Source organism: Dermochelys coriacea, chromosome 8, assembly GCF_009764565.3.
Source record: "Dermochelys coriacea isolate rDerCor1 chromosome 8, rDerCor1.pri.v4, whole genome shotgun sequence".
NCBI classification, from domain to species: domain Eukaryota; kingdom Metazoa; phylum Chordata; order Testudines; family Dermochelyidae; genus Dermochelys; species Dermochelys coriacea.
This window is the reverse complement of record NC_050075.1, coordinates 25,926,318-25,998,406: the sequence shown is the minus strand read 5'-3', so window position 1 is coordinate 25,998,406 and position 72,089 is coordinate 25,926,318. Positions and strand designations below refer to the sequence as shown.

The following is a 72,089-nucleotide window of genomic DNA, read 5'->3' as shown; positions in this document are numbered from 1 at the left end:
TTGATTTTTTATATCAACCCAGCCCAAACTTGAGCCTTTTGAAGTTTGCTCATTACTTATTTCATACTTATTTTTTATTTCAACGAATTGGGTAAGTAAAAAGTGAGTAAAAGGACTCTCAGTTCTTCATAGAGATAATATAGTTGGGTGTTCCATGAGCAATTTCCCCCATACCACAAGAGTATTATGTCTTGTAACTGTGCCTTCTTGGGCCACAACTGAGAATGCCAAATTCAGGACAAACCACTGAGAAATAAGGCAGATAAACCCCAAGATTGGTGGCTAATCCCCCATAGGATATACCAAACCAGCAACAAAAGTAAACTTCTGTTTCACCATCCTGGCTAACAAGAAGTCATAAAATCTGTTTTCTTAGGCTTTCCAGTCCTTTTATTACCACTGAAAACACTAGACTTAGAGATGCGTGATTCTTTAAAACCAATCTCTTCAAATAAAAGGTTCTTCTGATCCCAAAGGACCACCCAGGTCAATATATAACTTAGATCTTACCCAAAAATCGCGCTGATGCCAATTCTTTAGTATTTAACATCTAGAGGTTTATTCATAGAAAAAAAGCTGAGAGTTAAAATTGGTTAAAGGACTCAAATACACACAGTACTTGCAAAGTTCTTGGTTCAGACTTGTAGCAGTGATGGAATAAACTGATGGCTTGATAAATCTCTGGTTGTTTCCAAATCTTTGGAAGGACCTCAGTCCCTTAGTTAGAATGCTCCCATTAGTATAGTCCAGAGGTTTGGGCAGGACAGAGGCAAAATAGAGGCATTTCCAGGGCCTTTTATATCTTCTGCCATGTGGAGGGAAACCTATTGTTTCAAACAAAACCCTCAGCACAGCTAGCAGAAAATTACAGATGACAAGGTGGGAGTTTGGAGTCACATGGGCAAGTCACCTCTGCATGCCCAATTTTACTTAGTCATTGTAGGAAGCCATTACCTATATTCCAGACAGTATGTTTGCAGGACAGTCCATTCAGTGTAGATGGGCGTCTCCCAGGGTCCCTTGTCAATTAAATGTTTCTTTATGAGCCACTTAATTTGAATAGTCCCTCCAAGGTGTGCAGGTTAAATACCTTGTGGGCGTTACCCCAGAAGCAAACATTTGAAATCCAGGTATAGAGCCAATACTCATAACTTCAAATACAAAAAATGATACATGCATACAAATAGCATAATCATAACCAGCAAATCATAACTTTTTCATAGACATCTTACATGCCACATTTTGTACAAGATTTGTTGTAAATATACAACAGTGGTTGCAGCAATGATCTATATGGTCATATTTTAATTAGATACCGTCACAGTAAATTAACAAACTTCATTGACTTGTCCTTTATGTAACACCACCCTGACTGAGTTATTTGCAAGGCCTAATTCTGGGACCGCTGGATATAGATGCATGAGCCTCTACTGCATGAGCTAAGAGACCATGAATGTTAGCTTGAAGGCAGGAGCAGATTCAGCAGACTCTTTATATGGTCCAGATACTAGAGGGAAACAAAGCCCCGACTAAGGTAATGTAGGTTACATCTATTAGGCACATAGACTTGGAGGCCTAAGGATTTTTCATGCCCAGTTCTCAGATTGCAAATCTCAATTTTAATAGTAATGCAATAATATAGGCTCAATACAAACTTCTCACTCAGGCAAAACTTCCACCAAGCAGAATATGAACAATTATTTTTAAATATTCTGCTATCAGCAGTACCTCTGAAAACAAAATTCCATTGATGCAGTTGTTACTTCATTCCAATCATTCCACCTTCTTTCCCATCAACTCAAACCTGGCTCACCCCCAACATCCACTTCCTCTATTGATGTTCCCACGCTTTTGCAAAATTCCCTCCTCTCCCTCAAAATGGTCTAGTCTTTCACTGAACCAGCACAGTACTGATATGTCCACATTAAACAATCATTTCTATAATGTTATCAATCACTCTTAGTGAGCCTCAGAACATTCTGAGTGCACTTTTAAATGGTTTTTATTTTAAGTGCTGGAGAAACTTGACAGATTGACAGCAATAGCTACTCTGAAACCTAAAGTCCTATAGTAATCCAAAAGGAGACATACAATATAGGCAATGACTGTGTAAACCTCCAAATACTCCTCTGGCAGCACACCTCAATGCAACTACTCCAGGGGTCGAGCAATTAGTGAAGTTCCCATGGAGCCTTTGGACTCTCTGTTGAGACTGCTAGCAACAATATTTGGTGCTCCTCCAGTATTGGGATTCAATTGAAAGCACTTTGCTATGTGGGTGAAGAGGGGAAGGAGAGGCCATTTTATTTGATTCCCACACTGTACAAGTTGTGTTTGTGGTTTTAATGACATTTAACCTGATCTCTGGGAAAGTGACTGAGAGCAAGACCTCCATCACCCTCCCAGTTGAAGGCCACATGTTCCCTTCTGCACACACACAACAGTTCTGCCTCTGGATGATGCTGCCCTCTTCACCCCTCCTCCTCATTCTGCACAGTAGATGGGAAAAAGAGTGATGATTCTCCCTAGGAGAGTGGGGAACCCTTGGTTTGGGGGTTAGGAAAAAAAGGGACTCACCGCATAACTCAATGATGAGAAAATGTTTGTTTCCATCAGACAGGACAGTCCATACCAGAGTAACATCAAATATAATTAGCATAGTCACTGGTTCTCAATTACATCAGATACTCTGTCTCCCATACCTCCCCTCTTTTAGCAGAGTCATTTTTTTACATTACATAATGTTGCCAGCGACAGTCACCCGGATGTTTAATGGCCCCCACAGAGTCAGAAGCTTGAGGCCTGAAGGGTCAATATAGTTTCCTCACTCTCTGCCTCCCTTTTGAGTCATAGAATATCAGGGTTGGAAGAGACCTCAGGAGCTCATCTAGTCCAACTCCCTGCTCAAAGTAGGACCAATCCCCAATTTTTGCCCCAGATCCCTAAATGGCCACCTCAAGGATTGAACTCACAACCCTGGGTTTAACACTTGGTAAGGGACTTGCATAACACACAAATAAAGGGTGTTCATTAATCTAGAACAGAAGCTCTCTGTAGAGCTCTGACAAAGGCAATATTTTATCTCCTTTCTAGGTTACAGACAACATTTGTAGGAGAAGCAGTATCCATCACTAGTTATTGAAGTGTGGCTAGAGAGTGGAGTCTCATGGGTATGGCCCCCACATTCCAACAAATAAAAGTGGCTAAGCTACAGGCTTGCGAGTCAGATGTGAGTTTTCTGCCTGCCTCTGCCACAGATTTCCTGTATGAGAGCAAGTCACAACCTCTCTCTCTCTCTCTCTCTCTGTTACCTCATCGGTAACATCAGGCAAGTACTAACCTCACAGGGGCTTTAGGGTGGCTCAGTGGAAAAATATTTTTTCAAGCAAAGTAATACCTTCAGATGGACACACAGAGTTGGCTGTGTCTTTTTACAGAACTGTCTGAAGAAGGAAAGGGCTAGATGTGCTGTGGAGGAAGAAAGGAGTTTGTTGTTAACGCATCTGCTCCAACATCTGCTCAGATATTATACTGAGCACAAAGGGTTGTGGAGCATGTGGGCCTGTGGCCCAGAGCATGAGAAACACAAGGTGCCAACAAAGAGTGCAGACAGATATTCATTTGCTGGTGCTGCTGATCCACATGGGGAGGAGAGACAGGGAGGAGTGACTGGAGCACTAAAACAAGGGGGTGCTCCTTTTGGTAATGCTATGAATGGGGCTGAAGTTGACAGGTCAAACATGGGAAACTACAATGCATGCAACCCTATAGGTATATGTGTATTGCAATAAAAGACCCAGGCATGGCCACGATCAGCCTGGGTCAGCTGACTTGGACTTGCAGGGCTTGGGCTGTGAGGCAGTGTAGGCATTTGGATGTGGGCTGGAGCCCAGGCTGTGAGACCCTGCAATGCGGGAGGGTCTCAGAGTCCAGAGCCTCAAATCTACACTGCTATTTTTAGCCCCACAGTCTGAGCCCCACAAGCCCAAGTCAATGCCACGGGTTTTTTTTATTGCAATGTAGACATGCCCTATGGGATTGCTGAGGCAGCAGAGGACTAAACCCTACACTGTTTCTCATTCACAGGGTCACTGTAAGGCTTGATGTGCACTACCAGTGAAAAGAAGGGGTTGGGGGGAGAGAATAACATTCACATTTAAAAAACAAAAAAACAAAAACTTATCCACACATACACCTGGATAGTTATGGCGGAGGTTTTCAAGTTAATTTAGACAGCCAAATCCTACTGAAATCAATGTGAGCTATGCAGATAATTCCTTTAGGCTTCTTTAAACTCTCAGCTGATGTGTTTCACATCACATGAGCAAACAAGTTAAAAATGTATTCGGTTGTTGAAGAATAGCAAGAATTTTGTTGCAGAAAGACTAACTAGTCCTACTTCCTGATGATTGGTGCTCCATTCTCAATCTCACTCTTGTTTCCTGTCTTTGGCAGGGTTTTTTTTTGTTTGTTTGTCTGTTTTTGTTTTAATCTGGTTCCTTGTTGTTTGGTGTTTCAAAAGGAGAGATTATTTTTTAAGCAATATTTAAAAAACTTCTTGTGGTTATCAGCTAAAACATTCCCAAGCTTCCCAGCTTTGCTCTGCAGCCGGCCTTACATAATACATCTCTGAAACAGCTGCAGCCATAGTTCTGAGATTGATTTTTGAGCAGGGGAATAGCACATTCAGACACTTGGATTTTGTTATACTTCAGTCAGTACAATTTTAATTTCTTTCCATGGCTGGAGAGCAACCATTTAAAAATAAAACACAACAAAGGGGAGTTTTGCCTTTTTAAAAATATACAAATCTTATAAAAGGATTTTCCACTGTGGTATTAGTACTTCAGATATTGAAATGGCCACCTGGCACGAACAGATAAAAATGTACTGGCGACTTTTAAAAGGTCAAGTATTTTTGATGCTAGCAGATATTTTGAAACCATAGGAGTGAATCTAATTTGTTAGCAGCAAACATATAGGTGGAATAGAATCTACACATTTACACACCACCACCAATGACACGTATTATAGCACTCACACAGTACAAAATAAATTAATTAAGGCAAAAATCAAACTGAAGGGACAATTTCCAGAAGAGGAAGGGAAAAAATGGAGAGAAAATGAATTATTTCAGACTAAAAGCAATTATATTGCGAAGACGGAAGCAGACGATTTGTAGCACAACTGTCAAGATGGTACAAAAAGATTAAAGGGGTTTTTTGTCATTTAAAACTTGTTTCTGGGACTCAGAAAAAAAAAATCTGCTGTTCAGTTTGTGATTTTTAATAAGATTTCTCAATAGACACTTTTCAGTTAGAAAGAGAGAAGCTAAAAAAAAATAGAGGTGATAGTGCAAGTAAGTTCACTCACAACTTTGATCTAGTATCATTCACATTCATTGTTATTGCAGAGTCAGGCAGACTGTTTTCGCTAGAGGTTGTGCTCTCTACAATATCTATTGTAGACAGAAAATAAATGCATTTTGTGAAGCTTTTGCAGGTTGCAAGCTGCTGCTAGGATTAAAGTCTCTAAGAGCCAGAGTAATTTGTTCGAAACAAAACTGAAAAGTTTTGATCAAGAAGAAAGATGGCTCTATCCAGTCAAAACTACTGTGTGCACCACCAGAAAACCTCAAATGGAACTGCATTTTTAATGCATTTTGGGATACCATAGTATCCAACTGTTTACATTCACAATCTTGACTTTTAAGCACTTAGGTGGTTGTTGTTTTGCAAACAAACATTTTACTACCACTGGGCATAATGCTTATTGCCAGGAGGACTCAGGCTCTGATTTTCAGTTAGTGTATCCATGTACTCAGTACAATGAAAGAGAAGCAAAAAAGTGACTTAAAGAAACCTTTGTGCTACCCATATTCTGCGGCCATTCAGTTTGCTCTTAACTTACATACTACTTCCTTCAGTCCCTTATGGGAAAAAGAGAAAAAACAGAGTACAGCATGCTCCAGGCATGGCCCCCTGCTACACTAGTGGCTGATAGCAAGGCCAGCATAGGGCTGTTCCAGCACCTCTGTGCTGTCAGAGGAGCCTCCTTACTCTGGAGGCATTGCCCCCCATGGCCCTGTTTTTGATCCTTTATGTTGCCAGTGTTTAGCAAAATGGATATTCAGTTCCCCAGACCACAGTGGGACTGCTCATGGTACATTCTCCCCAATGTTTAATTTGTAATGAAAGAGGCACAAGGGGTCAAGCAATTAGGTGCCAGGGCTCAAGCAATTTTTTTACTTTCATAACTGATGTGGCAAGCCCAGAGGTGCCAAGGCTATGAACTGCCAAGACTAGAGGTGCCGGGGCTCAGCCCTGGCACAAATTAAGCACTGACCACACTGGGACTGCTCATGGTAGTAAGCACTGTACAAGGTAGAGTAAACACAACAGTAAATGGCTGGGGTAATGAATCATCTGGGGGTTGAGTTCAAACCCTCGAGTGGGCCAGTGAATTTTAGATGGAAAAGAATTCAAGAACCAGACAGAAGTGCCCAAAGAGGCAGGACCACCGAAATCAAGTGGATATGTGGAAATATCTGACTCATTATTGTAAGCAAGTAAAAAGACTGAAAAAAGATTCCTCTAATACAGGGGAAATATTTTGTTTTTTTTAAGTATAGCCTCCGATTTGACCTATTGCACAGATTTCAAATTTCTCAAAGTCCAACCTATTTCATAAAAACAATAGCAAATGAAATACTGAATATGCATGAGGCATTGTTTAAGGGTTTGTTTTCTTTTCCAGGAGACAGCTCAGCTGAAAGCACTGAAGTGAATTGCTAATTATGGCTCACACCATTTTGTCCATTCAGTTAGCTTGATTAAGTTTGAGTCCTCATGCAGGTGCCACACTTGCAGCATATTTTAATACCCAAACATGGATTAGAGCAATTTTATTTTCAAAAATGTTTTCAATTCCCAAAGCTCTAGCAGCAGCCATGTTGATTTTCTGTCTTTTATTACAGTTACTTATCTTTAGAGTCGCTTCTAAATTTGAGACCATGGGGGTGGCTGGGATGTTTTTATAGCAAAGTGTAGATTCTAATATGCTCCCATACAACTATAGACACACACACGACGATAAAGAAATATAACAAAGAACCCTGGAAAAATTAAAAGCTAGCTGGGAGAGCTGAATGGCTCAGGGCACCAGTTAGGACCTCTGCAGACACTGCTGAGTCTATGAACTATGAATTCAGATCACACCAGCAGTGACCAAATGTTGTTACTGTATGCCAGGGATCGGCAAACTTTGGCACACAGCACGGCAGGTAAGCCCTGGTGGGCCGGTCTGGTTTGTTTACCTGCCATGTCCACATGTTTGGCCGATCGCAGCTCCCATTGGCTGCGGTTTGCCGCTCCAGGCCAATGGGGGCTGCGGGAAGCGGCAGGCAGGATATCCCTCAGCCTGTGCTACTTCCCACAGCCTCCATTGGCCTTGAGCGGCAAATCCTACCTTCAGCCAGGATCTCTTCTTCAATCTCTGAAGATCTCCCATCAGAAAGACTTTCCCCTCAGCACACAGAGGAAGAGAAACACAACACTGGCTGTGAAGTGGTTCCTTCCTCCCCCATACATTGGGTTCACCATTTTGAGAGTTAACAGCCCTATTTCTCCCAGGAGAGGAAAGAGAAGCACCTCCCATTCTCAGGGAGAGAGAGAAGATGAACACACAGATGAGCAGGGAGGAGCTAAACAAATTAAGAGGAGGAAAAGGGAAAATAGCTGTGGAATATTGTGCTTAAGACAAAGGCACCAGGAGCATGGACTAACACAGGCAAAACCCTATAGCAGAAAGTGAAGGGCAGGCTCCTTAATTCTGGTCCACAGTCAATTGTCATCTCAGTACACTGGTCCAGAGGACTCTACTTATCAGTTATCAATCAGTCAACATGACTCAGAGCAGTGTTTTATCATCATAAACTTCTTGGGCCAATTTCAGGTCAATGGAGTTGCACTCTCAGTATCCAGGCTGAATTTGGCCTCCTGTATCTCTCCTCCACATATGATTTCATTCTTTAATTTACATAAATAATCAAATGTTGTCACCTTTCAGGTCTGAGTTGTACCCTGAGCTGAATCAAGCCATTATTCCAATACCCTTTCCCGGTTCTTCCTTCTTCACATGCCAATGGGCCACTCTGTCAGCATCATCAGTCGAGTAATTCCCCCCTGTAAAACATAAAACAAGGTGAATTGATTCAGCTGCTCCTGAAATTCATTTTATGTTAAGGTTTTCTGATGCTGGAGAAGAAGCTCTTGCTATGAGCTAAAGTCATCAGCGACACTTCAAAAGGCAAAGGAAGCAAAATGTGAATTATGAAGTGTCATGTTACATTTTAATGAGTTCATGATGTGTTTGTACCCATTTTCCATTATTTGATTTTAAGTGTCTTCCCTTACGTTAATCATTCCCTTTGCTTCCTTTTTGTCTGAATATTTGACTGCATCGTTACATTTAGAGACATTCATAGCAAATCACTTATCAGAGGAATTTAGGGGGAGATTTCAAAATATCTAAGTAATTTAGGAGCACAAATTCCAATAACTTTCAATGGGACTTGTGCTCCTAAGTAACTTAGCACTTTCAAAAATCCTACCTTTAGCCCCTTTATCATTTAGAAAATATTGCACACATAGACTTTGAACACCGTGGCAAGGCACCCCTTCTGCTTCACTGGACTTAGCACTTCCTCCTCTGGCAGGAAAATCAGCCTGGGGAAAATCAGCCCCCCAGTCTGGAGTGTCTGTCTTCCCTCTTTGGGGTTTGTTTCTCAGAGCCTTCCCGGTAGGCCTGGGGGCTGCCCTGAGGAGTGCTCCTCTGCCAAACAAAGGGAAACAAGTCTATAATGCAGGGATTGGCAACCTTTGGCCCACGGCCCACCAGGGTAAGCCCCCGAGCAGGCCAGGCCAGTTCGTTTACCTGCTGTGTCCGCAGGTTCGGCCGATTGGGGCCCCTACCAGCCGCGGTTTGCTACTCCAGGCCAATGGGAGCTGTGGGAAGCGGCGACCAGCACATCCCTCAGGGGCTTACCCTGGCAGGCCGTATGCCAAAGGTTGCCAATCCCTGCTATAACACACCAAAACAAAAGGGAATACCTTTCCCTGGCCCCCCTCACTGGGGCAAATGTTGTCCTGTTGCTCACCCCAGGTGTCAGTCCTTCCCCTAAACAGGCACTGTGTTTGTGGTGTCTCCCCTATAGGGAGGGGCACAGTCTCTCACACTGGAGAAGCCTATCTCCCTGCTGCCTTCAACCTTGCAGCAGTGAGAGATTTAACAGGTTTCAAGCTGCCCTTAATTGGACTCAGGTGTCCCTAATTGACTTGAAGTAACCCCTTCCCAGCTTGTAAGAAAAAGGGCCTTTAGTATTCTAGGGCTAACATACCTGTTTTCCCAGACCCTCCTGCAGCCTGACTTTGTCGCAACAGTTACTGATAAGGATGTAAGAAAATTATGGGTCTCAGTTTTATTGTGGAAACTTTTTATACACATCACAACTTTTTATAGTAGCCACACATTTGAGTAGCATTGCAACCATGCACCAGGTCATAACACCACTCACTCAAATCTGGCCCAACCACCCCTACATCATGCCAAAGGAGCTACAGGCCAAATTTGAGTGAGCAGTGTTGTGATCCTGTCAGAAAATGGTGTTGTGACCTAGTGCACAAGGTCGCAATGCCATTCCAATTTGGCCCAACTGCCACTTTGTTATGCTTGCCTTCAAGAGCTAAGTGGGTCTCTTTTTTTTACTGCTGCCCTGCTTTGAAAGGCAGGCTGCATGCCTTGCACTAAAACTGCAACTTTAACAAGCTGTGGCCGTAACTTTTGAACCTCACACACACACAAAAAAAAAAATCATAACTTTTTTACAGCCATACTAACAACAAAAAAATGCTCATACATTCAAACACTTGGTGGGAACACATTTCAGGCTTTGGATTCTTTGAGTTACTTCAACTGTGCCTTTAACTATTTGCTCTTCATTATGCATGGTATATGACTGGTCCCCAACGTCACATGAAATTGCAACCCTTTGAGTGGGTGACTGAAATGTCTAACAGTGGAGAGCATTTCTGGCAAAAACTGAGAATGCCTGTACTCAACTGGTCTGTATGAATACTCATGAAGTGACCAAATGGGAGGTTCATCCCCTTGATGTCTCGCACTTAGGACTTGCCTATACAGAGAGTTATACCAGTTTCACTAAAGGTGTGAATTTAAACCCATGCAGACACGCTTAGTTCAGTTTTAAAGCTTTTGATTAAATGTATTAACCAGTTTCATCTACACCTAAACTAGGGTGGCTAGGTGTCCAGTCGAAAAGGGAACCTGACATTGTCCAGTCAGCTCTACTGACCGAACACCTAAAGTCCAGTTACTGCAGGCGTGGGAAGCACCAAGCCAACACCTGCAACAGCCCCTACTCAGCCAGGGCCCCTAATACCTGCATTGGGCAGCTGCAGCTCCCAGCCCCAGCAAAGCAGGTGAGTCTCTCCCAACCCATGCAGGGAGGGGAGGAAAGAGGAAAAGCAGTGAGTGACAGAGGAGGGGGGAAAAGAGGAGCGAATGGGGGGCAGGGCCTCAGGGAGAAGGGGCAGGAGCAGGGCCTGGGGGGAAGGGGTAGGACAGGGGCGGAGAAGGGAGGTTCCAGCACTCCTGCTGGAGTGTCCAGCTTTTAAATATTACAAAGTTTGCAACCCTAATCTAAACACTCTTAAACCCAAGTGTGTCTACACAGGAGCTACAGAAACTCTTTTTAAACTGGTGTCAGCTTGTGTATAAATAAGGCGTTAAATTGTCAGATTTTTTAGGCAGGGACCATCTTTTTGTTCCATTTGTGTACAAAGCCTGGGTCCCTCATCCTTGACTGGGGCAATTAAGTCCTATCGCAATACAAATAATTAATATTGAGAATGTTCTGAGGAATAGAAAGGGTTACTTTTACTCAGTCTATCCTCCAAAGTGTTAGAAGCTGAAGGACTAACAAGAAGAAAGATTTCCAAATGTTTTCCGATCATCCTTAGCTCAAGGGTATTCTTGTGGGTAAAACTGCTTAAGGTTTTCTTGGACAGAACTTTTTTCTGATTAAATCTCTTCTCTGTTCACTCTGTTCCAGCAATGGCATCATTATGATTCTGATAAGCTGATGTTACACCATGTCTCACTTTACAATCCCATTTGCACTTGCAGTGACCATGGAAGAATTTTTTCTCCCCTTCACTGATACATGAGATTGAGCTGTTATGCAAAGGCATCAAAGCCCAAAGAATTAAAATCCCATAGCGAGTTGCAGAAACTACTGAGGCATGCGGAGAAATATTTGTAGAAACTTCACAGATCACGGCAGTAAAAGGATGCCATTAATAATGACTGCTAATTAAAAACAACCACCCACTCCACCCCTAGTCCTCCGCCGCCCCAAGTCTTCCAGAAGCAAGTAAGGGTATGTCTCCGCTACCTGCTGGATCAGCGGGCAGCGATCGATTCAGCGGGGATCGATTTATCGTGTCTAGTCTAGAGGCGATAAATCAACCCCCGATCACTCTCCCGTCGATTCCTGTACTCCAAGCCGCGAGAGGCGCAGGCAGAGTCGACAAGGGAGCAGGAGCAGTCAACTCACCGCAGTGAAGACACCATAGTAAGTTGATTTAAGTACGTCGACTTCAGCTACATTATTCACGTAGCTGAAGTTGCATAACTTAGATCGATTACCCCCCGCCCCGCCCCACCAGTGTAGACCAGGGCTGAGTGACCTATTTACTACTGGGATCACAAAGCCACAGAATCCAGAAAAAATATCCTAAAGCATCTCCTCTGTTTTTATCTCCTTGTCAAGTCAGGGTTGTTCCCACCACGACATTTTCAAGTGTTTGACCCAGAATAATTTTAGATGCCCTGAGCAAAGGGTTTTTCATATCCTCCCTTGGGAGACTATACCACAACCTACAACTTCCAAAGAGACAGGAATTTCCTCTTGATAATCAGTCTATTATTATTATTTGTATTTCTGCAGTGTCTGGGAGCCCCAGTCTTGGACCATGATCCCACTGCTAGGCACAGTACAAACACAGAACACACAGATGGTTCTTGCCCCCATCTAAGTAAGTTTCTGCTGTTAGTGTCATCCCATTATTCCTAATTACACCCCCATGTGGCACCTAAAAAATTCCTCTTCCATGCTGGTACTTGCATCCTTTGGGCTAAGATTGAGCCTTTAGGAGCAAGGGGCCCTATCCCAGGCAATGGAAGGCACTGTTCCTCAGAGACCCCTCTCTGAGAGGGGAGGGTGGTAGTAATTTGCTGCTGGCCTATATCAGTGGGAGCCTTCAAGCCAGTGCAGCTCTTCTGGCTGGCATACCGTGGGGGTGGAGAACCCCAAACCTCTCTGTCCATCTGCTATAGGAGGAGAGGCAGAGAACTAGTGGGCAAGCAAATTACTTAGGCTGTAATCTCTTTATGTTGGGAACTTTTTGTTATGTGTACACAGTGTGGTACTGATCCTGGATTGGGGCTTCTAGGCATTGGCATGATACAAACATACAACTACACCCAAACAATCATATCCAGACCAGACCTGACGTCCCGGTACACCACTCAAGTGTGTATGTAGGATTCTTACTCTGCTGCTAAAGCATGTATCATAATCTAGCCCTTCAGATAGCTGTAGCTAGTTCTGTTCTCTTGCCCTTACTAATGTCGAGTGGTCCCTTTTGAATGAATGGAACCATTTAAAGAGTAAGATGCTACTCAACATCAGTTAAGGTTGAAAGAAACAGGCCCTTGATCATTATTTACCCAAAGCTCATATTTCAATATCTCACGATTTCCAGGCTCCTGGTCATTGTTATTGCCCTCTTACTAAATCTTTTTCTATCTATTGTGATGCTCTACACCATTCCAGAATATGCTGCATGATCAAACTTCTTATGAGTCTCCATTTCATGAATGACCCCAGGAGCATGATCAAAAGATCGCCCTAGGATGATACAGATATTGTGGAACCTTTAAAGGTTTAGACAACAGAATATAATTGCCCAAGTTCAAATCTGGCCACTTCACCTGCATTAACTTTTTTCCTCTTATGAAACTATACAATAGAGACCTCCATATTCATAATATCAGCTTTTAACCTCACTGAAAGAACATTCAAAATCCCTAATATCATGCTGAGGTATTGGCTTAATTCAGATGGAAGAGAAAACTCATTGAGCCGTAAACACCATATGTTCCTTGGATACTGTTCACACAAGTGCTAAGAAGCAGTGGGATCTACTGGACAGGAGTCAGTAGGCCTGGATTCTATTCCTGGATCTGCCAATGACCTCCTGTGTGATTGTGAGCAAGTCACCACACCCATTTTCGCTCCAGCCTTTGTCTGTCTCATATAGTTAGCTGATGAGCACTTTGGGACAAGCACCAAGTCTTATGCATGATTTTATGGGGCCTAGCACAATGGGGTTCCAAATTTGGTCAGACTAGGTACTACCATAGATGATAATACTAATTCAGCCTGATCCTGTTTGCCTTGTAACAGCTGATGGGGTCATAGCACAAAATGGCCTGGTTGCAGGGTATAATGCTCTGCCTCCTTTTAGTTACCCATAGAACCATCACCACTCTTTGGTAGCACTACCAAAGAAGCTTGCTGCACTACATATTATTCCCACTTGTCTTGCAACACTTGTACATGAAGAGCTCTAGTACATCCAAGATATGATGTTTCTATGATGTTATTTGCTAGCACTGAAATGTCCTTTTTGGAGATGCACCCACGCTGAGGCAGCATTATCAGAAATGTCATTTAATAGATAAGAGGTGGGAAAACTTGGGACTAGATCCCAAAGGATTTAGGTGTCTAAATCCAAAATTTAGATCCTAAAACCCCCCACTCTGTTGCCGCCTAACCCTGCAGGTATCTAAATTCTCTAGGTGCTTAAATTTCCACCAATAAAGTCTCTTAGGCTCCTAAAAATCTGCCACTAGGAATGTGCACAACTGCCTCAGTCCTGCACCTACCTCATGCCTAAGCTCCAGCAAGATCCTCAAAGGAGGCATCCCCTCATCTAGCTTGCCTGCGGGGCCCAATCCTGTAGGTGTGCTCACATGCTGCCTAGAAGATTGGACCCCACACAAAATGCCAACCTTTGGGCATAATATTTCAATTACTAGAAATTACACTGAATTAGCAGAACAGAGATATATTTTTGCCACTTCTACTAAACTAGGGAGGAGGGGGTTACCACTTGGTGGTTATTTGCTCAGTGTGAAAGGCTTTGTCACCTTAATCCAGTTCCTAATGGACAGGTATCTCCATCTCAGAAGAGTAGCCAAAAATTGAATGAAAATGGAGACAAACTACTCCCTTCCACCTCTTCCAAAAGTTGTTTGATGCACTTTGGTAGATCTGTGTGGTAGTGAGTCTGGATTGCTGCTGACTGTTCTGTGGCTAATAAGCATATCCTTTTCCACTGCTGTCAGTCCAGAACCCCTACACTAGCATTAAATCCATAAAGGGGGGAGGAGAATGACTCCCCTTGGTTAAAAAACACTTTATTAGCTGTATATCTGTGGTCACAAATTACTGTTTACCTGTCAACTGGGCTCCGAACACCAATAAGGTATTATTTGAAGTTAACCTCTTGGATTTAAAGAGAATTTTAAAGAGCTGTTGAAGAACTGTTTGATCTAAAAATCTGACTCTTTTGAAGTTGAGAGTTAATGGAAGATTATTTTTATTCACAGTGATCAAGCAGTTAATGAGATAAAGTGATAGGGAGACAGGCTTAATAGCATATGTGGTTGCATCATATGTTAATCCTTACAAAACAGAAAACCCAGAAGTAATCAAGGCCACAAAAGTCAAAAGCACAATGAGAAAAATTAACTCTTCATCAGACAAAGTTCCTTGATTAATTTTTTGCCAGACCCCAAACATTTCAGCATCGTTTTCCAAACTCCCTCTCTGATGAGTGGTGAACAGATGACCTTTTATTCACACAAGCACAAAGTACTGTTAATAAGGAGCTCAGCCATGCTGTTTTTGCCATTATCTCAGCACGCTCCCTGACACTTGCCTGATGCTCCAAAAGCTAACATCCTCCTGGAAAGGTGAGCATGGATATACAAAATGAAGGCCTGGTTAAAAGGATAAGGACTCCATGCATAAAAAAGAGGGGGTAATGCATGCAGAGGGGGTAAATTCAAGTTTCAGGCTGCTTTTTTAGGAGACAGCACAAATGGGTGTTGGGCACAGGGTCCTGAAGGTTTGTACCCCACTGACAGAGAAGCATCCTGGGATACTGTGTGTGTCAGGTTGCCCAATGAAATCTTCAGCTAGTATATACCAGAAATGTAAATTAGAGCTGCCTGTAGGTTGCTCTAAGTCATGTGGTGGACAGAACCAGACAGGCACTCATCAGACAATAGAATAAGGGAGTCACAATTGGCACAAAGAAAAGGAGTACTTGTGGCACCTTAGAGACTAACAAATTTATTAGAGCATAAGCTTTCGTGAGCTGCAGCTCACTTCATCAGAGCTCATGAAAGCTTATGCTCTAATAAATTTGTTAGTATCGAAGATGCCACAAGTACTCCTTTTCTTTTTGCGAATATAGACTAACACAGCTGCTACTCTGAAATCTACAATTGGCACAGGGAACAATCATCTCCATATATAGATATATATCTAGAGAGAGAGAGAGAGAGAGAGAGAGGTAAAACCACGTGACAGAAGGATTGTCCCCATATCCAGTGACAGCATAGTTAAAAGTTGAAGTGAAAATGGGATTTGTCTGTAACCTTATAACCGGGTAAAAACCCTAGACAGCCAAAGGATATAGCTTAGTTATTATTGGGGTCAGAGTTAGGTCCAATCTGCACAATTTTTAATCAGGTTGTAACTGGATCTTCTAGCTTGGTCATTTATATAATTCATACAGGCCTGTCAGAGAGATAAAAAGCAAGGGCTACATATATAGAAAGAAGATTTTACCACAACACACACAAATTTGTTTGTATATTGCCAAGGAAGGATACCAATAACACCATGTATTTATGCTCTGAGATTTGCTTTCCTTCAGTTCCTTTTTTCTGTTCTTTTATATAAAAAAATATTGAGAACATGAACATAAAAATCAAACTTTTGGCAAAGCTCCATATTTGCTTGTATCCTTTTCTTACACCAGATAGTTGTTCCCTTGAAATCAACACCTGAAAAGGATGAATCAGTCCAAACACTGCTTGAGCAAATAAAATTTTTAAATGTACAGAAATAACCTTATAAAGGAACTTGCAATCTAGCTTAATAGCTTAGTGCACTCCACTTTAGCCTCCATAAGTCACAATAAAATGGCAGAGGATTTCAATCCTGCATCCTCTTAAGCTGCAATATGTCAGTGACAGAAATGGCAAACAGAAACCATGGCAAAATTCAGGACACTACTATTTATTTTCCTGAGCACATTTTGTTCTAGGGTAGAAATGCCAAGGACACTTGTAATGGAATTGTTATATAAACTGAGAAAACTAAATAAAACGTAAATACAAAAAAAAAACCCCACACATATCCAACACATTTGCCAAAAACTGTTTTATACATAAGGCAGATACATCATCTGTCAAAGTACAAATCAGTCTTATAGTATTTCAATTGTTTCAAATTTGCCCACTGATTATTCTACATATACTAAATACAAGTTTAGTTATTACAAAATATCTTCTTTCAATCAGATATTGCTTATAATTAAGGCTACAATTTAGTCACAGGTATTTTTAGTATAAGTCACGGACGTGCCACAGGCAATAAACAAAAATTCACGGCCTGGGACCTGTCCATGACTTATACTATAAATACCTGTGACTAAATCTTGGAGCAGCTGCTGTTGCAGGGGGCCGCAGGTGGGGGGTCATGCCCCAGGGCCCACAGCTGTAGGGGCCACTGCTGTTGGGGGGCCAGCGGCACTAGCTGCTGTGGCCTCTGGAGCAGCAGCTGCTCTGGCCGCCCCAGGGACTGCTGGTTGGGCAGTCCTTGGGGCCAGTGGCATCAGTCACTGCTTGGGCAGTCCCATATACCTGGAGCTGCCTGAGTAGCAGCCCGTGCAGCTGGCCTTGGGCCAGCTGCTTGGGCAGCTCTGGGGTCAGCCACACTGGCTGCTGCAGAAGTCACAGAGGTCACGGAAAGTCATGGAATCCATGACTTCTGCAACCTCCATGACAGACATGGAGCCCTATTTATAATATAAAAGGTATCCAGTTTTACAATATTGGAAATATTTGTATATGTTGCACAATAAGTTTGATCACACACACTATATGAGAAACATATGAATATTATAGGAATTGGCACATGAGATCAGATCAGTGGTACATCTAATCCAGTATCTGATCTCAGATGGTGGCTAGTACCACACGTTTCAGAGGAAGATGCAAAAAAACCAACAGTGGGGTAGTTATAGAATAACCTGCCCATAGGGAAAAATACTGTAGGTGTCCACAAATGAATGTGAAAATCATGGCTCCAATAAATGGCACTACTCATGTGAATAAAGTTGCTTATGTGTAAGTGTTTGCAGGACTTGGGCCTGGGTGCACACATATTGTTGAACATGCACTTTAGAAGGTCTGGGCAATATTCTGCTGTTTTAAATATTAGGTCCAGTGTGTGGAATGTTAAACAGAGTCCCTATTTCCATAATTGGCAAAGATATGTTACTTTGTATTTCAAATCAGTGAAGGCTGAATTAGTTTTATAGGTGATCCTATAAACAGCAATTTACATGCAGAGATCATGAAGCCAAATGTAAAACACCTCTTTCCGAGGATTTGAAATCAGCTGATTAATTTCAACTTGACCATGTGCCCTCAGGACAACAGAAGTTTAATTCATTTCACTCATGATACTTCTAACTAGTTTTACATAGTCACTAAATAACTAGTGAAGAGAGATTATTCTATAGATGAAATCTCTCTGAATGAATACAAATTAAGTGAAGTGGATCAAAAGTGCCTGTTTCTGATACCAGAGAAAATAAGTAAGTATCCTTCAGTGCTAGAGAAGTGGAATATATTCCTATTACAAGAACTTTAGACGGGGTGAGATAACAGCTGTGTTTAATACTCTGAATCATTTTCGTTCCTATGAACAAGATTTAATAATAGAGAAGGAACTCCAGTGCACCAAAAAATACGGAAAAGCATTAGTAGCTGATAACTAAATAGTGACAGCAGAACATGATAAAGTGACATCCTGATTGGGGCATCTCCTGGCTCATTAGTACATAGAAGGCTCAAAGTATTTAAAAAAATATTTTATATAGATACATGTGAAGATTTTATATTTTGTTATTTATGAGACCTTATGCAAGACTCCTTGGCGTCTGTGGGAATCTTTTCATTGACTTCAAGGGGCTTTGGATCTGGGACTTAAATCCAAACTGTAAACTCCCTTACATCCATCCATACAACCCTACTCTGGAGATCCAAGTTTACTCAGTGAACACAGAACTGAGAGAAAACCTATTAGGCTGTCCATGTCATCCAGCTGCCAGTGCAGGACTTCAATTTGTGTTAATAAAAACACACTGCTAAGCCCCATTCAAAACTATTCTGAGGGAGCAACTAACATAGCGTTGGCTTTGCATTTACAGCAGATCAAAAAAATTGAATTTGAATTAAAAAAAAAAAGATCTGGAAAAAAATGTCACAAAATATTTCCCCTCTTTTGACCAGCTTTACTTGTGCTGGCCCTCTACACAGGGCTGAATTTCATCTGTAACAGCAGATAGGTAGATATTATATTCCATCTTACCTGCCTCACAGAAGCTAAGTCTGAGAAATACGACTGGACTTAAGGAAATTTAAAAGTCAGTTTTATGGCATGGACATAAGACTATGCTCCTTCATAAAACAATGAGTCCGTATGATCTTATTGGAAGATCACTATTTTATTTTATTGAAGCATTCACAAAATTCATCCCCAGTGTCCCAAAGTCAGAAGAGTGTGCAGAACATCTAGCTATTAGACCATGTGAAATACCTGAGCAGTGCAGAAGGATGCACGTGCATATGTCCCAATATAAATTTGACAATGGATCTTTGTGAATGTGATGACACCCAAAACCTGCTAACTGATTACAATAGGATGAATTCAGCCTACCCTTGTTAGGAGTTCAGTTCATACATCCAAATTTCTGCAAAATTTCAACACACTTTTTGGAAGACAAGAACTACTTTTTGAAAGTGCAAAACTCTGTGATTTTGCTTTGCCAAGATTCATGCAAACTCCCTCTCTGACTCAAGTCTATGGAGGGATTGTTGCCACCTTTTCCCACTGCCCCACAGCCTCTTGATGTTTTGAGTTCAAATCAGCTACCCACAAACCCAAAGTAAAATTCTGTAAAACTTGCCAAGATTCACCTGGTTTTAAACTGAGTATGCTGCCCGACTTCAGTGCAAAACTATGCAGCCGAGATAAATTCACACCAATAATTTGTGAACCTGTTGGTGATAGAGCTGAGCAAACTATGGCAGAAAAACTATCCATGAATATTCATTTGAATTCAAAAGTGAATTTCAATTTGGCTGTGTTCAAAACTCATTTGTGTTCATTTTCTGTGGACAATCAGGTGCTGGAGTTTTATTCATGAAAATGAATCTGAAGCTCAAATAGTTACTAAAAGGGAATTTTGAGTAGCATATTCAATTGCAGTTTGTGCTTGCCTTGGCGAGCTACATAAGTCACCTAATCAGGGAAGAAACACAAAGAACAGTAACTTATGTACCTCTCAATGCAGCACAAGCTGTGGATATATACACAAGAAAGTGTTTACAAATGATCTGCAAAGCAAGCACTTATTCATTGAAGAGTATGGCCTAGCAGCTAGAGTATTGGACTGGGACTCAAGAAACCTGGGTTCTGTTCCCAACTCTGTCACTTACTTTCTGGGTAACCTTTGACACTTCACATCATCTTTCTAGGCCTTGGTTTCTCCATCTGCAACTTTGGGAAAATATTTGGTTAAATTCCTTAGCAAAGTACTTTGAGATCTAGGGAAGAAAAGTGCTATGTAAGAACTAGGTATTATTAATGAACCTGGGAATTTCATAATTGTTTGCAGACAATTCACAAGCAGCAGTAGAGAGAGGAAAGATAAATAAATTATTAGCTGTGAACAATTTACATAGCCTTAGATGACAACCTGGTTTTAGTTTCAAGGCAAGTGTCACATGGTTTTACATTCATTATGCACAGCATGTATGGTGTCTGTTTTGGACAGTTTATCTCTTCTATTCTTTCTATTCAATGAACCTCTTGCAACATGGACAAGTTTCCACAGTTATACAGTACATTAGATTCAAGGAGGGCAAATGGCTACTTTGTGTAATTGGAATTCATCAAGAGCTGCATAGTGCCATCTTCTTCAGAGTACATGAGAACCCAAGAAATGCGTTACATGAGATTTAAGTCAGAAAAAGATAGAGCCTGAATAGTGAAAAAAAAAGGAGTACTTGTGGCACCTTAGAGACTAACAAATTTATTAGAGCATAAGCTTTCGTGAGCTACAGCTCACTTCATCGGATGCATTTCATCCGATGAAGTGAGCTGTAGCTCATGAAAGCTTATGCTCTAATAAATTTGTTAGTCTCTAAGATGCCACAAGTACTCCTTTTCTTTTTGCGAATACAGACTAACACGGCTGCTACTCTGAAACCTGAATAGTGAGGCTCTCTCACATCTCGGACTTTCAAATTCTTACATTTGCCCTTTACTTAAAAAAGTCAATGATTTCACCAAGAAAGTTTGATTAGTTTCTTTTACTTTCTGTAATGAAGTGCCATCCTTTTTACACTTGAAAGAATCTTTGTAATAATGCAACATTGATCTTTTGAATACAGATGAGCTAACCTAGATAATAGGATTTGGTACCCGAAAGATGGGATTTCTGAACATATCTAAGACTCCACTGCCATCAAGTGGATTTTCAAAACAGAGCATTGATTCACTGAGCAAATTTTAGATTCACCAGTGTCCTTCTAATGATACTTTTTTTTCTTCCATTATATTTTTAATTGTTCTTTTCAGCCCAAGGAAAAATCCTATGACAACTGAAAATTTAACATCTGCATGCCAACATGGGGATGCACAGCCAATCATAGATGTTCTATACAGAGAGAGAAGCAGCTATCAGCAGATCCCAGTGACATGTATTTCAGAGCCTTTTTTCTTTTCTGTAGTTCATACTATGCCATCATGTCTAAATTTACAATCATGTAACAATAACTTCTGAAGGTGGCTAGAGAACGGGAACAGTTTGAGTATTTTGAATGCATCTGCCCAAATATCAAGAAAATTTGACTGAATTTAAAACAATCTGTTATATTTAAAATGTGTTTTCATAAAAGCAGTGATGCCACCAACAGTGCCCCATGAAAACTGTCAGATTACATATTTGTTTAACAAATGTATGATAGTCCCAGTTTTCTATCAATTGCCTATGTTCAAAACCAACAAGTGAAGCGGACTGGGCACTGTACTGGGATTCAAGAGACTGAAGTTTTCTTCCCAGCTGTACCACTGACCTGCTGTGTAACCTTGAGCTAGTCACTTCATATATCTGAGACTGTTTCCCCTCCCGCCCTTTGTCTATTTAGACTGTTCCTTACTATTTGGTTGTAGAGGACCTAGTACGACAGGGCCCTGATCTTGGTTGAGGCATCTAGATAATAATGCCCTAAATGCCAGTTATTGGGCAAATAATTATTATTTAACACCTACGTGTCAAATTAAGCACCCAACTGCAAGATTTGGTCATCTAACATGGACTTGTAAATTTGAAAACTGGACTCCGTGTATCATCATTATTGAAAAAAATCTCTGATTTGCAAGAGTCTGTTACTTCTGCTTGTAAAGGGCTTTCATATGATAGCACAGTTCTTCAAGGATTTAAGTAGGTTTTTTAGGATGTTCAAAAAATTAGGGGCTTCATTCACCCCTACTTCACTCCAGTTTTACACCTGTGTAACTTCACTAATTTCAACAGAATTACACAGGTGTAAATTACACTGAATTACAATTGAAGTAATGCATGGGTGAAGCAGGCCTTAGATATATAATTCAAGAACAACCCTAGAATGTGGGTTGATGGGGGTGAGGAGTGGAGCTAGGTCTAACTTAAAGGTGGAAAGAACTTGAATGAGTTGAATTAGAGAATTAGTTTCTTTAAGTTGAATGAGAGAATTAACCAATAGATGCTATGTTCATCTGAGTTTGTATTAGTTGCTCCTTGAGGTGTCTGCCAAACACTTACCAATGAGTTGTGCATCTGAGACCCAGCAGCAGTCTCAGAAATTGCATATAATCTTGCAAAGTATGAGAGAAGTGTCTCAGCGCTGCAGAAAATGATGCAGGAAAAGTTGTGTGTATAGATAATGTGTAGTCTCAAAACATACCTAAAAATTTATTCTTAAAAAAAAAAGGCACAGGAGATTATTTTAAGTGTACAAGACCTCTGGGTTTTGGAAAAACTTAGCTGCATCTCAGCAAGTCCACTGTTCGCTGCTCTCTAGATATTTCACATACTTTCTAATAGATACTCATTTCAATGGACCCTGGCACTTTGAAATTTAAATCCTTACACCTCAGCTACATCAAGAACAGGGCTATGGTGCTGTGTTAAAAAGCAGTCCAAGCATGGCTCCCATTTATCCATGATCTGTAATACATGTTACTCAGCAGGTAAGCACAGCACCAAACTGTGTCAGGAAAACTTTCAAAAAATATGGGCCAACCTTGGCTCTGTAGGGCTGTTTTGATGGGTGGAGGGAAAGTTAAACAGCTTCTAAATGATTATTGATAGGGTTGCCAACCCTCCCGGTTCCGCCAGGAATCTCCCAGAATCTCCTGGTTCTCTAGCTCTATTTTTTGGTGGCTAATGAAGCCAAATCTGGAGATTTTAGGTGCTAAAAGTCCAGTGGCTCAGCAGCGCTAAGGCAGGCTCCTTACCTGCCCTGGCTCCATGCTGCTCCCAGAAGCGGTCGGCACGTCCCTGCGGCCCCTGGTGGGGGGACGGGACAGGAGGTCTCCACACGCTGCTCCTGTCCTGAGCACCGACTCCGCAGCTTCCTTTGGCCGGGAACGGGAGCTGCAAACGTGGTGCCTGCAGCCAGGGGCAGTGCACGGAGACGCCCTGGTCCCCACCCCCAGCCTAGAAGCCGCTGCCACAGGGATGTGCTGGTTGCTTTTAGGAGCCACCTGAGGTAGGCCTCACACCCAAACTCCCTCCCAGAGCCTGCTCTCCCTCTTGCACCCCAACATGCTGCCCCAGCCTGATGAAAGTGAGTGAGCGTGGGGGAGAGCGAGTGATGGAGTGAGCAGGGGGCAGGGCCTCGGAGAAGGGGCAAGGCAAGGGGGTTTGGATTTGTGCAATTATACAGTTAGCAACCCTAATTGTCAGCCTGCAGAACTACTTGGGAGCTGCATTTAAACCCTGTTTTAACAGTTTTCACATGCAACTCTATTCCAAGTGTATATGGAGCCTTAGAATAAGATAAAGTAAGGTAAGAGTCAGTTCAACCGACCTTTCTGAAGTCTTTTTTACTATATAACCTAATAATAGACTTACTGGGGATGCATTTTACACTGGCAAGATTTGTATTGCACTTGATAACTTTAGTTGGGAATTATCCTGTGTGCATAAATCAGAGTTTGTTAGCACTAGTGCACATGTGCCATCATTTCAGTTTCAGCTTGCCAGGCTCTGAGATTGTTTAAACACAACAATTCTATATTCAGAACATTAACTGCTTCTGTTAGACCAAGATAGCAGCAGGATATCTCCTGACTTTTCCTTTGCAAGGGCCTTCAGGCAACACCTATAGATCAGTAGCTTGAGAAAAAAGCCAAAGTGAGCCATGGCTTTACTTGTAAACAGGGTCTTTGAAAGAGCAAAGATGTGAGTTTGCCTCCATTAAAGCAAACTTACTTTGCTGTTTGCTTTAGGCATTTTTTGATAAATCTGATGAGACGGAATGGATTTCCTGTCGGTCCCTGCAAACTCTCCTTTTACTGAACCAAGCAAAACTGCTGGGATTTGATTCCACATACAAGCAGATATGTCAAGGTCAAAGACACAGGGTCAAAAGGGCATTTTATGATTAGGTGCATTTCTTCTTAACCTTCATGCAATCTGAAGTAGCAAGTTAAAATGTAACACTAACATTTTGCTAATATGTAAAAGAGACAGAATGGTAGAACTCCTGGGCTCTCTTCCTAGCTTGTCTATTGATTCATTCTGTGACCTGTTAAATTGCCTCTTCCCAAATGAGGTAGATGCTTACATCCAATTTACAGCTGAGTAAATTGAGACAGATTAGTAATGTGTCTTAATATTTCAAATATATGATAAACCCTATCTCTGATATAGTACTTTCCAGCCACTGATCTCAAAGCACTTTCCAAAGAAAGCTAAATATCACTCTTCCCCTTTTAATGATGGCAAAACAGAGACATGAAGTGACTTGCCCAAGGTCACTGAATATGGTAGCGGCAAGAATAGAACCCAGATCTTCTGACTTCCAGTCCAATGCCCATCTACTGGGCCATGCTAGCTCCCAAGGCCAGAGTATAGTTTTTGTAAAAGGCATATGGATTATTATAACTCTCCTGGATTTCTGCTTCACAGCTGAATAATGCATATCCAGATTCAATGCTGCAAGAACCTGAGATATGAATGACAGGACTTATTAAATGGTATCAAGCTTATATATATTATCTTGGTGACATTTCCCACTAACCACTACCTATTCCATAAGCATCGTATCAAAGGGGAGATGAATGTTCTACTCAGATTGTTAGCATGTGTCTATCAAGCCAGCAAATGAAGATAAATCGGCTACTCTGCCACTTCCATCAATATAAATACACAAAGAAATAATATACCATATAAATTTTTAACTATCTGTCTGGTTCTACCTGCAAACATGAAAATCCCTTGCGCTTCCATAAACAAAAAAATACACTCAATGAAATCTAACAAATGTGCCATCTGTTCTGGAGTGGCTGAGAAAACAGAACAGCTTGTCATGAGGCAACACTGGCCCCTGGTGGCACAAATAAAGAGTAACACCCTAGAATTGATAGGAAGCAGCAAAATTTTGATTTTGAAAACTGAGGCATTTCCATAAATATTATTATTTATTTGGATGTTCATGGTGCCTATGATCCCCATCACAGACCATAGCCCCACCATACCTGGCACTGTATAAACACCAATAAAATGCTTTATTTACTATCAGTTAAAGTTAAACTTAACTTTAAGCAAATATCATGTGAGTTGCTGTAAAAGTGAAATTGGGACAGACACAGCTTGTCAGTTTGTTCATTCTTTATGCCTTCCTTCTATTTAATACAACCAACAAGGGTGGATTGGAGCATAGCACGTGTATTGTATGGGTACTGTAATGCTTGAGCCCAGATTCATCCCAGTGCAGAGACAGAGACAGATGGGAGGTTGATGTGTCTCCCTACTCAGAGACTGCAGGAGTCTAGTGCAGACTAGAGTGGCTGTTGAGGCTGGTCTAACTTGTGCACCTGTAACACTAGCACCTCTACAGCAAGTCACAGGATTCAGGTTCTCCCTAGCTACACTCCCTTCCTACCCACACTCCTCCAAGCTACTCCCAGCCCACTTCCAAATGCCTTTACACCCACAGTGCCAGCTCAGCCCCCATGGCAAAGAGACACTAGGGGAATAGTGACTCTGGCCAATGGATCTCTGGAGTGGTGGCTGATCGGGTACAGAAAAGGTCATAGTATTTTAGGCTGACTAAAAGATTCACCTTCTTATCATGAAGAGGGCATTACAGGCACTTAGAAACACATAAGTAGAGCATTGCAGGATTTCCCATGGCCTGGGAGTCATGGAAGTGAACTCAGAGCAAAAGCGAGTGTATGTCTAGATTTTAAACTTTACTCCTCCAAAGTCAAATGGTCATTACATCTGAGGTGCCACTGGAAATCGGGAATAGTCATGGGTAAGAAAAGGATTAATAAGAGCCCTCAGGGCTTTTAGTTGTAAGTATAGGGTTTTTAAACTACCTTCTATTTCAGTGTTTGGAGCCCTCTTTCCCCATGCTAAAGCAATTTACCATGGAGGAGGAGAAGTCATAGGGGTGGGGAAGAGGACAGAAAACCCTTGGAAAGGTTAACCCAGGAAGGGTCGGCAACTGTATGTGACCCCTGCTGCATGAAGAAATAAAGGGGGGAAAACGTGTTGCTGAGTTCCTGGTTCCTGCCACGCTGCACTACTCCATGCACAGTGCAAAGAAATGAAAAGCCAGTTCCTGCAGGCTCAGTTAACACTCCAGTATCCTTCTGGGTGAAGAAGCACTGAACGCCTGGCAGAACCTTCCCACTGCTCACTGCTGTCATTTTGAATCCTGTGACTGAGTCTGGGAGGGTGAGGAGTGCAGCTCATTTATAAATACACACAGCCCCACCTGGTGGCAGAAGTGCTGCACTGCTGCCTTCCATTAGAACGGAACAGAAGGTGCATAATCCAAGGTTTTTTTGCTCTATCTTTTAGTTGCTAACTTTCTAATTGCACAAAACTGAATGCCCTTGCCCCACCCCATGCCCCGCCCCTTCTCCAATGCCCTGCTCCTACTCTGAGGCTCCGCCCCCACTCGTTCAACACACACACACACCCCGTCGCTCACTCTTCCCCACCCTCTCTCACTTTCACCAGGCTGGAACAGGGGATTGCAGTGGTGGGGGGTGGTTTTGAGAGTTCCAGCTGGGGGTATGGGCTCTGGGGTTGGGCCAGGGATGAAGGGTTTGAGGTGCATGAGAGGGCTCTTGGCTGGGGCATAGTGTTGGGGTGCGGGGGGTATGGCTGGAGGTGAGGCCGGAGATGAGGTCTTTGGGGTGCAGGAGGGGGCTCTGGGCTTGGCCAGGATTTGGGTGCAGGGGGGTATGTGGGGTCCCAGTGGTGCTTACTGCAGCTCCAAGAAAGCGGCTGCCAGGTCTCTGTGGCCTATAGATACATGGGCGACCAGGCTGCTCTGTGCACTGCCTTCATGCCCACAGGTGCCACCACCACAGTTCCCATTGATTGCGGTTCCCAGCCAATGAGAGCTACAGAGCCAGTACTTGGGGCGGGGGCAGCGTGCGGCACCTCCCAGTCCCTGGGGCCGCAGGAACCTGATGGCCACTTCTGGGAGATGCACAGAGCTAGGGCAGGTAGAGAGCCTGCCTTAGCCCCGGGCCCCACTGCACCACCAACGGGACTTTTAACACTCTGGTCAGCGGTGCCAACCAGAGCCCCCAGGTCCCTTTTCGACCGGGTGTTCTGTTCGAAAGCTGGATGCCTGGCAACTCTACTATCTGTAGTTTCGTGCTTTGTTTTTTTTTGCTTTTTTTTGCTTGTGGAAGATGCTGGTGCCCCCTGATGGCTAAGGGAGCATAGTGTTTATAATGGGGAAATAAAAGTCATTGGTATAAAGAAAAAACATGGTACGGTTGCAGCATTCTGATTACCTTAACCCACTACACTTTGAGTACTATCTGCTGCATTGAAATGTCACAGGAATTAAAGAGAATATTGTCTAGCTGATTAGGCCACAAATGCAGGGACTAATCTATAGAAAAAAAGAAAGGCAGATCATGTGGGGACAGAGCTCTAAAATCCAGTTCAAATAGAAATTTAGTTTATTAAATTGAAAATACATGTAAGAAAAAGCAGGTGATGTTTGTGTTATTTAAACATTCCCTTGCAATGCTGGAAGCCCAAATCAAACAGCACTGTTAGTGTGTGAGAACTAGAAAATGAGACTGTCTATATTCAAGAAGTTAATCTAACCAGTTTAATTTCCCTATCTCAGCTGGGAGATATTCGGGTAGGAAACAAACCAGGTAGTGCAAAAGGAAATCCAGTTTATAGAAGTATGTCAGTCTAGTGATCCTTCTCTCCCTCCACAGTAGCTCCCACTGAAGCCAAATTAGTTTGCTTTATGATGGAGACAGCATTGCTTGCACTTAGATCAGTAAACTCTTTAAGGTGGGGACCACCTTTAGTGTTTTCTGTTTGTACAGTCCCTAGCACAATGGGGTCGTGGTCCACGACTGAAGTCCTACATGCTACCATGCTACCAATAAATAGCATAATAATAAAAATTAATAACAATGATAAGTAGGGTATGACCCAGAACCACTTACGCATATGCTTAACCTTATTTATTTGTGTAGGCCATTTACTTAAATGGGACTACTCATATGCATGTGTGTATGTATATGTATGTGTGTGGTTTGGCTAGTGATTGGAGTAATCCCAGGACAATACTGATGTTACTTTTATACTGTGAAAAGGAGAACATGACTTCACGGTGGTGTTAGTAAGGCATATGGTAATAGATGCTCAGCTGATGTAAATCAGCATAACTCTTTTGGAGTCTGGCCTAAACGTGGTTTTGTTTGTTGGTGGGTTTGGTCCAGGTCCCTTTAAACGTTTTCCACAATTCATATCAGGCATGTTGGTAATGCTATTGTTATATTGTGTTCTCTTTTCTCTACTTCCATTAATCTCTTTGTAACCCATATTTACGGACTTTGAAAATTAGTCATATTTTGGGTGGCCTGTATTAAGAGAGATTCCCCCCTTCCCCGGTAATCCAGATAAATTATATCTACTCTCTCTGTCCTGTCTACTTTAAGAAACTATGCATATTTATCTGACCTAATCTTCCTTTCCGCACTGACTCCCCCTTAAGCAATTACATATATTTAAATGTTGTTTGTGCATAATTGCTCTCCAGGTATTTTCCACAGCTGAGATTAGATTTATGAGTGTGCAGTGTTCTCAATCTTCCCTAGTCATTCTGCTATTAGATGCCCTCCAGTGCTTGGTACTTTTCTTTGTCCCTTAGTAAATTGTCAGTAAAAATCAAAAATAAATTACTAAAAACTGAAAGCAGCCTGCCCCAACTACAGCAGAGAGCTCAGGCAGTAAAGCCTTCCAAATTCACTGCCGCCACTGGACTCAAAGGGATCCACAGAGGGCACCAGGCCTACCAGTTTCTCTCCGAGTCCATATGGGGACCAGCAAGGAGGGTGGACTTTTGAGTACGCTAGTCCAGGGGTGGGCAAACTTTTTGGCCTGAAGGCCACATCGAGTTCCGAAACTGTATGGAGGGCAGGGTAGGGAAGGCTGTGCCTCCCCAAAAAGCCTGATCCCCGCCCCCATCCACCTTCCCCTCACTTCCCACCCCGACTGCCCCCCTCAAAACCCCCAACCCATCCAACCCCCCCTGCTCCTTGTCCCCTGACAGCCCCCCCCAACCCTCCAGAGAATGAGGGCACCATGTAAAAACCCACCACTAATTGATTATCCTGTTTCTAATGAACAGATGAAGCCATAAACAAGGGGGGAGATTTTCAAAGGTACAAAGAGGTATTAGGCTTACAGCTCCCATTGACATCTGGGTGTTGGGTGCATAACTCTCCTTTGCACCTTTGAAAATCTCCTTCAAGATTCATGCTTTTGAAACTTTCCTTCATGTCTTGGAAAGCCATCTCTCAGGTAATCCCACCCCTCATGAAGTACACAGACTCCTCTAAATAAGTTCCACCTAGATGGTTAGTGGTTACAGGCACATAGGAAGCGTATCCCTCTTCTGCTCAATGCCTGGCTCCCAGTGCCCTTGAAATTCCATTCTAAAAGGAAGATATACAATTTATTGAATGTTGCCTTATGTCTTGGTATTATCAAAGATCTCCTTAAGGTAGAGTTTTCCTCTATCTTGTAGTGCTTAGTTGCATGAAAAGCAACACTGGGATAACATTAAGGAGATAAAATGAATATTACGCATCTTCATGTGACGGGTGCTTGGTTTTGTGCAGCCTCTTCTGTGCCTATGCTGTTTATTTCTTCTTCCACGCTGTAGGATTTTGTTTATTGGTGCCAAATATTTCCTCTACTCTCAACAGGTCACTTTAGAATCATTGAAATGTAGGGCTAGAAGGGACCTGAAAGAGGTCAACTAGTCCATCCTCCCTGCTGAGGCAGGGTTACGTATATCTAGTCCATTTGGTTTTCTTCTCCTTTGAGTCTCTTGTACCCATGTGTCATTGTTGTTCAAATATATGATTGTGGTTGAAAGACACAGACCAGCCATGTAGGGAAGTGCTTTTTAGTTTGCTTTTTAGTTTAGTTGGTCAAAAAATAAAAAACCAACCTGTAGCTCAGAAAGAGTTGGACTGGGTTACAATTAGCAGGAAGCATCACTGCCTGAAGCCACTGTTCCACCCCTGTGGCACAGGCAGCTTTGCACAATACCTGTTGACTACAATTTGAGAATTAGCTGCCTAAGGGAAGCTCCAGCTCTTGCTTCTTCTGCCACCTTTGACTGTGCACATATTGACTATTCTTTGCATGTAGCAATTGTAGGACTGTTAATCTACTATTTATATGAATTATTTATAGGACTTTCATTCCTTAACTTTGATCAAAGGCAAGAGAGCTCTTTTTGCTCTTATTTAGATAGATCCCCCACTTCTTCTCTATCCATGAAATTGAGCATGGACAAAATAAAAGATGCCTCCATATTGGGACCTCTTTTCAATTTTTTTTTCTGTCCTTGCTCCACCAATCCTACCTCTGCCTTGCCTACCTCTGGCTTCCCAGAGCATGTGCTACTCAGAACATTTCCTTTTCTATTACCATTAGAACTGTGAAATTTGTCATTCATCTCAACTTTGTACCTTTTCAGCTTTTAATAGTTCTAATTGCCTGTCTGCCCCAGCATAATCATAAAACCTTTTAACATTCACTCAATTTGGTTCCCAGACTTTGACTTTCTTCAGCCTATCTCATGAATAATGGGCCAAACACATTCATTCATTCTGGCTTTTGGCAACATCAGCATCATCCATCTTCATCTTTTCCCAATGACTTCTCCCTGGCTGTTTGCTGCTTATAGATTTAAATTACCTCTCACTTCTTTCTTGATTTCCTTGGCTATTTTCACTCTCCCCTCTCCACTGAGCATGTCCATATCTCTAAGAAAGATCCCATTTTCCCCTTTCCCCATCACCACCTCAGTAGACCAGTGTCATGGTCATTATCCACCCAGCTAAAGAGAAAGTGTTGGGGGTCTTGCTGCTGAGCTGACCAATGCAAGGCCAATACTATTGAGTCAATCTCCATTCCCCTGAGAGTGAGTTGCACTACTTTTGCGGCACTCGTACCTCTGCAGTACTAAGTGGCTACCACTGATAACGGACCCCAACTCTCCTTTTTAGTTTCTGCTTTTCCTTGGTTTCTAATAGGCTTTATTCCTTTTCTGACTGAACTCCCTAATTCAGGACTTTTGAAAACTACTTTTGAAATGGCCTGGCTTTCAGAGGTGCTGACCATTCTCAACATCCACTAAAGTCCCTGTTAGATTATATACAGCCCCTCTGAAAATGAGGCCATATATTAGTTGTCTCCAAAAATAACAACAGAGTACAAAACAATCATGTGGTTGAGTCAACAGCAGAAACTGAACCTGGAACCTCCAGCTTCAAAGTACAGGTCTCATTTGTTTGGCTGAAAGAGAAATCCCCTGTACTGATAGCAGTTGTAGGAGCTTATCTTTTTACATGGATCAGCCACAAGAAGGAAAGAAAAACCTACTTAGCTAGCTTCTGCGTGTGATGCTGATGCCAGCTCTTACCCAGGCTGCAGGTAGCAGCTAAGAACTGACCAACTCAAAGCTGGAGACCAGACCAGTATGTTAGTTTTTCTCAAAATAGGTATTAGTCTTATAATGTATTTAGAGTTTAGACTCTGTGAAATGCTTGTAAGTTGCTGCATGCATTAATTTCACTTGTAATGGCTGTATTCCATGCTGTAAGAAAATGTATAAGTTTTGCTTTATAACTTTGGAGATATTTGGAAACATTTGTTCTGAACTTATGAGTTCAGACACGGGAATCATCTCCATCCACCCATCCAGAAGGACTATCAAAATCAGATGGACCATCAAGGAACATAGCAATACAAAGGGTTGGTTAATGGCCCTATTGCACCTGGGAAATGCTATGTGCAAAGAAGCTCGTCCTGTGGACTTGGAAGCTGAATGAAGGAAATCAAACAAAGTCACAGGAAAATTTTCCATCTCTTTGCTGTTTGAACTCTGAGAGGGCTAGAGACACCAAACTGAATCCAGAGATTCCCAAGGGTTATACTGAGAGACACTCTGAATTGACTCAGACTCAGGAGGGACCATCAAGATTATCTATAACTACAACCCTGTCCCTCATAGGTTTTGGGTAGTAACTCATTTGTTGTAAATGGTTACTTGTTTTAACCTATAAATAATTCTCTTATTCCTTTTCCCCAGCTAATAAATCTTTAGATAGTTTATTATAAGACTAGCTACTGGCATTGTCTTTGGTGTAAGATCTAGGGTACCAAATGATCTGGGATAGTGACTGGTCTCTTGGGACTGGAAGCAACCTGAATATGATGTGATTCTTGGTGTGACCATTTGTCATGAAGTCCAGTTTGTCTGGGTGGCGAGATAGATTGGAGAGTCTATGAGAACTGTCTGTGACTCCATGGTAAGACTGGTATAGTGATGCAGGAGTTCATAATGTTACTGGCTTCAAAACATCTAACTATAGAACACACCAGCAGCTTGGGTTGTCTGCCTTGTTTGGACAGTCTGCCCTGAGGTAGGCACTCACAGTTGTGAGTCACAGACAGCGTGACACATCAGGTCCACAGCAATTCAAATGCTCTTTGATGAGCTAAATGAGTAGGTTGGGAGAGGCTTTCTAATGGTGATCTATACAGGGGTTTAAACTGCTGCAGACCTCAGAGAATCAGGATGAGCTCCTCCGGACAGAGGAAATGTGTATAGCACCAAGGCCCAGGGTGTCTTTGTTCTCCTGTAGTGACTGACACACATGAAGGGATAATTGTCTACTATTACCACCAACTCGTTAAATGAGTTACTTCTTATCTGAAATGGTAAAGGTCTGTACTTTGAAGATTGGTAGATCACTTCCCCCTCAGTGTATCCCCTGCTTCCTCACTCCAGTGGTTTTTTTAAAGCCTGTGTGAGCACCGGCCTTTCCCAGGCTGCTCTATAACAAAGCCCCCACACTAAGTACAGTCAAGAACTCCCTCCTTCCCACGACTGGTTTCATTAACAAAGAAATGAACCGTAATGTGAAGTTTCAGAGTAGCAGCCGTGTTAGTCTGTATTCGCAAAAAGAAAAGGAGTACTTGTGGCACCTTAGAGACTAACAAATTTATTAGAGCATAAGCTTTCGTGAGCTACAGCTCACTTCATCGGATGCATTTGGTGGAAAATACAGTGGGGAGATTGATATACACACACAGAGAACATGAAACAATGGGTTTATCATACACACTGTAAGGAGAGTGATCACTTAAGATGAGCTATTACCAGCAGGAAGGGGAGGGGGGGAAGGAGGAAAACCTTTTTATGGTGATAATCAAGGTGGGCCATTTCCAGCAGTTAACAAGAATATCTGAGGAACAGTGGGGGGTAGGGTGGGGGGGGAGAAATAACATGGGGAAATAGTTTTACTTCGTGCAAGTAAAACTATTTCCCCATGTCATTTCTCCCCTCCCCCGCACTGTTCCCCAGACACTCCCGTCAACCGCTGGAAACGGCCCACCCCGCTTGCCACCACGAAAGGTCCTCCTCCCCTCCCCCCCCCGCTGCTGGCGATGGCCCATCCCAAATGATCACTCTCCTCACAGTCTGCATGACAAAACCCATTGTTTCATGTTCTCTGTGTGTGTATATCAATCTCCCCACTGTATCCTCCACCAAATGCATCCGACGAAGTGAGCTGCAGCTCACGAAAGCCCATGCTCCAATAAACCTGCTAGTCTCTAAGGTGCCACAGGTACTCCTTTTCTTTTTGTAGTCTCCCTGTTAACCAATTCCTTATCCACCTTTCAATTTTCATATTGATCCCCATCTTTTCCAATTTAACTAATAATTTTCCATGTGGCACAGTATCAAACACCTTACTGAAATCTAGGTAAATTAGATCCACTGCATTTCCTTTGTCTAAAAAAATCTGTTACTTTCTCAAAGAAGGAGATCAGGTTGGTCTGGCACGATATACCTTTTGTGAAACCATGTTGTATTTTGTCCCATTTACCATTGACTTCAATGTCCTTAACTACTTTCTCCTTCAAAATTTTTTCCAACACCTTGCATACTACAGATGTCAAACTAACAGGCCTGTAGTTACCCGGATCACTTTTTTTCCTTTCTTAAAAATAGGAATTATGTGAGCAATTCTCCAATCATACGGTACAACCCCTGAGTTTACAGATTTATTAAAAATTCTTGCTAATGGGCTTGCAATTTCGTGTGCCAATTCCTTGTCTAAGGTAACTCTCTGATGATGGAGGCAGCTCTGCCATCCCTGTGCTCCCAGTCCCCAGCAGCATAAGGGGAGGCAGGAGGCATGTCAGTAGCATTCTGGTGGCAGGACATGGGCAGGAGGGGGCATTCCCACTGTAGACAGGTCAGTAGGCCCAGAAGTGACTTCTCTCCCTAAATATAATGTAAAAAGAAAAGGAGTACCTGTGGCACCCCAGAGAAAAACAAATCCACTAGAGCACAAGCCCTTGTGAGCCACAGCTCACCCCATCGGATGCACACGGTGGAAAAAACAGAGGAGAGATTTATATACACACACACAGAGAACATGAAACAATGGGTTCACCACACACACTGCAAGGAGAGCGATCACCCAAGACAAGCCATCAACAACAGTAGGGGGGGGAAAGGAGGAAAACCCTTCATGGCGACAAGCAAGGTAGGCCAACCCCAGCAGTCAACAAGAATATCAGAGGAACAGCGGGGGGTGGGGTGGGAGGGAGAAATACCATGGGGAAATAGTTTTACTTTGTGTAATGACTCATCCATTCCCAGTCTCTATTCAAGCCTAAGTTAATTGTATCCAGTTTGCAAATTAATTCCAATTCAGCAGTCTCTCGTTGGAGTCTGTTTTTGAAGCTTTTTTGTTGAAGTATAGCCACTCTTAGGTCTGTGATCGAGTGACCAGAGAGATTGAAGTGTTCTCCAACTGGTTTTTGAATGTTATAATTCTTGACGTCTGATTTGTGTCCATTCATTCTTTTACGTAGAGACTGTCCAGTTTGACCAATGTACATGGCAGAGGGGCATTGCTGGCACATGATGGCATATATCACATTGGTAGATGCGCAGGTGAACGAGCCTCTGATAGTGTGGCTGATGTGATTAGGCCCTATGATGGTATCCCCTGAATAGATATGTGGACAGAGTTGGCAACGGGCTTTGTTGCAAGGATAGGTTCCTGGGTTAGTGGTTCTGTTGTGTGGTGTGTGGTTGCTGGTGAGTATTTGCTTCAGATTGGGGGGCTGTCTGTAAGCAAGGACTGGTCTGTCTCCCAAGATCTGTGAGAGTGATGGGTCGTCCTTCAGGATAGGTTGTAGATCCTTGATGATGCGTTGGAGAGGTTTTAGTTGGGGGCTGAAGGTGATGGCTAGTGGCGTTCTGTTGTTTTCTTTGTTGGGCCTGTCCTGTAGTAGGTGACTTCTGGGTACTCTTCTGGCTCTGTCAATCTGTTTCTTCACTTCAGCAGGTGGGTATTGTAGTTGTAGGAATGCATGATAGAGATCTTGTAGGTGTTTGTCTCTGTCTGAGGGGTTGGAGCAAATGCGGTTATATCGTAGCGCTTGGCTGTAGACAATGGATCGAGTGGTATGATCTGGATGAAAGCTAGAGGCATGTAGGTAGGAATAGCGGTCAGTAGGTTTCCGATATAGGGTGGTGTTTATGTGACCATTGCTTATTAGCACCGTAGTGTCCAGGAAGTGGATCTCTTGTGTGGACTGGTCCAGGCTGAGGTTGATGGTGGGATGGAAATTGTTGAAATCATGGTGGAATTCCTCAAGAGCTTCTTTTCCATGGGTCCAGATGATGAAGATGTCATCAATGTAGTGCAAGTAGAGTAGGGGCATTAGGGGACGAGAGCTGAGGAAGCGTTGTTCTAAGTCAGACAGCTGCAGCGGCACAGGAGCTAGCAAACAGAGCTCTAAACAGGGGAGTTTGAGTGGGAGTTTGAAAGGGGAGTTTGGCTTGTGGTGCTTGTTTGGGCTTTGCTTTTGCTGGGGGGGTGTTCTTTTTGGTGTGGCTTGTGTTTCCCAGATTAACAGGATTTAGGTGGGAAGGAGATGACAGATACAGAGGAAGCTGTGAGAGTGACTCCTGCAGTGAAAGACACATTGAGGATGACTGGATGTGGAAGCTGTGGTATGTACATGATGCTGGAGGGGGGAACCGGTAAGAGTTTTGTCTGCATGAAATGCCGTCTGATAGAGCTGATGGAGGAAAAGATCCGAGGTTTGGAGATGCAGGTGGAAAGTCTCGTTGAGTTTAGGAAGGGGTTTGAGCAGATGATGGAGCAAAGATATGAGGTATCTGAAGGGAAAAGCTCAGACTCTCGGATGGAAGCAGGGCTGGGGAATTTTGAGGAGAGACTGGATGAGGAAAGTGGTCAGTGGAAACATGTGACTCAAAGAACCAGGCAGAGAAAAAGACGGGCTAGTGAAGGAGAAATAGAGCTTAGGAACAGGTTTGCAGAGTTGGAAAATGAAGAAGGGGCTCAGCAGGTAGTCGCTGAAGGTGGAAGGGTAAGGAAGAAGAGAAGAGAGGCTAGCCCTATAGAAAAAGGGGAAGAGTCAAGGGAGACTACACCAAATATGAGCCCCAGGAGGATACAGGATGGGTTGAAGAGAATTGTAAGGGAAAATAGGAATGGAAAGAACTTGCAGCCAGAGGGAACAGGGGAGAGACTGGAGAATAGCACTGTCACCAGGAAAAGGCAGGTCTATGTGATCGGGGACTCTTTATTGAGAAGAATAGACAGGCCTGTAACTAGAGCTGATCCTGAGAATAGAAGGGTGTGCTGTCTTCCGGGTGCTAAGATAAGGGATGTAGACCTGAGGTTGAAAAGGATCCTCAAGGGAGCGGGAAAGAATCCCCTAATTATCCTTCATGTGGGAACAAATGATACAGCCAGATTCTCGCTGGAAAGTATCAAGGGAGACTATGCTAGGCTGGGGAAGACGCTTAAGGAAATTGAGGCTCAGGTGATCTTTAGCGGGATCCTTCCTGTTCCTAGAGAAGGGCAACAAAGGTCTGACAAGATTATGACTGTCAACAGATGGCTTAGGCAGTGGTGCTATAAGGAGGGCTTTGGGATGTATGGCCACTGGGAGGCATTCACGGACAGAGGTCAGTTCTCTCGGGATGGACTTCATCTGAGTAGGGAAGGAAATAGACTTCTAGGATCGAGGCTGGCACAACTGATAAAGAGAGCTTTAAACTAGGAATTGGGGGGAGATGGATGGGAGATGTCCGGAAAATCTCCACGCCAGATTTTAGCATTGAGAGGGAAGAAGATGAAGTAAGAAAGGATACAGCCATGGGTAGGAGAATGTATATAAGGAGCGAGGGCGGTGTGGATACTAGTCTAATAGGTTATAATGGCTGTAGAATGACTGTGCCTAATAGGGTACAAAATGTGAGCGAGGCCAAACAGCAAAAATTAAGATGTTTGTACACCAATGCGAGGAGTCTAGGTAACAAAATGGAGGAACTAGAGCTACTGGTGCAGGAAGTGAAACCAGATATTATAGGGATAACAGAAACATGGTGGAATAGTAGTCATGACTGGACTACAGGTATTGAAGGGTATGTGCTGTTTAGGAAAGACAGAAACAAAGGTAAAGGGGGTGGAGTAGCATTGTATATCAACGATGAGTTAGAATGTAAAGAAATAAGAAGCGATGCAATGGATAAGACAGAGTCTGTCTGGGCAAAAATTACATTGGGGAAGAAAACTAGTAAAGCCTCTCCTATGATAGTGCTTGGGGTGTGCTATAGACCTCCGGGATCTAATTTGGTTATGGATAGAGCCCTTTTTGATGTCTTTAATAAAGTAAATACTAATGGAAACTGCGTGATCATGGGAGACTTTAACTTCCCAGATATAGACTGGAGGACCAGTGCTAGTAATAATAATAGGGCTCAGATTTTCCTAGATGCGATAGCTGATGGATTCCTTCAACAAGTAGTTGCTGAACCGACTAGAGGGGATGCCATTTTAGATTTAATTTTGGTGAGTAGCGAGGACCTCATAGAAGAAATGGTTGTAGGGGACAATCTTGGCTCAAGTGATCATGAGCTAATTCAGTTCAAACTAAATGGAAGGATTAACAAAAATAAATCTGCAACTAGGGTTTTTGATTTCAAAAGGGCTGACTTTCAAAAATTAAGGCAATTAGTTAGGGAAGTGGATTGGACTGAAGAACTTATGGATCTAAAGGCAGTTGAGGCCTGGGATTACTTTAAATCAAAACTGCAGAAGCTATTGGAAGCCTGTATCCCAAGAAAGGGGAAAAAATTCATAGGAAGGAGTTGTAGACCAAGCTGGATGAGCAAGCATCTTAGAGAGGTGATTATGAAGAAGCAGAAAGCATACAGGGAGTGGAAGATGGGAGGGATCAGCAAGGAAACCTACCTAATTGAGGTCAGAAGATGTAGGGATAAAGTCAGAGAGGCTAAAAGTCGAGTAGAGTTGGACCTTGCAAAGGGAATTAAAACCAATAGTAAAAGGTTCTATAGCCATATAAATAAGAAGAAAACTAAGAAGGAAGAAGTGGGGCCGCTTAACACGGAGGATGGAGCGGAGGTTAAAGATAATCTAGGCATGGCCCAATATCTAAACAAATACTTTGCCTCAGTCTTTAATAAGGCTAAAGAGGATCTTGGGGATAATGGTAGCATGACAAATGGGAAGGAAGATATAGAGGTAGATATTACCATATCAGAGGTAGAAGCGAAACTGAAACAGCTTAATGGGACTAAATCGGGGGGCCCAGAAATCGGGGGGCCCAGATAATCTTCATCCAAGAATATTAAAGGAATTGGCACCTGAAATTGCAAGCCCATTAGCAAGAATTTTTAATGAATCTGTAAACTCAGGAATAGTACCGAATGATTGGAGAATTGCTAATATAGTTCCTATTTTTAAGAAAGGAAAAAAAAGTGATCCAGGTAACTACAGGCCAGTTAGTTTGACATCTGTAGTATGCAAGGTCCTGGAAAAAATTTTGAAGGAGAAATTAGTTAAGGACATTGAAGTCAATGGTAAATGGGACAAAATACAACATGGTTTTACAAAAGGTAGATCGTGCCAAACCAACCTAATCTCCTTTTTTGAAAAAGTAACAGATTTTTTAGATAAAGGAAATGCAGTGGATCTAATTTACCTAGATTTCAGTAAGGCATTTGATACCGTGCCACATGGGGAATTATTAGTTAAATTGGAGAAGATGGGGATCAATATGAACATCAGAAGGTGGATAAGGAATTGGTTAAAGGGGAGACTGCAACGGGTCCTACTGAAAGGCGAACTGTCAGGTTGGAGGGAGGTTACCAGTGGAGTTCCTCAGGGATCGGTTTTGGGACCAATCTTATTTAATCTTTTTGTTACTGACCTTGGCACAAAAAGTGGGAGTGTGCTAATAAAGTTTGCAGATGATACAAAGCTGGGAGGTATTGCAAATTCGGAGAAGGATCGGGATATTATACAGGAGGATCTGGATGACCTTGTAAACTGGAGTAATAGTAATAGGATGAAATTTAATAGTGAGAAGTGTAAGGTTATGCATTTAGGGATTAATAACAAGAATTTTAGTTATAAGCTGGGGACACATCAATTAGAAGTAACGGAAGAGGAGAAGGACCTTGGAGTATTGGTTGATCATAGGATGACTATGAGCTGCCAATGTGATATGGCTGTGAAAAAAGCAAATGCGGTTTTGGGATGCATCAGGAGAGGCATTTCCAGTAGGGATAAGGAGGTTTTAGTACCGTTATACAAGGCACGGTGAGACCTCACCTAGAATACTGTGTGCAGTTCTGGTCTCCCATGTTTAAAAAGGATGAATTCAAACTGGAGCAGGTACAGAGAAGGGCTACTAGGATGATCCGAGGAATGGAAAACTTGTCTTATAAAAGGAGACTTAAGGAGCTTGGCTTGTTTAGCCTAACTAAAAGAAGGTTGAGGGGAGATATGATTGCTCTCTATAAATATATCAGAGGGATAAATATAGGAGAGGGAGAGGAATTATTTAAGCTCAGCACCAATGTGGACACAAGAACAAATGGGTATAAACTGGCCACCAGGAAGTTTAGACTTGAAATCAGACGAAGGTTTTTAACCATCAGAGGAGTGAAGTTTTGGAATAACCTTCCAAGGGAAGCAGTGGGGGCAAAAGATCTATCTGGTTTTAAGATTCTACTCGATAAGTTTATGGAGGAGATGGTATGATAGGATAATGGGATTTTGGTAAGTAACTGATCTTTAAATATTCAGGGTAAATAGGCCAAATCCCCTGAGATGGGATATTATATGGATGGGATCTGAGTTACTATAGAAAATTCTTTCCTGGGTATCTGGCTGGTGAATCTTGCCCATATGCTCAGGGTTTAGCTGATTGCTATATTTGGGGTCGGGAAGGAATTTTCCTCCAGGGCAGATTGGAGAGGCCCTGGAGGTTTTTCGCCTTCCTCTGTAGCATGGGGCATGGTTGACTGGAGGGAGGCTTCTCTGCTCCTTGAAGTTTTGAACCATGATTTGAGGACTTCAATAGCTCAGACATGGGTGAGGTTTTTCATAGGAGTGGTGGGTGACATTCTGTGGCCTGCGCTGTGCAGGAGGTCGGACTAGATGATCAGAGTGGTCCCTTCTGACCTTAGTATCTATGAATCTATGAATCTAAGTCAGCCATAAAAATGTTGGCATACTGTGGGGCCATGCAGGTACCCATCGCAGTGCCGCTGATTTGAAGGTATACATTGTCCCCAAATGTGAAATAGTTATGGGTGAGGACAAAGTCACAAAGTTCAGCCACCAGGTTAGCCGTGACAGTATCGGGGATACTGTTCCTGACGGCTTGTAGTCCATCTTTGTGTGGAATGTTGGTGTAGAGGGCTTCTACATCCATAGTGGCTAGGATGGTGTTTTTAGGAAGATCACCAATGGACTGTAGTTTCCTCAGGGGTTTTGTCGTGCACACTGTGAGGAGAGTGATCACTTGGGATGGGCCATCGCCAGCAGCGGGGGGGAGGGGAGGAGGACCTTTCGTGGTGGCAAGCGGGGTGGGCCATTTCCAGCGGTTGACGGGAGTGTCTGGGGAACAGTGGGGGGGGGGGAGAAATGACATGGGGAAATAGTTTTACTTGCACGAAGTAAAACTATTTCCCCATGTTATTTCTCCCCCCCCACCCCAGCCCCCACTGTTCCTCAGATATTCTTGTTAACTGCTGGAAATGGCCCACCTTGATTATCACCATAAAAAGGTTTTCCTCCTTCCCCCCCCTCCCCTTCCTGCTGGTAATAGCTCATCTTAAGTGATCACTCTCCTTACAGTGTGTATGATAAACCCATTGTTTCATGTTCTCTGTGTGTGTATATCAATCTCCCCACTGTATTTTCCACCAAATGCATCCGATGAAGTGAGCTGTAGCTCACGAAAGCTTATGCTCTAATAAATTTGTTAGTCTCTAAGGTGCCACAAGTACTCCTTTTCTTTTTGTAATGTGAAGTGCAGCTCAAGCCTTCTCAATAGGCTGCTCTTACAGCTCCTATTGCAGAATTGACCAGCCCACAGCCTAGATTCTCTTAACAGACTCACTTACCTTTGTTATATCAGGTAAGGTTGCTACCAGCTTCCCTTACACTACATTGCAAAGATATGGAAACTTCTCCTCCTCTTTTATACCTATGTAAACCGGGATAAACCCTGCTTAGTCCCATAGAACTACCCTATTAAAACCCAATCTGAGAGGAGAATCAGGACTAATACTGATGGTTTTGCTCCACTCAAGAAACTCTCATGTTCTGAAAAAAGAAAAGGAGTACTTGTGGCACCTTAGAGACTAATAAATTTATTAGAGCATAAGCTTTCGTGAGCTACAGCTTACTTCATCGGATGCATTTGACCAAATGCACCAGAGTAGGGGAGGAGGTGCACACAGGATTGGCACAGGATTGGCAGCCCTGCCCTGCCCTGCCCTCCCCTCCCCCAGCACCCACCAGGAAGAGACTCCGGAAGAGCCTCTGGACCTCACTCACCTGAGCAACTGCTGGGGCTTCCTTGAGTGTCTGATTCTGAGTGTAGCTCACGAAAGCTTATGCTCTAATAAATTTGTTAGTCTCTAAGGTGCCACAAGTACTCCTTTTCTTTTTGCAAATACAGACTAACACGGCTGCTACTCTGAAACCTCTCATGTTCTGATGAGACAAAAATGTATGCACAGTGAGTAATATCACTGAAGTCAATGTAAGGTTAAGCACGTGCATAAATCTTTGCAGGATTGGGGCCTAACACATTATTGAAATATAAAACCTAAGTTCTGGAGCTACATGCTTTCTCTTTTCACAGTTCCTGAGTACAATTTCTGATGCTGACAAATCACCTGAAGCCTTATACAGCAGTAATTATTTTGGGATTTATTATCATAAGACCACCAAATACTCCTCCAGAGCCCTTTCTTGGGTTATAAAGAAGCCAACTCAGGCAGATTTATTTTCTCCAAGGTTTTCATTAAAAGCAAATTTAGGCAAATGTAAGTTGCAAAGTAAACACAATGCTGAAAAGCCACAAGTTCCTCAGCCCAAGGCTACAACTCAGTGTCCCTCAAGAGTGTTAACCCTATCGTTTGCTCTATCTTTGAACTCCAAAATCTCATCAAAATCAGTAGATATAGTACCAGGTGCATAGTGCCATCCTATTATGGCTGTGACCTCAACTCCTATTACAGTCAAATTCCTAGTGGTTCAAATGCATGTGTATGTTGTAGTGGTTGACTGTCAACTGAACACGTTCATCCAAGACAAGGCCTAAATAAAAAATACACCCAGTAAAAAAAAAAAATCACAGCCTTTGCTGTGATGCCTACAAAAATTGTTAGGCGGCTGGTACGCTAATACCAGAGCTGATCATACTGACAAATATTGTCTCATTGTTTCCTTCTACTCTCCTATATGTCTATCTGTATCCAACTACTATCTCTTGTATTATACTTAGATTGTAAGCTGTTTGGGCAGGGACAGCCATTTTATTCTGTTTGTACAGCACTTAACAGCAGGACTGGTCTGTGATTGGGGGCTCCTAGGAGTTATGGTAATACAAATAAATAATAATATAAACATCTGGACTTGAGACAATTTATAGCAAATTGTAAAACAGAATAGTGGGTATTTTCTCCAACTGGATCTTTAGCTGACAATAGGCAAGTTAGCAAGAATCCTATTTGTTTCTTCTAAGCCAGGGATCAGCAACGTTTGGCCTGCGGCCTGCCAGGGTAAGCCCCCGGCGGGCTGGGCCGGTTTGTTTACCTGCTGCATCCACAGGTTTGGCCGATAGCAGCTCCCACTGGCCTCAGTTCACTGCTCCAGAACAATGGGGGCTGCGGGAAGCAGCGTAGGCTGAGGGAGGTGCTGGCTGCCGCTTCCCGCAGCCCCCATTGGCCTGGAATGGCAAACTGCGGCCAGTGGGAGCCGCGTGCCAAAGGTTGCCAATCCCTGTTCTAGGCCTACTCTTCCATCAGTAACTAGAGCAATTAATTTCTAGAATGGCATAAATGGTGGAGGGAGCTAGATTTTAATCTGGCTCTGATTTATTTTCAGTGATTAGTAAATAATACTTAAATGTGGTAGGATACTAGTTTGGAACATCCACACATCCATAACTCCTTAGCTGTTGAGGCCCAACAGGAGACAGAGCTTTAAAATATGTACTGAGGATCTCACATTATCAGCACCTTCTGCAGCTTGCTTCTCTGTCCATCCTCAGGCTGTCCTCCCTTGTGTTCACCTGACCATGGACTCTTACAAAACACCTGATGGGAAAGGACAGCTTGCCTTGTTGACTGAGGTATGTAAGACTCCAGCCACCCTTTATCCTTCTGTGCATTTCCTGGGAGAATGAGGGATTTTGCTCTCTTTGAGACAGACTGTGAGAAATTACCTAAATCAGTGTAAGGGTAAAGATTTTAAAAGCATCTAAGTCACTTAGAAGCCTAAATCCCATTGACTTTGAGTAACACTTAGGCTCCTAAATCCTTATGTCACTTGAAAATGGGATTTAAGCTCCTAAGAGTATGTCTGCACTGGCGCTGGAGGTATAATTCCCAACTCAGGTAGACATGCCCATGTTAGAGAGCTATAAATAGAAGTTCTTGAGTGGGGGGAGGGGCTAGCGACCTGAGTACATACCTAGGGTACCAGGCTGGATCGCACTTAGGGGGTCTAGTCCTTCCCTCTGCTCATGGTGGCACAGTTACTCTTCTACTTTTAGCATATTAGCTAAATTAGAGCTAGCCTGGATACCTCTACCAGCTGGAAATTATACTTCCAGCACTAGTGCAGAATACTCTAAATTACTTGGATGCTTTAAAAAAAAAATTATCCTAAGACTCCCATCCGCTTCTTAAAACAGAAGGAGAACTATAGTAAATCAAGAAACAATCAGTAGGAGGTATTTAGATGAAACCTCTCCTACAATAAAGCAGATAAGGCACTCTGTTACTGAATATTGGAAGGAAAATACATTACATTGCTAAAAAGCATCATCCACTTGCCTTCGACTCGCTTGCTAAAACAGCATGAAGACACCATTTTCTTTCTAAAAAGAACAGGAGTACTTGTGGCACCTTAGAGACTAACAAATTTATTTGAGCATAAGCTTTCGTGAGCTCCGATGAAGTGAGCTGCAGCTCACGAAAGCTTATGCTCTAATAAATTTGTTAGTCTCTAAGGTGCCACAAGTCCTCTCTTTCTTTTTGTGAATACAGACTAACACGGCTGCTATTCTGAAATGTGTCACTTTCTTTCTGTGTGTCTGAGCCTGGTCCCATTTATCAAGACCCTATTCAGTGATTCTGTTGATCTCAAAAGGTTTTATGTCAGGCTGAGGTCGCATAAGCATTTCCTCGAAGTACTGATCAGGCACATTCTTCACAGGAAATGAAATAGTATCTGGTTCCTGATTCCAAATCCAGCATTTCCAAAGTCACTTTGTTTTTCAAAAGTCAAAGTGATTGAATACTCATTTGCATGTCCATTGTCTTTGGCTATGTTTGTTACAGCACATGATTTCACTCTGAGGTGCCAACACACATAATTCTCAGGCCTTGCCCACACACAGAGAAGTTATACTGTTTTACCTATTCTGGCACCACACTACATTATATTAAAAACACTGGTATAGTTGGAGTAGAACAACTCCCCACCCCTCCAGTCTGCAGTTGTATTGGTATAAAAGTGTGTATGCTGGTATTGCTATTCCTGTACAGCTATACTGGCACTCTTATACTGATATAACTACATTCACAGTCAGGTTTGCACTGGTATAACTTTCAGTTAAAAAAAAATCATATACCATAAGCAAAATAGTTATACTAGGTATAAAAACTGTGTGTACACCAGACCAAAGAGGTAAGAAGGTATTTTCTCATTACAAATCATTTACCAGTTTTCTTTTGCTATTAAATATAGACAGATACTGAACTGTCTGTCACATCCCAAATAATAAAAATATTAGAAACATAGAAGGAGGAGTGAAATAATGCTGGATTCATTGCTTTTCTGCATATAACATTTTTCACAATCTCAGATGCATGAATTTTGATCATTTATAACAGAGAGTTAATGTAAGCCATCCTTATGTAAATCTAGGTCAGAACTGAGTGACGGAGCTTGAAACTAAGTACACCTGACAGGCAGGCACAGACCTGCCATAGTATACTTATCTGACATGTGTTCTGTTTTCATTCACTAAGTACAAAAGATTTAAATACCTGTTCTTGGACCTACACAGTAAAACACAAAAAGGCAGTGAATGTTTGGGATGATCACAGCACAGCTGAGGGGTGTTATGCACAGCTGGCTGAGTGAATTCAACCCTCTGTGAAGTGTAATGATGCCTTTGGAAAGTATGGCCAGGAACGTCTCATCGTTAATGTGAAGTATTTTTAATGACATTTTGTATGAATTTATGTAAAAAACCCCCAAAACATCTCTGCATACAGCATACATGACTAGGGTTGCCAAGTGTCTATTTTTTGACTGGAATGCCTGGTCGAAAAGGGAACCTGGCAGCACTGGTCAGCGTAGCTGACTGGGCTGCTAAAAGTCCAGTTGGCCATAGTGACCAGCTCCGCGCAGCTCCTGGAAGCAACTGGCATGTTCCTCCGGCTCCTAGGCACAGGGGTGGCCAAGGGGGCTCCGCGCGCTGACCCCGCCCCAAGTGCCGGCTACTCAGCTCCCATTGGCCAGGAACCATAGCCAATGGGAGCTGTGGGGGCAGCGCCTGTGGGCGCGGGCACCATGCTGAGCCCCCTGGCCACCCCTGCACCTAGGAGCAGGACGGACATGCCAGCTGCTTCTGGGAGCCACCTGAGGTCAGTGCCACCCGGAGATCACATCCTGAACTGCCTCCCACACCCCAATCCTCTGTCTCAGCCCTGAGTCCCCTTCCACACCCAAACTCCCTCCCGCAGCCCACTCTTCCTCCCACACCCCAACCCACTGCCCTAGCCCAGAGCCCCCTCCCACACCCTGAATCCCTTGTTGCCCAGCCCCACCTCAGAGCCTGCACCTGCAGTCGGAACCCTCACCCCCTCCCACACCCCAGCCCAGTGTAAATGAGCAAGTGAGCAAAGGTGGGGGAGAGCGAGCGATGGAGGGAGGGCGGATGAAGTGAGTGGGGGAAGGGCCTCAGAGAAGGGGCAGATCAGGGGCGTAACCTCAGGGAAAGGGTGGGACAAGGGTGTTTGGTTTTCTGCAACCAGAAAGATGGCAACTCTAACATGACAGCCATCGCTTACAAAACCCTAAGACAGGAGTTTCTCTTTGGGCACACCTCCCGAGAACCCAAGCATGACCCCAGTAATCAAAAGCTGCATACAAAGCCTACTGTGGACTTTATGGAGGATTATGCTCTTTGCCGTTACCAGAATCTTGGGAGCTCTCTGTCTGAGGATTTGTCTATGTAAACATACGTCACTAAATCCTTCAAGTTACAGATGCAGATCTTTGTCTAAAAGGAGGGCTTGCAGCATTTTCTAAAAGCAGTCTGACATTGTTTTAGTCTAATCTTCTCTGCAAGTTCATTACATAGCTAAACCCCATCAGCTAAGAATGCTTTAGCGCTCATGCTCATGTTTCATCCTGGGCTTTGTTATAGCCACATTGTCTCAGATGAACACAGCTGTCGTGGTGGTCTTGGCTGGAGTTGTCCCTGCCACAGCTGGAGCCTAACCGTTCATTACTTTGAAAATCAGGACCAAAGCTTTGAATGGGCCACAGAGCAGATCAGGAGCCAGTGGAGAAATCCATAGCTGGGAATGGTGTGCTCAGTGTCCCCGCCTGTTCAGGAGGGGGCTGCCACATTGTGCACAAGCTGGTAGCCCCCTTGTCCTCACATACAGTCAGCTTCACCAATCCATCTAGGGGTGTTGACTGCATGGATCATTGTTCTTAGATCCTTTTCCAAGAGGACTGAACCAAACTGAAAGTGAAAGAGGGCATATCTGCCAGTCTGCCATTTCACAGACTTATAGTCGCTTCAATGTGAAGCTAAGTGTCATCATCACCTTTTGAGAATTCCATTGTTTTTAGATATCTCCCCCATAACACATGAGACTCAAGATAAGCCAAGAGCTGGCTTTGATCTGTAGATGTATGGTGTCAAGCAACTTTCAAATATGTTTTTGGAAGGTGGTTCTTAATAAAGCACTGAAATAAATTTTGTACCTGGGGCCAGATTTTCCTGTTTCATTTCCCACCCCATCTTCCCATAAACCATGAATCCTATTGTTCTACAGTGGAATAGAGAGATTAGAGCCATGAAATCAATTTAATTTCACTTTCAATATCCTGTGGAGTATTTATTAAATTGGAACAGGGAACTGCATCCAAGTAAGTTTGATTTTTGGAGTTTGCCAGCAAAGCTCTCACTAGATATGGAAGTCGGGGGCTGACACTGCTAGGAGTCTTCTTCAAACTTTAAGTTTCAGATTTAGAAAACTAGCAACATTCCACCTCTCTCAGAAATCTGTTGGCCATGAAGTTCAGCACTGCACAAAGGCCCACAGAGATTACATCACTGGCAGTGAAATGCTACAAAACTTCTATTGGAAAGCAAAATGCTTTTAATGCTTCAGTGCTTTCCAAAATGGTTAAGGAATTTCCTCAAATGACTCACATCTGAAAAATGTCATGTTTTTATAGAACTCACAGGTGCCCAACTTTCTGGGAAATTGGTAGTAGCTATTGCTTCATGGTTTGGAGTCTGCTAGTCTAATAAGGAGCCTGTACCTTTGCTTGATGGTCTTTGAGTTTATCAGCTGCAGGCAGTGAACTGTGTCATTGTTGGAACTGATCCATATTTCTTAAGTTCTATATGACAAACTTTAATTGCAAAATGGACTCAAGTGAGGAGGTAACAACTTTGTGAAGGTTTACATTGACCAGCAATGAACCACAAAGGGCCTGTGGAAGGGTTGGGAGAGACAAATCAAAGCCTTGTTATGCTCTCAGTATCACACTTTGATCCTCTTTGCTAGCAAAAGTAATGCATGAAGGTAATGGTCTTGAAGCCCAGGAGCTGAAAGTACTTCTGAAAGTTATAAGGATTCAGCTGCAGATCAAAAAACTGCCTTTTTCATGAAAATTCTGGAGTGCCTGCATGGCAAGGGGTAGAATTCTGTGAGTAACTGAATATGCATGTGTTGTGCAAATGGGTTGTATACAACAATAAATTAGATTCCACGTTCTTACCAGAATACATGGGCAAAGTTAAGAACTTGCAATTTAAAAGAAATTATTTTAGAAACAGATCTTTCTTGCTGACAGCCAAGTGTCTATGAGCCTACACCTACCCTCCCATGGAAAGGGCACACGGGAGCCAGGAAACTGTGAGGAGGCACTCTCATATTCCTGCATATCTTCACCTTGGGTTTAGAGGCAACAGAGGAGGTAAGGAGTAAGGCCCCTCTGCAATGTGCTCCCTGGGAATCTGCAGCCTGAAAAATAGTTTTGACCTCTTCCTTTTCACCCTAGCGGACTGGATTCAAAAATGTCTGTCACTGAAACGATAGTGCAGGCATGGAGTGTGAGTTAATGCTGCTTCAAGCAGCATTACTGTAGATACAGATATTCACTTGGATATCAATGGCCTCAGGAAGGGAAGAATGCTATAGAGGATGGCTCCCCTCCAAGAACTTGGGGAGAACAATCCCACAGATGAGCTATTACAGGATTCCAAAGAGTGTGGTAGAAAATGCTGAAGAGGTAGAAGCTCCCCTCTGACATGATTTGCCTGAGCAACATCCCGTCCATTCACAGAAGTGAAGGGGACAACCCATTTTTCCACATTCTTTGCACTATTTCAGCTGTTTTTCTCCTCCACTTGTGGATACCACAGATTCCTGAACTCAATCTACACTTGGCATAGAAAGAAAAGAGGGACTGGTGTTCCTATATATTGTTTACATATGTAAAGAATGTTACTGATTTATTTAGTATAGAAAAACAGAAGTTATGGATTTCCCCTTTAAAGCATTAAGCACCTGCCAGTTCAAGGCCCCAGTCTTGGTTGCAGTCTCATGCTCCATTGTAATGTAAATTTAAATAAGTAACTGGCATAAGCCCTCCCCATCTAACTTGTTTTCAGTCATTTCTCATTGTCTCATTTTCTTTTTAGGTTGCAATTTTCAATGGTTAGGCCTTGCCTGAATGCAATTATTATTTTGCTAAATGGTTGAGCAAAGCCTGTTCTGTCTTAATAGTTGGGGGGTTTTTTCACTCATTTTTCCAGTTATAAAAAAAATCATTTTTTATGATCTTGCTAGAGTTTTTCAGTACCCAAAAGCCCAGATTTAAAGCTCAAGTTCAGCTGGGGAAGTAGCTCTTTTGAAAAATGCCTTTGAATGTTCCTGAGAAAGTTGTTTTATGAACCTTTGAAAGAAGTTCTACTGAAAATGGGCGATGATTTGGTGAATCTGTCTCTGAACAGTTTATGAATTCTGTTTGATATTGGGGGCTTTTACATACATCTGTGTCAGACTACTGATTACATTTTGAATGTGGGGCTTATTTGTCTTCAGCTGTCCCTCTGTGTTGGACTGGAAGTCCTAGAGGTAGTGCTACAGAACTAATAATAGAGAGTGGTTAAACGTCCATGGTCCTCACCCTAGAAAAAAAGCTGGCTCCAACCCACGAGAATTGATTTATTAGGGGAAAGGTGGTCTTGGAACAAAGTCACCTGATAGAGTCTGTGCTCACCTGTTAAGGCTACTCAGGTAACAAGATAGGAGACTGGAAGGTTATAAAATTGGAAGGAGCTGCTCTGCTATGGTTTTCAGCCTTTTCCACTAGCTCAAGCTGAAAAAAGCTCTTGACGGAGACTGACACGGCAGGGTCCAGCAGGTAGAACTCCATCAGTTCTGTGACAGAACAGTTGATTTTGTCAGAGATTTTTCACTAGGCTCCTAGCACATGCAGCTAAGGGAGGCTATCACCCTGTTATAGCTCTTGTCACTTTACACTTCCACCCCAGCACTCTACCTTGTTGGTTCCCCTGTCTCCTGCTCCTACTCAGGGGCAGCAGGTTTGTATAATTTTTGGTGGTGCCCAGAATGGGTCTAAGTGGCACCCCCCCACCCCACCTCCTTAAGGGTCTGGGAGGAAGTTCGGGTGCAGGCTCTAGGCTGGGGCAGGGGGTGGGCTCTGGGAGAGAGCTGGGGTGAGGGGTCTGGGCTGGGGCAGGAGGAGTGGGTGTAAGGGTGCGCTGGGAGGGAGTTTGGGTGAGTGGTCTGGGCTGGGGCAGGAGTGTAGGAGGGGGCTCAGGGCTGGGGGTTAGGGTGCAGGGGGTGAGGGCTCTGGCTGGGGGCACAGGCTCTGGGGTGGGGCAGAGATGAGGAGTTTGGGGTGGAGACACCCAGGGCTAGGGCTAGAGAGGACTTCCCCCAGCCCTCTCCCGCACTGCTGCTGCCCCTTACCATAGCCTCACTGGGAGTGGGGAATGGGGCTGGCCCTTGCCCAGCGTGGGATAGAAGCAGTGACTATGGGGGTGGGGTGCAGGGTGTCACTACACTCACCCAAGCCCCAACTGCTCAGGTCTAGGAAGCCCTTAGCCTAGCCTTAGGCCACAGCTCAAGCAAAGGACAGCAGGGTAGCACCCACTTTTAATCAGTTAGGGATGCTCCCGGGGCAGGCATGTAGGGGGGCAGTAGGCAGGGGGAGAGACCCGTCTCCAAACATTGGTGGAGCTGGGCCCCCAGCCCTGAATGTGCTAGAGCCCAGGCACCACAGACCCATGTAACTCACCACACCTGCTCCTACTTTGGGTCTTCATGCCATTTTCATGATGCTCCCAACCTCTAGAGGTGCAGGTATCAGACTTTCATTCTCAAAAGGGATTTTAAAAAATAGACTAGCTGCTTTCATGTGAAAGAAGGAAGTTTAGGCCAACATGCATGTTTCATATTTTACTTTACGGTGATAAGTGATTTTATCCTACATGCTACAAAATATTATGAACTCATAACCACAGAAAAATGCCTCTTATAACTGTGGGCAATTATGCTGTTTACAACCTCTGAAGAGAAAAAGTGTAAATGCAGGTGTGGGTCTCAGCCCAAGAGAGGTGATGACTGAGGAGCTGGGACTTAAAGTGGGTGCTCTTGCTGGACCACAAGGGTGAAGGGGGGGAGGGCTCCAGTGGGGGGGGAAGGGTGGGGATGGTCTCTGGGGTGGGGCCACAGATGAGCAGTTTGGGATGCAGGAGGGTGCTCCAGGGCTATGGTGGGGAGGGGAGGGGAGGGGAGGAAGAGAGAGGACTCCCTCCAGCGTTCTCTTCCCGCAGCAGTACCTGGGCTGAGGGAGAGAGGCGCCTCTCCTGCTGCATAAGCTGTGGGGCTGGGGCTGCAGAATAGGTACCCGGGCCCTGGCAGGTCCGAGCCAGGGGAGGGGTGCCCCAGCAGCTTGGGGCCAGGGAAAGGAGGTTCCCAGGCAGTTCCTTGCGCACCTGCACAGTGCTCAATAGGCTGTTGCATGGCTGCGCAGCTTGCAGGGAACTTAGCACTCCACCCCTCCCTTGGGGACTGTGGCCCATCCGTTGAGAAAGATTTCATAGATACCAAGGTCAGAAGGGACCATTCTGATCATCTAGTCCGACCTCCTGCACAGCGTAGGCCACAGAATCTCACCCACCCACTCCTATGAAAAACCTCACCCATGTCTGAGCTATTGAAGTCCTTAAATCATGGTTTAAAGACTTCAAGGAGCAGAGAAGCCTCCCTCAAGTCGACCGTGCCCCATGCTACAGAGGAAGGCGAAAAACCTCCAGGGCCTCTCCAATCTGCCCTGGAGGAAAATTCCTTCCCGACCCCAAATATGGCGATCAGCTAAACCCTGAGCATATGGGCAAGATTCACCAGCCAGATACTACAGAAAATTCTTTCCTGGGTAACTCAGATCCCCTCCATCTAATATCCCATCTCAGGGGATTTGGCCTATTTACCCTGAATATTTAAAGATCAATTACTTACCAAAATCCCATTATCCCATCATACCATCTCCTCCATAAACTTATCAAGTAGAATCTTAAAACCAGATAAATCTTTTGCCCCCACTGCTTCCCTTGGAAGGCTATTCCAAAACTTCACTCCTCTGATGGTTAAAAACCTTCGTCTGATTTCAAGTCTAAACTTCCTGGTGGCCAGTTTATACCCATTTGTTCTTGTGTCCACATTGGTGCTGAGCTGAAATAATTCCTCTCCCTCTCCTGTATTTATCCCTCTGATATATTTAGAGAGAGCAATCGTATCTCCCCTCAACCTTCTTTTAGTTAGGCTAAACAAGCCAAGCTCCTTAAGTCTCCTTTCATAAGACAAGTTTTCCATTCCTCGGATCATCCTAGTAGCCCTTCTCTGTACCTGCTCCAGTTTGAAGTCATCCTTTTTGAACATGGGAGACCAGAACTGCACACAGTATTCTAGGTGAGGTCTCACCAGTGCCTTGTATAACGGTACTAAAACCTCCTTATCCCTACTGGAAATGCCTCTTCTGATGCATCCAAAACCGCATTAGCTTTTTTCACAGCCATATCACATTGGCAGCTCATAGTCATCCTATGATCAACCAATACTCCAAGGTCCTTCTCCTCTTCCGTTACTTCTAATTGATGCGTCCCCAACTTATAACTAAAATTCTTGTTATTAATCCCTAAATGCATAACCTTACACTTCTCACTATTAAATTTCATCCTATTACTATTACTCCAGTTTACAAGGTCATCCAGATCCTCCTGTATAATATCCCGATCCTTCTCTGAATTGGCAATACCTCCCAGCTTTGTATCATCTGCAAACTTTATTAGCACACTCCCACTTTTTGTGCCAAGGTCAGTAATAAAAAGATTAAATAAGATTGGTCCCAAAACTGATCCCTGAGGAACTCCACTGGTAACCTCCCTCCAACCTGACAGTTCGCCTTTCAGTAGGACCCGTTGCAGTCTCCCCTTTAACCAATTCCTTTTGATCCACCTTTTGATGTTCATATTGATCCCCATCTTCTCCAATTTAACTAATTCCCCATGTGGCATGGTATCAAATGCCTTACTGAAATCTAGGTAAATTAGATTTCTCTAGCCCATGACTGGGGAGTTAAATTTACTTGAAGTATATCAACATGATTTTACCATTATTTCTTCCAGGACACATGAACATTGTGAAGGAGGTTGCAACTAGTTAAGATTTAGAAAAAATTCTTGAGTCAACCACTGACGCTGATGCCAGCAACATATATTTATTGTCATTTTCAAGATATAACTTACTGTGTGCATATCAGGACTTCAGACGAAAAACAAGTTTATGATAAACTCTTATGTCATATATGGAATTAGAGGGACTGATTTTCAAGTTGGCCTGTAAAAGATTTTTAAAACTGGTTATCTTCCAACTTTTTGATCCATAAAGGCCTGAAGGCTTTCCAGGTTTTTTCTATTTATTTTTGCCTCAGATCAGAATATCAAATCCAGTTTTCTGTGGTCTCCCAGGAAGATCTCAGAAAAGGCATATTGTAAGCATCAAGCTCTTACTGGTAGTTTGAATCTTTAAACAAGGACATTAGTATACATCAATTCTCTGATATGTTAACTGGGCACTGAACTCAAATAAGAACAAAGTTTTGAATAGTCTAAACTGTTTGCATTAGGGAGCTTACACTGTTGTCGTTATTAAGCAAACCCTTAATGTAGGCATTACACCAGTAAGACACTTACCGCATCAGTGTATGTGCCTACCTCAGGAGTTTTCATAGGGAAAACTACGTTGTTGTAATCAAATTCTTGACTTTCTTCCCCTCAATTGTTCACCTTTCATTTATTCTTTTTGATGCCCTTGTTTCACTACTTCTCCTACCATGCAGTGTTCCAGCCTACATTGGATCTGAGTTTCTAGTATAACAAAAACAGGAAAACAAATATACACTTCAAGTCTTTACACAAAACAAAGGAGGGCCCAAGCCCATTTCCCTCTCTTCTTCCCCTCCCTACACTTGGCAGGTCACCTTTAAAAAAAGAGACAAATGCATACAATGAGACAAGTGCATACAATGAACAAATATATGAAGCTACAGGAGTTCCAAGATGTACAACATTGTGAAAATATATCTCAAGCATAAAAACTACACTCAGTAATTGCAAAAATAAAGTTTCACATTCTTTTAAACATTTTGATCCAAGCTCAAAGCAAACAAACATTAAACTTCAATGATTCTCGCCTAAACTCACATTAGTACAATAACTTTAAAATTTAAAAAGTGGAATCTTTTTTGGTGATAAAGAAACTGACCAGGTCCTTCAAAGAAGATACTGTACATATAGCAAAGACCCTAAGCATCAACAGTATATTCCAGCCAAAAGGAAGTCTCCAGCTGACCTGTTTCATACTTAGCATGAAATGTTACTGATGATTAAAAACCATAATTCACTAGGATCAGATATTAGGTTAGACCAGTACAAATAGAAGGAAAAACAAAACACTTTAAACAAGGTTCATTTTTTGCCATTGAGCTTTTTAGGCTAACAATTTCACTAGTGCAAGACCATATTTTTACCTGATTCAATGAAAGCTCATAAGTGTCACAATTTTTAAGAACACTCATACAAAACTATTTTTTTCCTTTTTTAAAAAAGTGCCACATACCATACTTTAAGTAAAAAGTTTACAAATTAATGGAAGACAGTCTGTCTCCATCTCTTGTCAACAAGGAAAGGCCAAAGTGATTCTCTGATCCCAACTCGAAATGGCGTTCGTTGTCCTATTCCCAGCATCTCTAGTTTGGAGCAGTCGAGCTGAGCATTCCTCGGACGAAGAGCACCCACTACTGGGCTATCAGTAATCTTTAAAAAAAAAAAAAAAAAAAAAAAAGAGAAACACTATATACAGTTAAAAACGGGGCTTCTAAATAAGAATGAGTGCACACTACCATTTGTTGCTTTCAATATGTTTATTCCCTTCAGGCAATTTTTCCGCTGCTGGACAAAGCCTACATAAGGAGTTCCTGCCACCTGAAATGCCCTCTCTCTCCATCTCAGACTTTATCTCAAATTAAAGTAAGTTAAAATCCATTTTCTCCTTTACTTAAAATTTTTGAACAATAGAAGGATAGGAAAACAAATTTTCATTTTGTAGAGCATTTAGGGGGCCTGTGTGTATTAACCACCCAACAGAAAATCCCATTTTACTTGTGCTCCTTGTGTGAATCTTCTTTATGACAAGTGGAAGAGTTCCCTTCAGCTAGACAACTATAAAATGCATCAGACCTGTCTGAACTGGTAAAGAGTGAGCCATTTAATGTTTTTTCACGTCATCTCCTCTCTTCCATATCTTATCCCCACTCCCCTAACAACGGCCAGGAAATCAGCAGATGTGGATAATGGATGAAGAATGCATATTCGTGGGATGAAAAATGCTTTAGAGACCTGCTTCTGCCACCAACAGTAAAGGTTGTTAAATATATGATCTCAGACCAACCTAGTATTGTGTAAGGTGTCTTTCTTCCATGTCACATTTCAGTACTAACTTTACTAATTAAGAATCCATGAACTTGTGAGCTAATAAGTCTCACCTTACCTTTAAATATAAACCCTAGAAGTTAACAGCATCTAACTAACAACATATGTAGTAGATTTTTTTTTTTAAATCTGATCCTGAGGTGCTAAGAATTTTCAAATTTCTTCCTTTACATAAACTCAAAGGTTATATGTTTTTAAATCCACCATTCTAAATATCCATGGATATCTCTCAACAATGAAGATCTATTCAGAGAATGGAATTTGAAAACAAATAATAGTAACTTAAACATTACCACAATACAAAGGAGATTATCTTCAAATTAAAAGACAGTAAATTTTATAGTCTTCCTTTAATGAAAAAATCTAAGAGGCAACAATTAGTTACAACTTTATTGATTACTAAGAGAAATTGCTCAATTTATAAAAAGTAGTCTGTGAAACTAAGGTATGCTAAATTAAATCTATGACTGCTAATTAAGTAGTTGGCTAGTTGGTTATTATTCACTTTAAAAATATCAAAAGACTCTGCTTTAGCCAGCTGTATCCTAGAAGTACTTTACACGCTGGACTTGCACATTTCTATAAGAATATACTGTACTTATGGGTAAATTGATTTCTGATTGAAACGATACATCTGTCATAGAAAAACAGAATCCAGTTAACATAGCAGCTGTCATTTCCCTGCAGCAGAAGATATCTGACAATGTTGTTGGCAGTACATCATGCCATACTAAGGATTTTGGGGATTCTTCCTTTTGCAATACTAAGATGTAATTGTTCACACTATCAGGAGAAGCGACTCACTTGTATTTTCAGTACAAGAAAGTGGCTCAAATGAAAACATTCAGAAATTTCTATACCTTTATATAGCCTCAACATTACTTACTGGTCTCAAGTGGCTGCTGGGGAGGTTGAAAGCATCTGCTATAGTACATGCCATTTCATACTTGGTCATCTGTTCATTACCAGACCAGTGGAATGTTCCTTTTATTGATGGATCCTAGAAAGAAACAAGCACAGATGAAGAGTCAGGCTGGCTCTTTTACAGAAATAGAATGTACAGGCTGCCATTCAAAGATGATGATACCATCCTGAAAAACAAGTTAATAATTAATTGAAATATTTCTGGAACAAATACATTTCCAGAGTAGAGACTGAGCAGATGTTTGGGAAGTGAAAAACATAGCCCTTATAAAGCTATCAGTGGGGCTGGCACAGTCCTGATACTACACATGTCTGGCCTGACTTTTCAGAGACGGTGAATATGAACTAAATGCGCTCTTAAAGATGACATGACAAAAAAGGTTCAATGTATAGAAAAATCCATTCTAAGTTCAAAATTCAAATAATGCAAGTGTGAACCCTCTTTTCCCTCACATCAAATGAGGGCTATGTAGAAGTTCTCAGACTGAACAAAGGCATTTTGTGAGAGAGAGAGAGAGAGAGAGAGAGAGAGTTGACAAGTCCAATCCCATCCACATAATATGGCTGGCTGTGTAGTATGCCACATTTTGAGTCAATTTACTTGTCACCTCACACATAGCGATTTCTGGATAGTGACTGCCAAAGCTAATATTGCAAGACAATTTCAAGTTAGTGTTTCCACATGTTTGTAACTTTTCAGCAAACTGCAATTTTGCACTTTAACATGAATTTTTCCATGCATGGTTCCTATCAATTGTTTTTTGGGGGAAAATTATGCCTGCCAGTTTTGAGTTAAATTGGAAAAATACACTTATTTTAAAAAATACTTGTTGCAGTTTTTAGAAGAGTGATGGGACTGGGATAGTTAGAAACAGCTAAAGGTTGAAAGATGGCTCTTGGACATGTAAGCAGCTCTCTAGTGAGCTGTACTTCTGCCAGGTTTGGGTGGGTGGGGGAACAACTTATTTTGGTTTTGCAGAACTATGATAGTTTGAAAACCCTCCTAGACTGTACATGTTCAATGAAGTGCACACAATGGACAGATTAACTGAACGTGCCTGCGCAACTCAGAAGTGTGCACTCCGCATAAAGATTCTGGGCTGCTCCCTCTTAAATTTGGAGCTACTGCCTCCTGGATAGCCCTCTAAGTCCTTATTTCCCCAGAACTGTGTTTGTTTGAAATTGGGATCATTAGAGAAAATTCAGTTAATGCTTCCTGGATTTTGAGTCCCAAAACGCACTCCAGGGAAACTTGTTACCGGGGGTGCTTCCCTGGGCTTCTCTTTGGCCTTCTCAGTTGGAGTCTATCTACAGCAGCTAAATGTTATTACAAGGGTTATCTGCATATATGAATACCTCCTCCATGATCCTACTCTGACAGCTCAGCTGGAAGAGCTCTGTAGTGGCAGTTTAATGAGGATATGTATAAAATGGTAGAGAGCTCATGCTCCATTTCAGAGAAATTGGAGCATTTACAGTTTCTCTGAAGCCCCTACCCCTCTATCAACATTCACCCCCTTCTGTCTCTCTGCAGCTGCATCAAATATTTTTTAAACCACACTCAGCACCATTGCATGAGCATCTTAAAAGAACTGCGTCCACCATAAAGTCTAATCAATGTTGATCTTAAAAAAACCCAAAGAGTAGAAAATTTAAGAGTACAATTTATTGTAGAAATACTACGGTGATGAACTGATGACTTGCATTTTTAGTCCTGGAGACAGCAAGATTCATGGTCATTCTAATTTCCTTGTGCGCAAACAGCTAAGAAAGCTCTGGGTCCTGCTCTTGCACTCTCATCCTTGCAACTTACAATTCCAACATTTCCCAAGTAGCACAACACTCATTGAGGGTCATGGATAGAGAAGTGGTTATTGAAGTAACAGAGGCTCAGCCCAGTGCTCTGAAAATTAGAACCAGAATCTTGGATTTGATTTGGTACTCAACTGTACCACAGCATGGAGGGGAAAATTAAAAAACAAAGACAACCTGTATTTTGTCTAAAGGAAACTCATTTTCTCACCAACATTCTCTTCTCCGATAGTTGTCGGCAAACACTGGCTACATCCTTGATGTTGGTGGGAAATCTCTGTTGCCAATGGTCCATATTGGCTGATTTGTTACTGAACTGCACTTTATCAAACATAACAGTCACAGCACTCTCTTCCAGCTTTTCTACCTCCCCGTATAAGATAGGAATTCTGAGCACTGCAGCACCTAAAGAGGAAAATTTTTTTTTAAAAGTGTTAAAAGAAAACTATGAATAACTATGACCTAATGAACCCTTGAGAATAACCCTAAGAGAATTTCAGAACGTGGATAAAAATTGTTTTAGACATTTGGTAAACTTTACATATATTCACACCCCTAAAAGAAAAACAGTATTAACTGTGCTTGTGTACAGTCTGCTGTCATCTCATTTTTAATCAATATGAAGTTATCAAATTTCATGTAGAACTGAAAACATTTATATATGGTAAATTAGAGTTGCTAAAATTACACCAAAAGATATCTATTCCTCTTTGTATAAAGTAGACATTTATATAGCTAATACTTTTATTCAAAAAGTGTTTATAATGCCAGTGATCTGTACTGTTAATGGACAGGCAGAGGCACCTACAGGTGAATTACCCAAGACTTGCAGAGAAAAGAGAATGAGCGAACAAAAGGCATCTCATAAGGGACCCATGGTGCGGGGAGGGGAGAAACAATATTACAGAGAAAGTGAGAAATTAGTAAACAGAGGAAATTAAATTAACTCAAGTGGCTACTTTTAAAAAAAAATATCATCAAAGAAAATATGTAAAATGTAGGCAATTAGGAAGTGAAGAAGAACATACAAGTTGCTGAGACTGTATAAGAGATTTTTTTCATTAATGAACACTTGCAAAGCTTGACTATATATAAGACTGCTGTCTGGATGATATACTCCCTAACGTAGCAAGGGAATTACCATTTGCTTTGACACTACCAGTTTTTGAAAGGTTATCAAAACTGAGATAGGGAAGAACAAAGAACAAAGAACCATTTTGGGTTGTTGTTTTTTGCTTTTGTTTTTAAAGGAAGCGAAATGATCTCTCACTGTTTCAAACAAAACAAACAAAATCATAAGAAAAGCCACTAAAAACTTAATTGTAAATAGGACTATTCACAATACAAATATATAAAGATCTTCCAATACAAACTTGATTGTAATTCTATAATAAAAGAAACCAAAGTTAACAGTTGAAAGAGTGATCCATGTACTATTTGGATTTTAGTAAAACAACCGATTCAGTGTATGATGATATCTTACTTAAAATCAATTTAAATCTGCTTACACAGGAATACTGCCACAGACCGATTACTGACTGAAACACGATAACCAAAGGGTTATGAAACATAGCAATGTACTGAGTTGGGGAAGGTGTGTAGTGTTCGTTCCAGTCTTACCTTCATTACCAATCCAGAAGAGGGAGCAAACGGCATCTTAATAAAATGAATAGATCATACTAAATTGGGAGGTTTTGTAAACAGTTAGGACATAAATAATACAAAGGCAGCTATGGAGATTTGGAACATCAGCAAAGAAAATTAGATTCCACTTGTAAGAAAGAGAAAACAATCCCACAGGGACAGGAAGTTAGATTAGATGTTTTAATAGGTCTTTTCCAAATCTAGAGTCTATGATTTTATTAATTTAATATGACCTATTAGCTCATCTGTAACAAAGTGAGAAGAAAAAAAAACTTCAATGGAAGGCTTTAAATTGTATTCTTACCTTCATTATTTTCAAGGACTGCCTTTTCTCCTTCTAGTTTAGTTTTACCATAAAGATTTAGGGGATTTGGTGCATCACTCTCTTTATAAGGAGGATTTGTTCCATCAAACACATAGTCTGTACTAATGTAGATCAGAAATGCTCCAACTCCAGCTAAGATAAAAGATGTGTGAGGGAAAAAGAAAGAAAAAAAAACTTACTATGAGCCTTTAGTGATAGAAGGGAAAATTGCTATTCATTGCACCTAAAGACATTTGTACTCTGTTTTATTCAAATTCACTATAATTCATACTTTCAGTATGAAACTACAGTCATAGATGGAAAAAAATTCGTGTTCTAGATTCAATACTATCCCCTTGTCTTCTCACCACTTCATTCCCTGACTTTGTCACCTTGATAATCCCCCCTCCCCACACACACACACACACACACACGTGCAGTCTTCACACTTAAACAGCCAAGATCCATCATTGCCTCAACAAGCTTTCTATCTAGCTTATTTAGGTGAAGTGCTATGCATAGTTATGCCACTGTATAAATTAATGCAGTATCCTGGCCAAAAAAAAAGAATCTCAGTCTCTTTACCTGCTTCTTTTGCTAAGTTCCCTGAAGCAGTCACATTGAGCTGAGAAACAACATCTGCTTGACTTTCTACAACATCTGGTCTTCTCTCAGCAGCACAATGCACTATCACATGAGGCTGAAAATTAAAGACTCAATTTTAATGAGGAACAAAATAAAAAAATAGCAATTGTGCCCTCAACATAGAAACCAGGTCTGTCATCTACAGAGAAACTAACTAGTATTTTGATTTAATTGTGGCACTGATCCACAACAATCATAATTTATTGTGAAATCTCAAAGAGCTTTCTTTCTTTTGGAAATGCAACAGAATAAAGCTGCCTTAAGATTTTATAATAAATACCTAAGGATCTCATTTAGTAATTTTGCCGCCATGATCCTCAATAATATCTATCTTACAGCAAGGAGTTTTGTTCTCATCTGAGTGTTAAGGATTATATGGGTTAGACACAATACCCAATCATCCGCAATGATAATTAAACAATACTAACCAACTTAGATTTAAATGGTATTAAGGCAGAGTTCATAAATGATTTGCTTGGCAGGTGTAGACCAGGCACAAGAGCTTCCTAACTTTTTTCTAGACTAGGTCCCGATTTATTCTAGAATAAGCTTTTTAAAAATTTATTCCTTGGAAGCTATGAAACAACTTGGAAGTTTGTGAAACACAACATTGGCTGTTATAAGGTGATTTCTGCCATGAGAGGAACAAGGTATACAATTATTCTGCATCTTTAGTGTAATGAAACCTTATTGTGACATTGCATTGTCTCCATACAAATCATTACAGAAATGTAACAGCTTTTTATTTAACTACTAAATGGGTGTGTTTACACTGACTTGCTGTTGATTGCGTAATATACCTAAATACAACAAACACAGGGTTTGTACACAGTCACTGTACAAATTAGAGGAACAAGAAAACTGCCATCATCTTCCAAACTACTAACTCAGAAGGATTTTGTAGTGCCACTGGGATCATATGAGCTAAATGGTGCAAGACATCTTAAAATTATTTGTTTAATGAAGGATACACATAGTCTCCAGTGCAATATGGCAAGTTGTCTGCTTCTTCTTTCCTTCCAGTAATCTTACCTGAAAATCCTGGATAATGTCATGAACCCCAATAGAATCCAGAAGATTAACCCGCTCAAATTTGGGTCGAGCTCTACTGTATCCACAGCCAACTGCATGCCAATTGTTTTCATTAAATTCTTTGTACACTGCTCTGCCAAGAAGCCCAGTAGCTCCTGTAATCAGAACACGTCTACTGGGAATATTAACATCTTCCTGGGGGGGGGGGGGGGCAAGGGGGGGGACAACAAAAAAAAATACATTTTTATTTCTTTCCATTATACTTAATGTCTCAGTTTAATGTTTTGCTATTTGAATGCAACCATAATCAGTGCAAATGAGTGTGATCATATTATTCCTGAAAAATGTTCAGGTTTGCTTTCTTCGCTGTTTTCAAAAGCGTAGTGATTACATATTACAAAGCTTTATAGGGCTCAATGTATCACTTAAATACTTGAAAGCATAGGATGATGTTACAGCAGCAAATATAGATACACATTTATGTTACATTTCAGAGATCTGAACTGCAAAGCTTCATTCAAAAACTTATTTATGTCAGTAGAGGTGAACAAAGAATTGAAAAATATAAAAAACAAAGGGTCAGATATTTAAGGGAGCTCATAATTCAATAGCTCCCCTGCACAACAGGAACTGCTAAGTGATGAGTGCTTCTGAAGATCTGACTCTGAATGTTTTATTGAAAAAGTTGTGAACTAATCCTGTAATGAGCTCCTTCTGGGCAGCCTCTGTGCCCAGGAAGAGTCCCACTCACTACAAAAGGATTCTGCAGAGGTATTCCCATCAGGAGCTCACTACAGAATTGAGATGTAAATGGAATATTTCAGGCAAATAATTAATAAAATACTCGCACAATTCATGTTTAGTTGGACAAGATGCATCAGAAAAATGCTTTGATTATTTAACTGTTCCAATTGTCCATGTGGTATACTAAAGCATACTTCAGTGCTTAACAAGATTACCTACAGATAAATTTATATAAATTACATACAAAATGGAGAGTGCAAGAATCTTTAATAATAAAAAGTGACTAGCAACCTCAATATAGGGTTTGTGAGCTGTTTCCCCTATAATTATAAGCAAGAATATGTTATTCTTAAATTTAGTCAGGTAACTGGATGATGTTTTAGAGAATCATTCTGAATTTACAAGTCAAAAATTGGATGCTCATTTAAATTTGCACTAGAAACTGAGACCACATCTGATGAAATCTAAGCAAAATGATAACCTTTAACAGTTTAAGTAAATGCAATTTGTATTCTGTTACTCTACCTTGAAGAGACAGCACAAATGAGTAAGCAAGTTCATGACCAGGAAACCATTTCAAAGACTGGGATAAACAATCATGGTCTTTTCAGTCTGCCAGCAGATAGAAGACATCTGCCATAGGTTCAGAACAAATTTATTCTAAGTATGAAATAGATCAGATTTTCCAACCTCTATACATAACCCACTCACAATAAGCACTGCATTGATTCTTTACTGAATGCCTCCCTGAAGCAACAATGTTTGCTCTGCAAGCAGATCCAGTGGGTGCCTTTGATGGTGTTCATGGTTGTGTGTGTCAGCAGGAGCACTGACAGAGTTACTTCCATTGGTTCTGTTCACAAGTCTTGTCAATTTCAAGGTTCCTTAGGAAATCAGCTACAGAGGTACTGGAGCAGTCTTTTTGCAGACTCAGTGACAACACCGTATCTGAACACATTCAGAAGATTTTCCTTTAAAACCAGAAGATATAGAAGCTTAAATCCTAACTCCTTGTTTTGCTCCACATTCCCCTTTCTGCAAGAAGAGATTCCTGTTTGCTCCTGCATTTCTCTAACTAAAAGGGGCAGGGGTGAATATTATATATTCAAGTTATGTCTGGTAACTGCTGTGTCTAGGTAACTCAAGCTGCACAGGTCTGCTAACTTTTTTTTTGAGCTTGTTAAAATTACCAATCCCATTTTATATCAAATTACAAGAGGGTGGATACTTTGATTTTAATATTAAAACTGTGACATGACTGCTGAATGTCAGTCTGAGTTTTACTGTAGTCCTGCCTGATTGGAGGATACATCCAAAAAGCTAGTTATGGATATGAAGGTTTCCAATAAGATTTCTCTCTATATGATTTAAGTTAAAAATATAAAGCCACATAAAGAATAGTCTGTAATGTTTTGAGTGTCATTCCGTTACATGCAAGTTTTATGAAATTAACAGATTCAAGTTACTGTTCAAGGAAGCCTCACTGCAGCCAGGATTTCCAGGCACTCTTTATAATTGAGAAGCAATCACTTGCATTCAAACGCTTCCAACTATGAATATAACAGTAAAATAACACACTGTACAGATATGTCTCACTCTTCTAGGTGTTCACTGAGGATAGAGGCAAAGGAAGTTTTGAAGCACAAACTAGGATGTTAACCTGAGTTATTTAACAGTAAAGTCTGAAATAAGATCAAAAGAACTTTAATCAGAGGTCTCTCTTTCAGATAAAAAGAATGAATACACAATGACGCCAAAAGCTGAGAAACAGAATATTTTAAAAGACAACATTCCTTTGTAGACACTAGTTGAATGCAATTTAAGAGTACAAGTTTTTGAAAGAGGTGGAAAGTTTCAGCTTTCACCTTGAAAGCTGTTATAAAAATATTTTAGATGAAATCTAGACTACATAAGGAGTTAAGAGCTTGACAGCATGAGACAACAATGAAGTTCAACTATTAAAATCCTTTAAATTTCAAAGCCAATATAATTCAGTGATGACAATACACAGTAATTGGATATGAACTGGCAACCAATGCTGTTTTGGGCTATACCATGCACAGAAATATCAGAACTGGGAAGTCACTGTCAAGGCTATCCCTAGAATACTCCAGTTAGTTTTGGACACCCTCAACAACAAAAATGAATTGGATCTCAGAAAAGAATAAAAGTGATGAAAAGGCTGACAGACTTGAGTTGTAAAGACAGAAAAGTGAACATATCAAAATATTTTACTAGAGCAGGGGAGGGAAAACTTCCACCCATCAGGGCTTTCAATCTAGCCCACGGGATTGCCAGCCCCGTGGCGCAGCAGGGTTACAGCAGGCTCCATGCCTGCCCTGGCCCTGCGCTGCTCCCAGAAGCGGCTGGCACCACAACCCTGCGGCCCTGGGGAGGAGGAGCAGAGTGCTCCATGCACTGCGCTTGCCTGTAGGCACCGCCCCCTGCAACTCCCATTGGCTGGGAACAGGGAAACGCGGCCAATGGGAGCTTCAGGGGGTGGTACCTGCCCCACCCCACCCCTAGGAGTCACTGCCGGACATGCCAGCCACTTTCGGGAGCCGTGTGGGGTCAGGGCAGGCAGGGAGGCTGCCTTAGCCCTGCTGTGCACTGCTGCCACCCCGAAGCTGCTCGAAGTAAGCAGCGCCAGGCCAGAGTCTGCATCCCAACGCCCCTTCCCTGAGCCCCTAACTCCCTGCCTTGAGCCCCCTACCGCAACCCTCCTACACTCCAACCCCTTGCCCAGTCCCCTCCCACACTCTGTACCCCTCTTGCACCCCAACCACTTGCCCTGAGCTCCTTCCTGCACACCACACCCTCTCCCGCATCCCCTCCCACAACCCAACCCTAGCCCTATATTCATGGTTCAGCATACAATTTCCCCACCCAGATGTGGCCTTCGGGCCAAAAAGTTTGCCCACCCCTGGACTAGAGGGAAATTTAATCTCTCTCACTTATTTACCAAAATTTTGAAAAACACTTCTAACACTATTTAAACACCACAATGCAAATATTAAAGACAAAAACACCTATAATCAGTAGTAAAAGTATTGCTACAACATGAATATAAAACAAAATTATGAGAAAATTAGTCATTAATCCACATTCCACCAATCAGTAAAAAACTACAGAATCAAATAGATATAGGTGGATTTTCCAAGGCAGCAAATTCAGGTAAGAGGCCTGCACAGGGAACATTCTTCTGCAAAGTAAAAGCATTCCTTAGGTTCTTCACTTTTGTCATGGAATAAAAAGGTAGACGGGTCCCAGATTGTTCAAATATATGAAGCTTGTAAATACTCTCAAGCTTAAAAAAAAAAAAAAAAAAAAATATGACCACAACAGTTACCTAGCAGGTTACTAGGAGTCAGAATTTCTAAATTCTAATCCCAGGCCAATATCACCAGCAAAATTCAGGGGACTCAAATGATACAATGGTGCCCTGAGACTACTCGAAAAAAAAATTCTGACATAAAATCTGAGCCACTTGTACAAGTGGCAAGAGCTTTTTGTATGCCATGTCTACCTTTAGATGTTTGCAAGGTTAGTGGTGATGCAGTTATACAGAAAATATCTTGTGAACAATGCCTCCCTTTCTTCCTCAGGGGATAAGGATAGAGTCTTAGACCACCAGAAAAAGAGTGCTATTGTTCCCCCCAGAGGTGAACATCTGGATGAGGCACATGCCTGGTTTATTAAAATCAAATTAAAGAGCATATACAACAGAAGTGGTAGTAATAGATCGCACTAAACATATTATCTTCAAATAAATGGAATACATACATTTAGATAATGCAAAAATAGATTACTTCCCCCCCTCCCGCAAGGAACAGGAAGCTGAAGGAACCTTTTCATCAGGTTATCGAATGACAGTTTCATAAATAACTACCTCTTACCGCCCAGAAATCTAATTAGGTCTGTTTTCCTTCTTTATGTCCAGTGCTGTTTTTTAATGCGGTACTGATGAGCGCTGCTGTCTGGCTGGGTTTGGTGTAGGGCTCCCTCAGACTTGGCAGCAGGAACACTCATTTCAAGGCTAAGGGATTCATTCTGCAGTGGGCGGCTTGTTGAGATGACCCTGGCTGGTCTGGAGAGCGGGGGTGGGACTGGGCAGGCCCGCTGATGAGCGCGCAGGCTCCTCGGGAGCCGGGTCTCCACTCAGAGCCACGCCACAGGAGTGTAGTTGTCCCGCTCCCCCGGACCCGCTGCGGGAGAGGGGGGGAGGGGCCGAGAGACCGCGCCACCCGACCCAGCCGGGAGCTCGCCCGATGCGGCGCTGACGCAAGGCGACGGCTCTCCGGGGTGCAGGCCTATGGGGGAGAGCTAGAAGCAGGCCGCAGGGGAAGGGTCTGGCGAGTCGGTGACGGTGGCTGGAGCCTCTACGCACCCTGCCCCAGCGCTCAGGCCGCCAACGCGCCCCGCTCACCTCCACCAGCTCGCAGTGCCCCGGCACGAAGCGGATCTTGAGCTCCTTCTCCCGGCCAACCATCCCCGCCGGCCTCGGCCTCCCGCTGCGCCACCGACCCCCTCGCTCCCGGCGCGACCGACGGCCGCTTCCGCGCTCGCTGCGCAGCTCAGCAGCTGATTGGCTCCTGAGACGAGCGGTTCGTGAGGCACGCGAAGACCCCTCCCGCCAGCTCATTGGCCCCGCTCTCGGCCGGCTCACGCGCGGGGCTCAGGAACGAGCCCATTGGCCGGAGGGGGCCTCACACGCGCCCACAAGCTTCTTAAAGGCGTAGGAGCCCCATTACGCTTTGTTTTGACTAACGGGAAGGAAGGAGTAAGTCGGCGGCCCAGCCTAGCCCGGCAGAGGAGCCAGTCAGCTGCTCCCAGGCCGGACTTAGCTAAGGCTGAGTTGGCTGGTGCTGGTCTAGGCAAGGGCCAGCGGCCGGGCGGGTGCTGGTGAGGCCCGGCTCAAGCCCTCCCGCTGCGGGCATCGGGGCCAACAGGGCTGGTCCCTGGCAGGCCCCAGCACTGTGCCAGAGCTCAGCTCCCTCTGCGAACTGAGGCAGCCCCATCCTCGCTCGTTTTCAGTGGGCGGGGGCAGGGGTGCGGGCTCGGGGGTGGGGCTGGGGAGGAGGGAGTTGGAGTGCAGGAGGGGGCTCTGGCAGAAGGGTTCAGGATGTGGAAGGGGGCTCTGGGCAGGGGTGCGTGGGGGGAAGGCTCCATCTGGGGATGAGGGATTGGGGGTGTCGGAGGGGGCTTCAGGCGGAGGGGTGGGGCAGAGGGGTGCAAGATATGGGAGGGGGCCTGGGGCTGAAGTCCTTCAGCTTTGGCTCCCCAACCAAGGCAGTGGAGCTCAGGCTTTGGCACCACCGTCCAGGGTGGCGGGGCTCGGACAGGCTAGTGCTTCAGTCTCCCCTCCTGGGGTCATGTAGTAATTTTTGTTGTCAGAAAGGGGTTGCAGTGCAATGAAGTTTGAGAACTGCTGATCTACAGTACTTCAGGTGTCCTGTGGGTTTCTCACGCCATGGTCCATCGCAGCTTGCGCTGTGATAGTACATCTGCTGCTTTGCACGTGGAGTTGGTACCCTAATGCTACTTTCTCAAACCACTCTCAAGCTGCATACAGATTGGCGCTGCAACCCCTGATACCTTTAATCCCAGGAACAAAATTCTCCTATCAAAATAGTGGCTGAACAATTAGAGTCTTTGGCACAGGTTTTCTAAAATCATAGTGCCCAATTATGAGGATTTCAGGGATGGCCAATGTGGCTGGGTGTCCTTAAATTATAACTATACACGTGCTTCCATGAAGAAGAATCTCTGAACGTAGCTAAAATCATTTAACTCACTTATGCACAGAACTCGGCCTTTTATGTGAAATTCATTTAAAATATATTAAATATTTAAAAATATTAAGTATGTTAAAATTGGAAAGTGAGGCTATAAAGAATCAGAAAGTCAAAATTAAGATTGCCTGTGTAACCTTCACTCTACCTCCTTATGTGAATAAATATTTGACTTAAGCAATATAATATCCTTTTTCCCCCACAGGACCTTGAATCCATGTGAGGCAAGGTTATGTAGTGTATTAGGCGGGGGTGCCTCTTTTGCTATTTCTAGACTGGAAAAATTACCCATTCTTGACAGTAAAAAGCCGTCCTGGACACGGAAAGGATTGACAGATTGATAGCTTTTTCTCGATTCTGTGGGTGGTGGTGCGTGGCCGTTCTTAGTTGGTGGAGCGATTTGTCTGGTTAATTCCGATAACAAACGAGACTCTGGCATGCTAACTAGTTATGCGACCCCCGAGCATGCTCAAATAAATTTGTTAGTCTCTAAGGTGCCACAAGTACTCCTTTGCTTTTTTTAGTAAAAAGATATTGAATCAGTGTGGAACCTGGTTGTTCCTTGTCTACATTTTAGCTGAATTATGTGATGTTCACCTGCCAAAAAGGAAAAACAGTAACAATTTTTCTTTACAAAAAAGATAGTGATGACTCTCCAGCATATCACTATTGTTGCAGCCATGGTAGACCTGGTTAATGTTAATAGCAGTATTGCCAACTTCAAGCATTCAAAAATTATCAGGCCTCCAACAGTCATAAAACTGGCTTAAAAATCATGAGGGTTTTTTTTTTTTTCCATTATAGAACGGGGTAGTCAAATTTCTTAGCCCGAGGGCCACATCAGGTTTGACAAGCTGTATGGAGGGCCCGGTAGGGAAGGCTGTGCCTCCCCAAACAGCCATTTGAGGTTTAGCCACGCTGCTGTAGATGGCAATTCTGAAGCCTGACCTCAAAGGAATAGATGGGAAGTGTAATGTTTGGAGCTTGTTATCCTTGGATTACACTGAATAATCTTTCACTGCAAACTAGACTTGTAAGGTAGTTTTTCTAGCAAAGACAGGGCTTGAGTCTCTCCCCGGCCAATGAATTTCAGTAAATTTTAAATGTGTGTTCCAGTTTGTCTTCCCAAATGTACCTTTTCATAACTTTTTAATGCTGGTGAATATGAATTCTGTAGGCAGAATTCTTTCTAGAATTCACTGGAAGTAGAATTGTTACCTTCCATTCACTTCTACTTGTTTATATCAGAAGCTGTTTGTATCCACAGTGGCTCCAACTGCAGAAATTAGCTCTCCACAGGAAACAGCTGGTCATTCTCCTCTTAGTACAAATGGGGAAGGGACAAGGATTGGTGCTACTCTATCCAGATAGTACAAATTAATCAGCCTCCAGACTCTGAGCTAGATAAGGAACAGATTAGTTCTTTCCTGCTCATAAACAAAAGTAGATTTAATGGCAAGATAGCAATGATCACTCTTCTCAAGCAAATACAGCCACATCAAACAAGACTGCTGGTCTCTACTGAAACATAAGGACCAGGAGTACAAGGTCAGATTCTACAGATGCTGAGCTCCTTCAATTCTCAGTGTTTCCAGTGGGAGTTGAGGGTATCTGTGACCAACACCTTGAAGGATGGGCTCAACATACAGTGTTTCACAAATCCAGTTAAATAAATGTGATCTGTGCACATATGCTACGATTCTGAAAATCATCATCAGAATGTTTTGGCAATTTCTAAACTTTTTTTTTTTCAAATATTTTTCTACTGGGGAGGTTGATTGAAGCAGATACTTTCCCACAAACAATTTCAATTTTGATGAAGTGACATTTTCTGACAAAAAATGTTTTTTTAAAAAATTCTTGACCAATTCTACTATTTACAGGCATTTATTCAGTTTTAGGAATTTCTAGTTTTGGTTGTATCATTTGCTTTTGCATAGTTAAGCAAAAATAAACTGATATTCACAGGGCCTTATTATTTCTGAAAGCAAGAATTGAGTTGTATTGCTTTGACATTACCTAGCAAATCCCAGGAATAATTGTTAATTTTAGAAACAGACATTACAAATGTTTTTTTGGCGTAGGGAAGTTTAAAACCTTATAGAATGGATGAAGGTCAGTTGCTCTCTACCCCAAAATTTACAATTGAGAAAAACTCTTTTACTGAATTCCATGATAAATAGTAAATAATGTCCTGTGTTTTATCACTCTGAGGAAAAATTCTGTCCAGGTATGTGGATAATTTGGTTCCGTGCTTTACAGGAGTTGTGAAACTTGGATCCTGGTAATTTGGAAAAAAATCTATTGGTTATTTTTAATAACATTTATTTTTCTCATGTTATAATTTATATTACTGAGTAACTTTGATAAGAATGTATAACCCAGTTTAAATCATAATTATATTCTTTTTTAGAGTTCTAAATTTCAGTGAAGTCAATGAGACTACTCATTTGTATAAAATTAAACATGTACGTACATGTTTTTAGGATCAAGGCCTACAATTATATAATAAAAAGAAGGTCTTGGAATTCAAGACCAACATACAATAATTAATAACTCATTTTATACCTAAGAAAAACCATCCACACATTTCTTGTAAACACTTGATGCTTGATACAAAGAAAGTATAGCTCTTTACTTACAATTATGAACAAAAAATAATTTAAATAAATCAAGTAAGGAAACAAACTTTAGAAGGAATTGTCACTTTTTCTAAAACAATTAAAAAAACCTTGAAATAAGCAAAATGCATTGTACAGCACTAACACAATTTCTATCATATTCTCTGAGGGCAATTTAGTGTTTTTCTCATATCAGCTATATTATGAGACAACATATATAAGTGATCATTGTTACAACCCTCCTTAGACCACATTACAATGACAAGGTAGCACAAAAAATATTTATATAAATTATATTAAAAACCAGCAAATTAAATCTTAA

At 42.3% G+C, this 72,089-nt stretch overlaps 1 protein-coding gene and 1 long non-coding RNA gene across 3 annotated transcripts; one reads left to right on the top strand and one right to left on the bottom strand.

Moving 5' to 3' along the window:
- Positions 1-11,602: 11,602 nt before the first annotated feature.
- LOC119860209 lies at positions 11,603-56,315 on the top strand. 2 transcript variants are annotated; one of them, XR_006283195.1, is made up of 5 exons: positions 11,617-11,653; positions 12,029-12,116; positions 43,959-44,039; positions 55,695-55,787; positions 56,091-56,315. It is a non-coding gene; the product is annotated as an uncharacterized LOC119860209 (long non-coding RNA). The 2 variants fall into 2 exon arrangements; XR_005294459.1 differs by lacking the exon at positions 12,029-12,116 and having other exon boundaries at positions 11,603-11,653.
- Positions 53,953-68,052, bottom strand: MAT2B (methionine adenosyltransferase 2B). The gene is made up of 7 exons (XM_038413613.2): positions 67,781-68,052; positions 62,611-62,805; positions 61,519-61,633; positions 60,934-61,086; positions 59,197-59,390; positions 57,136-57,249; positions 53,953-55,574 (listed from the first exon to the last, which is right to left on the bottom strand). Exons 1-7 carry the CDS (start codon positions 67,994-67,996, stop codon positions 55,404-55,406), a joined length of 1,158 nt encoding a protein of 385 aa, XP_038269541.2. The 5' UTR covers positions 67,997-68,052; the 3' UTR covers positions 53,953-55,403.
- Between the last annotated feature and the right edge of the window lie 4,037 nt (positions 68,053-72,089).

Coding starts and splice junctions, on each gene's coding strand:
- MAT2B (XM_038413613.2), bottom strand. CDS start 67,996: ATGAGCTGGCGGGAGGGGTCTTCGCGTGCCTCACGAACCGCTCGTCTC. Junction 61,634..62,610: donor ACATTATCCAGGATTTTCAG/GTAAGATTACTG, acceptor TTTAATTTTCAG/CCTCATGTGATAGTGCATTG. Junction 61,087..61,518: donor GAACTTAGCAAAAGAAGCAG/GTAAAGAGACTG, acceptor CTTTTATCTTAG/CTGGAGTTGGAGCATTTCTG.